At 35.3% G+C, this 72089-nt stretch overlaps 2 protein-coding genes across 2 annotated transcripts; both read left to right on the forward strand.

Annotated features, from left to right (window-relative positions):
• Window positions 1-13712: 13712 nt before the first annotated feature.
• LOC143636297 (uncharacterized) lies at window positions 13713-16336 on the forward strand. Its single transcript, XM_077103932.1, has 2 exons — window positions 13713-13981; window positions 15712-16336. Exons 1-2 carry the CDS (start codon window positions 13793-13795, stop codon window positions 16135-16137), a joined length of 615 nt encoding a protein of 204 aa, XP_076960047.1. The 5' UTR covers window positions 13713-13792; the 3' UTR covers window positions 16138-16336.
• A 4759-nt stretch (window positions 16337-21095) lies between these two features.
• On the forward strand, window positions 21096-21648 carry LOC143636292 (uncharacterized). Its single transcript, XM_077103927.1, has 3 exons — window positions 21096-21271; window positions 21347-21439; window positions 21601-21648. Exons 1-3 carry the CDS (start codon window positions 21104-21106, stop codon window positions 21646-21648), a joined length of 309 nt encoding a protein of 102 aa, XP_076960042.1. The 5' UTR covers window positions 21096-21103.
• The last annotated feature ends 50441 nt before the right edge of the window (window positions 21649-72089 follow it).

A 72089-nucleotide genomic window follows, 5' to 3' on the forward strand; every position in this document is an offset into this window, starting at 1 on the left:
TGTCATTTTCCACAGTTTTCATAATTGGTCTGTTGTATTCAAATGGTTTCTTGTGGTTGATCTTCTTCATTTGTTTGATTGTTGATTTTTCTTTCTTTCTATTCTTCTCTTTAACCTCCGTTTTTTTTCTATATTGTTGATCAAATACCTGGCCAATTCCATAGCCGAGGAGGTAGTTTGTGGTATATGGGTTCTTACTATATCTCCTATCTCTTTGGGTAATCCTGATATGTATTGAATAACTTTATCATATTCTGAGTTGTCTAGAAGCGAAGTTGATTGGTAATCTCCAAGGAACTTAGTGTTTTACTCTATGAGATTTGTGATATCCATCTTCGTTTGAATAAGATTGGCTTCTGGTATGGGGCAAAACTGTTGTAATACGAGTTCTTTGAATGTTTCCCATTTCATTTGATACAAGGTTTCTCTTCCCTTTCTTACGATTAGAGTGTTCCACCATTCAAAAGCTTCACCTTTCTTACGATGGGGTATGTGCGTCAGGTGTTTCGCACCCTCCGCTAGGACCACTGGTGCATGCTGGGCATATAATAATATTATAATGGAAACTCTCTTCCTTATAAAGAGCTTCCATTTCTTTACCACTTTCCATGTGTGTCACACCCCGGCTTAGGTCTTAGGCGTATGACCAATAGTTGGTACCTGTTTTGTAAATATATCAGAGTTGCAGTTTATTTTTAGCAGAAGACTTTGGTTAAAATAAAATATTAATTTATTTGAAAACTTCTCGGATAATAAATACCTAAGTGTTTGATTTATAAAGCTTGTTGAAATACCGTTTTCAATATTTTAATAATTAAAAACTGAGCCATCATTACCTTGCGAGCATCTAACTCCATGAATGTCTTGCTACCTGTACTAATTTGTATTACCTGAAATGTGGGGAAAAATACGTCAGCTATATGCTGGTGAACATGTATGACTCTATAAAATATTTTGAATGACAATTACAATACAAATATAGTTTTCTCTACAAGCTCAGCAGAAACATTTCTACTTCTGGTCTATGTACCACTGCCCTACACACACAATTATTCCCGAGCCACGTAGCCCTTAATGGGAAACTAGTTATGACCATTAGCTCGCGGCCACGTAGCCTTTGAATGATTACGCTGAACTGTTATGTTTGGATCCAGACACATGTGTATTTGGTCTGAGTTGATTTTATTCTCTAATTTTTATTATAACGTTTTAGAGATCCCATAATCTCACGTAAACATTGACTGAATTGTTAAGACAAACACCCGTTCATCTTATCGAGTATAAATATGTTTTGACTGATTAAAAAGGTTAACGTATTCACGATATAAAAGGTTTGAACGTATTCACCTGTGATTGTTTGTTCTGAATGATATGGTGATCTCGTTTGAAACCTTGACTGTGAATGACTGACTGATTGACTGATTGATTGATTGATTGATTGACCTATAATAAAATAGGTATATATAAATATCCGGATCGTTTCTTGATCCGGCTACAGACCTTTAGTCTGGTTTTGATAGCTTTAAACCTTGATTGATCATTTGTTTGAATGAAATATTTAGACTTGTAGCCTTTCTGTTTATTTACTAATCATATGCTGAGTTTCTTCTTCACGAAGAAACTTCTATAATTTGTTTCTTCTTCAAGAAGAAACATTCATTTACTGCTAGCTTTGAATGTAAAATTTTATGTTTCTTAATTATGAAGAAACAATGTTTTAGCTATATTCCTTGCGTATGAAATGCTACGTTTCTTAATTGTGAAGAAACTATATTCTGACTATATCCTTATGAATGGAAAATTATGTGTTTCTTAATTGTAAACAAACATTACTAAAATCCTTTGTATGTTTAAAGCTTATGTAAACATAATTATGATCAAGGTTTGGGTTATACCCCTGACTATGGTCTAAGTCATATAATATAATAATAAAATAATGACTTAGGCAGAACCCCTACCTTACACGGTTATTCGAAGTTCTATTGCTAAGATTGATCGAGCAGCACTTCCACTCTCTATTTGTGTTATAGGGCTAAGACTGTCGGAACCCCAGAGCTTGGCATGCACTATGATACTCGGCACGCAAAACGAGGTGACATATGGTGGTCGTCATGTTGTGCACGTACTTCGAGATAGATTGTCAGGTTATCTTCGGGTGGCACGCACTTCGAGGTATTGTCAATGTATAGCACGGATTACAAGGTGACAATTGTTGGGTCGGTGCACGGAAACCGAGGTAGAGAGAGTAATTTCTAGAGAGAGAAAGTTTGGTGTGAGAATGAATGAGCCGCGAGCCCCCCTTTTATAGCTGATTTTGCGACCCATCGCGATACGTGATAGGTCTTGGAAATCCCGTCGCGTATCGCGGCGCCGCAATTCCTCCGCCGCCATACCACAAGCTGACACGTGTCCACTGACTCATTAAGGTCCATCGCGATACGCGATGACCTGTGTTCTGGGCTTATCGCATAGTGCGATGGGTCCCTGAACTCAATCTTTCACTCTTACTCCCTTGTCTCATTACCCATTGCCAGAGCCCATGCCCGTGCGCGTGCGCGTGTGCGTCGGGTGCTTCGCACCCTCCGCTAGGACCACGGGGTGCATGCTAGGCATAAAAGAATATTACTATGGAATTTTATCTGTTCATAAAGAGCTTCCAAATCTTTACCATTTTCCATATGGGATGGATTTTAGCTTCCTCATTTATACCCATGTGGAATTCTTTCACTTTCTTACATCTTTCAATATGGGATGGAATTTCCTTATTTCATATCTTTAACATTAGATAACTTTATTTATGGGATATTTTATTTCCTTACAGAATGGTTTTATTTTCTTTATTTAAATTTTCTCATTACTTATTTTAGAGAATAATTTGATCCTTTAACTTTACTAAGTTGTCAAAATTTGGACCAAAATTTTGGGAATGTTACAATGTGGGATGGATTTTAACTTTCTTATTTATACCCATGTGGAATGCTTCCACCTTCTTACATCTTTCAATGTGGGATGAAATTTCCTTATTCCATATCCTTAACATAAGATAATTTTATTTATGGGATATTTTATTTCCTTATAAAATGATCTTGTTTTCTTTATTTAAATTTTCCCAACACTTACTTTAGGGAATAATTTTGATCCTTCAACTTTACTTAGTTGTCAAATTAGGATCGAAATTTTAGGGATATTACAGTTAACACTCATTTTAGATTTAAACTTAAACTGGAGCAGAGAAATGCAGTCATTGAATTGAACATCAGCTCAAGACCCCTATTAATCATAATGCAGTCCTTATTTAAAACCTAAGTAGTTATGATCAAAATTTTCAAGTAAGCCCTTCAGAACGTTTGATTTTTATATTAATTCGTCTATATGTCATTATGCATGCAGAACATATTAAGAGACATACAAAATCAAAACCGATGAGGAAATTTAATAGTTGATCATTCATAGTATGATATGCAATTGCGCATAGTCATCAATAACCCGTCATTATTATAAGCGCTTACATAATATTTATGGGTGAGACTTTTAGTTATCAGATCCTTAAGCATATCATGAATGTATTCGATACGAAAATTTAGATTCCTCAATTCGTTCATAAACGAATAATTAGTTTCATATCGAAATTTAATGCAGCACCTCTTGAACTGTTACTGTTTGAGAAAACATGGTAGCCGACTTTATCACAGTAAGTCTTCAATATATAAGTTATATGAGGTTAATAAACTTATGAGTCCATTGATAAATTTTCAACAACATTTATTGTTAATTGCGTTGTGATTAATCAAAATATTATGTCATTATAACTTAGATTGTTATTATCAGTTCATTATGACTCCTCCATGAGATAGATTTATTTGATGACATAAGAATATATCACCAAAATTACATTATGTTATCTTTGAATAAAACAAAGTTTAGAGTAATCTACCGGTTTGAATTCTCACTTCTTCTTTTTAAATTATAGTCTTTCGTTTCTTTTAAAGATATTTTGATACTCTTTTAGATGCTTCACATTAATCTAGACATATCTAGTGTGTTGCAATTTTGAGTAATATCTGAACGAGTATAGACTTAAACCTACATAAGGCTTCTACTTAACGAAGCATATGGTAATAGTCTCAATAACCCTATTATCCTCTAAATAGAGCAATATTGTTTGTTACATGTGTAAGGACCCATTTAAGGTAAAACTTATAGAACAAAACCAACGTCCCTTTGGGTCTATCTCAGAATGTTATGATATCTATTACGTAAGGGATATCTCTGAGATCTATCATATCAAAGTATGTACGAACAAAGTTTTGACTTATGTAACATATACTTGTCAGAAGAATTTCATCTATATAAGGACAAGTTTGTTTGCTCCCACTCGTCTTGAGGTAGGTACATTAATCCACTTGGTTTTTGATAAAAAATAGTTGTATAAATATTTCATCACCTTATGATGTATGCATTAACCCATACATGGATTTTATTGACTTACATACTAAGTGTTCTTAGTCCTTCAGTTTAGAACTTTTAGGTTGTTTTATGAACATATAAATATGTAAGCCAATTGTTATGGAAAGTTATGTTAATGTTCATCTAATGTAGCTCTAAACTATTTTAAGCTACTTAAACAATGACGATCCTCAAAGAAATATTTTGTAATATAGGTAAGAAGATTCTTTGATGATTATTCCCTCTTGAATATAACTTTTAATAATCAATCATGCTTCTTAGTGTCTTAACATTTGTGTTAGGATTTAGTTTAGTTATGAACACCCTTAGGTGTTTCAACAAAATCTCAAATGTTATTATGATTTATGGAGTCAATTTTGCTAATAATAGCTTTATTCCATTTAGAAGATTGATTGATATTAATGGTTTAATTAGAAGAGGTCTGATCAGTAAGCTTTCCAACATCCATTTTTAACTTTAGTTAGGGATGTTACATAATCATCAATGTTAGTAGGTTTTAAAACCTAGATGGCCTCCTGAGTTAAAATTGGATAATTTTAAAAGTCTTGGTTTTATGGATTTGCTCTTGGTTAGGTTGCTATCATTTTTAGGATTCTAAGTGCGTAAGAGTTGGTCCAGTATGGTGTATAAGAGGTGTAATTGGAGTTAAATTTGGAGTAAAATTTAATGACTCTTTTCCCCCCCGCCTCTTGTACTTCTAACAAGTCATTATAAGGACTTTTACTGCTCCCACTGACCTTAGAAACCTTTAGGAAATTAGCATGCTTAGGGTCAATATTTAAAGACAATAGATTCTAATAGAGAAACAAGTTGATGATGTAAGTCGTTATAGTTTCTCTTGTGAGGATTATTTTAGTAAGGAATCGGAGTATGCCCACATTTAAGAAACAATGAAACTTTTGTAAGAATAGTAATAAATTTTAAAGAGATAAGTTTTGATGGAATAGTATTGTGATGGAGCAGTGTCTTGTACAAGAGGTGTAATTGAGATAATATCAAGTTTTCACTCCCCACCTCTTGCAAATCTTGCAGATTATGATCAAGACACTTAATGCTCCCATTAATCATTAATGTCTCTAGAAAAACTACATAAGGAGTTTCAGTGATGTACGTGATGTGGGAATATGTCATATATATGTTAGACTTGATTTGATTTCATTAACGTCCAGATGTCATAATAAACTTAGGGACATATTAGACGAAATCGTATTAGGTATATATGAATGGATTTCTTTAAAAACCATGGACCAGAGTAGTCAGATTAGATATAAGTAATGTCTGAATATTCCGTTTTGAATAAGTTCCACAAATGTCAGTAAAATATAACTTATGGTGGACCCATACTTATTCCTTAAGCCAAGTAATGTTTAGGGCATTAACACATGATTAAAATCACTAAGAATGATATTAGATGAAATTCACCCTCATCAACAGTGTCATGATTTCTCATGAAATTTGGTTTTAATGGATGGATTTTATAAGTCTCATTTGTCTTTTGTTAAATTCTTATTTGTATGATAACAAAAGTTGTGAAAGTATGTGGTATTATCTAATTCTATTTCATAAATGTTTCAATCCAGATATTGATAACAAATAATATGAGAGTTTAAGGTAAGAGTGACTTTATGTTGGCTATGCAAACCTCACAACTGTCATAATGTAGCTTAAGTATTGATACTAAATTCTGATTGATCTCTAGAATATTTAAGGTATCATAAAATGTAATTAGAAGACAGATTTTCATGGTTATAATAGCCTTAACATTTAAATTTTGTCACCAACACTCATGTTAGTTATTTGTTGATATCAGTAAAGAAACTTGTAGAACTAGACTCAACCTATCATGTTAATTGGAATATTAGGATTAGCAGACTTAAATATCATCAATATACGACTACTGTTTTAGCCATATGTTCTTTTGAATTATGGATAGCCTTGTTACTTATGCCTAATATAATGACATATTTTTACAACGAGGCTTCTCCTTAAAGAACTTAAAGCTGGAAGTAATACTTGTATTTTGTCTATGAACCTTAGAATTATCCTCTTTAAGGTTTTAATGGTGGTGAGTTGAATAACATCTTATGTTCCACTGCCATATTCTTTTCTTTTACATGTGTTGCTAATCAACATACTCGTTTTCCGTTTGTACTTATGAGTGTTATAGTTGATACTTAAGGCAAAAAATCGTAATAATAGAAACTTTTAGTATGTAATGCATTAGAAAAGTGTACTTATTTCCATGTGTGAGCCCTTAACTTTATGGGTCATGATATTATACATTATGATGTATTCAGTAATGTCTTTTAACCTCATAGTTAGAACTTTTAAGGAGCGCATGAATCTTAGGAGTTATTTTGATTAGTCTTAGGAAAAACTAAATCTAGAATAATTTCTAGTGATAACATTTATTTATATAAGTTCTTGATTATCATTATCGTAAGAGACATTATAATTGACTCATTCTATTTGTTATGCTTCAGTTTTCAATGGAATGATTGTTATTATAAAGAGCAGTAGGATAGTCATATCATGTCTTAAGAGATAACTAAAACTGAGAAGAGCTAAATATTATTGAAAATCTTTATGATGTAAAACTTATATTATGTTTTAATATTAGAGTGGATGATTTAGATGAGATAGTTATTTATAGAAGAAAATTATAGCGAGTAATGTTATGAGATATTAAATAATACATATTAAATTTATGATCATTAGCTTAATGAAGGATCATTAATGTGAGAATCATTATATTTTATTGAAGATGTGATATGTCTATTATTAACATCAAACTATTAGACTATAATTAAAAGTTCTACTTAAACAGAAAATAAATCACCTTTGGGCAGAATTAAAATTTATTTAAGTATGTGTGCAAAACACTTGTATCCCATCACCTTTGGGCAGAAGTGATACAATTATTTTAATTATGCACATGCTAGTTTTGCTTGATAAAATGTAACACATCACCTTTGGGCAGAAGTGAGACATTTATATCATGTTAGGCAAAAAACTAACAAAAGTTTTCTGTTAGACTTGAATGATATGGTAAATGTAACTCATCACCTTTGGGCAGAAGTGTTACATCAAAAGTTCATTCAAGTTAAGCCTTTATGTTTTGTAAATTTTATAATATTTAACGTTTACAAAACATTTAATTAGTTAATAGCATAAAATTGTTTAGAGTAAGGATTTTTAAGTTTCCGTTAAAACCTTATTTTTCGGAATTAGTCCTCAGAAATTTTGGGTTCCCGAGAATTGCCAGTTTCCGACTTTTAGCGGGTTTTTCAGTATTTGGGTGTTTACATGATTTTATGGAGTTTTTAGAAAAAATGTTGATTCCGGTATTAGTGAGTTTTCGGGTTTATGGTTATGACCCCAAGCCATTTTAGAAACTTATAAACTCTTAGAACACATAAGCTATTTTAAGCCCATAATACATGATTTTTAAATAACCCGTGAACCCGTAAACTGGTTTAAGCCCTTAACCCATGATATTTTTAAATTAAATTAATAATGATAAGATTTGGTTTAAATCTTTTTAATGATTAGCAATTATATTTGTTTCCTAGTTTTAGGGGGGGGGGGGGTTTCAAATCTTTTAAGAAAATATTAAAACTTCTAAGTTATCCAAGATTTGAAAAAATATATCCCTAAATAATCATTAACAAATTTTAATCTAGATTTTGAACCAACATATGTATAATTTTCGATAGTAATGATGAACACAAAGAACATCATCGAAAATTTTAACATTTAAACATACAAAAAACCTGGAATCGAAATCTTTAAACATGAATTTAACAGTTTCATCTATTGTTTTCGTAATAGAACTTGAAAAAGAAAACCGAAAAACTAGGGTTTATCAAGTTTTAGTCTATGTCTTATGGTTCAATTTTAGATTTAGGAAAAACATGAAGAACTGATTAATCAACATCGCTCTGATGCCACATGTTGATCAGTTCTTCATAGGACTGTCAATTTATGACACTAACCTGTTAACACGACACGACACGGGTTTTAACAGGTTTGGGTTTGAGCTTAACATGCGTCGTGTCTTAAACAGGTCGACCTGTTTAAGACATGTTAAAATTCGTGTCCTAACAGGTTAAAGACCTGTTAACATGTTTGTAACCTGTGTAGATTTTTAATTTAAAAATAATATATAAATATACACTCCTAAAGTCATACTTATATACGACATTTCACTTATGTCTGTTAGGACCCGCTATTATATTTTTAATGGATGTTATGATTTGGTTATATGGTTTTTTGTTTCAAGTATGTCATGAATTTGTGGTTTTTTATTTCATATATGTTAAGGATTGTGGTTTTTTGTTTCAAATATGCTATATATCTTGTAATAACTAAGACTTTTATGCTTTTTTAAAAAAATTTTGTTTTCATTACACATGTATTATTCATTGTATGTTTAAACATGTCTCTTAACAAGTCTTAACAGGTTAACCTGTTACTAAACAGGTTCGTGTTTGTGTTTGGAAAAAATGACACGATTAGTTATCGCGTCGTGTTCGTGTTTAGTACAACAGGTCATCGTGTTTTATCGTGTCGTGTCCGACATGTTATGACAGCCCTAGTTCTTCATGTAAGTAATAAATAACATGAATAAAAATAAACCTATGAACCTGTTACAGCATGGAGAGTAGTAACCACAACAGAGTATGATGTAGTCGACATGTTTTTCATCTTGATCGAGTTCCCCTTTAGGATGTATAGTTATGGATGGTGTTAGGGTTTTTGAGAGTAACCCGGTTTAGGAGAGATGGGGCACACAAAATTGTATGTGTGTGAAATTAGATTATGATGTTAATATTTATCTCTCTTTATATACACCCAAAGGGAAACCCTTTATTAGTTAATTATAGGTAATATGACCCATCAACAATTACCAAACTAATATATAATGAGATATAGTTAATATTTTGATCTATTATAATATAATTGATTATAATGGTCATATATAAATAATCTTACAAAAGTTGGATATATTTTTTTTAAATTTGTTAAACCCGAAACCCGACTCAAATTTACCCGACCCGTTCAACCCGGAACCCGAATAAACCGAACTTACTTAGAGTTGGTTCTTAGGTCAATATGTTTTAACTCAAACCCGAACAACCCGAAATCCGAATAAATAGCCTGAAAAACACCCATGATACACAGCCACAAAGGTCCCATAGAGTTTTTTTTTTGTAACGGTTAAAACTTAAAAGAAGATGGTATTAGAAATTACAGAGTTATATGGAATGAGATTGAAAACAATAAAATATCATGGGTCACCGTGCAAAAACTCATCCAGCTGTTTATTATTATTATTAGGGTGTGTTTGGGATTGCTTTTTTAAGGATAAAAGGACTTTTTATAAAAAGGCCTTATAACATATAGTTTTTTGTAAAGGAGTTCATAAGAAAAGTGTTTGGTTTAACTTATAACTTTTTGAAAAGGAGTTCATAAGAAAAGTGTTTGGTTTAATTTATAAGAAAAGTTCAAAAAGACTTTTTTGAACAAATATATAACATAAATTTTACATATTTATAATGGACTCCATGTAAGATTAAACAATAACATAATATACTTAAAAAAGAAATAACACATAATCTCAAACAATAACACACATCTAAGATTAAAACAATAACACATTAATGTCAAACGATAACATAGATAGAAATAACACAAAATGTCAAAGGTTCATAAAAATAGAAAAAGTAGAAAAACAACACATAGAGTCAAACGATATGATATAATGTGAAACGGCATATCATTCTTTCAAGAGTAACATAAGGAGCTCCATCTTTGCTTTGTGAGTCGTTGGATATAGGGGTGCAAACGAGCCGAGCCCGAGCTCGACTAGGCTCAAGCTCAGCTCGTTTAACTTACACAGAGCTCGGCTCGTCTCGAGCTCGGCTCGTCTCGAGCTCGGCTCGTCTCGAGCTCTATTTTCAAAGCTCGAGCTCGGCTCGTTTACTATTTATCAATTGTTTTTTTATATAATTATAATTATTATATATATTTTTTCTATTATAGTTTTATGTATAAAAGAATATATATTATTTAGTTATTTTATTTATTTTTTCATAGCATTATATTTATTAATTAATATTTATTAAATATATATTTTTTAAAAATTATATAAATGGCAGGCTCGTTTAGGCTCGCGAGCCGGCTCGAGTTCGATAAATAAAGCTCGGGCTCGGGCTCGTTTATTAAACGAGCTTATTTTTAGGCTTGAGCTCGGGCTCGGGCTCGATAAAGCTCGGCTAGAACGAGCTTTTTAACGAGCCGATCTCAAGTAGCTCGCGAGCAGCTCGGCTCATTTGCACCCCTAGTTGGATACATAAAAGCTTTACGATTTTGCATTTTGATGAAAGCATGCAATGTGTGTGCATACTCTTTGGAACCTTCTTCGAAACCGGGAAACGTGTTGACAATGTTTATGCAATCTTCAATTGTTGGGAAGGGTTCATTTGGTGGAAAAGTTTGTGTGCTTGTTGATAAGGCATCCAACACAACATCTAGCTTGTTCTCAAAAGATGTAGTTTTGCTCTTTTTTGAACGTTCTTTGCCAACACTTTTAGACTTCCTTTTAGTCAAACTATTTTCAAAGTAACTAGGAAACAAATGCTCATCTAAACTCATTTCATCACTATCTCCTTTGCCCTCTATATTTTGAAATTGTAACGGAGTCATAGTTTGATCTCCTACGGCAACCGAATCCCGAAACAAAGAAGCATAACGAGTCTCAAATATTTTCAAATTTGCGCCCCTAAATTTGGCAAAGTCTTTATCAACATACAAGATAAATAGATTAATTAATGAGCTGTGTTCAATGTGTATATAAATGGATTTCACTATGCAATCATAACAACAAATGATTAAAAATAAAAATTTAACTTACCTTTATTTTATCCTCCCACCACTCAGGCGATGCATCAATTAAGTTTCTCGTCCCACCGATCCCAGTTTCAAGTCTCATCAAGCGATCATAAAGTTTCCATTCTCTTTTCATGACGTCCCATTTGTTTTTAATTTGTTTTTGATCAAGGGTTATGCATGTTTTCTCATACATGGTTTTTGCTATATTCTCCCACCCAACCTTATTAAAGTGAGTAACGGGTCTATTCTCTTTTCTAAGTTCAAGCAAGCACGCATCGATAAACTCCTTGAATGCATCATTATTCCAAACGAATTTTGGTTTTTTTTGTTTTAGTTGATTTTTCACAATCAACAACATTTGGGCAGTTTACATCCATTATCTGATACATGGCAACAAATTAATGTAGTCCAAAAATCACATTCTATAAACCTAAACAAACTGCCATTGCTTTTTTTTTTCCTCTCTTTTCACTTCCTACGGTTTTTCATTTAGTATGTAACTCAACCCTATAACGTATATATTCTAACCATATTATCTATCAACGTTTGCAATTCTGTTTAGCAAATAATAATCAAACACACCCTAAGTCAACAGAATGCATTTCAAAATGTTACCTATATCCGTCACAATAATGCACTTGAAAATTATTAACCCATAGCTAATTATTAACACATTAATGATGATAATAATAATAATAATAATAATAATACATAACAGTAGAAAAATTCACATACAACTACACAAAAACAGTAGTACAAAATCAAACGAATTTACTAAAAACGAATTGTACAAACCTGGTGGAGGGACGGATTTAGAATAAAAGAAATTGGTATTCAATTGGAATGGACTACACCTTGTGTTTTATAATCAAAGAGAGAGAAGCCAAGGGTGTAGTTGATAACTGTAGGGTTTTAATTGATGGTGGTAGGGTTAAATTAATGATGGTAGGGATATAGTTGAGAGCCGCAGGTGTCAAATTGGTGTTAAATTGATGGTGGTAAGGATGTAGTTGAGAGCACATACGTTAAATTGTTGTTGAATTGAAGATGGTAGAGATGTAGGTGAGAGATGCAATTGCTAAATTGGTGTTTCGCAGAGAACTGTAATGGTATTGATGGTGGCGTTGATAACTGTAGGGTGGGCATGGTGGCGCTGTAATGGTTTTGATGATGGCACGGATGATGACTTGATGAGAAACCTGCAGGGGGCGTAAATTGTAATGTTATTACTCCTCAACCCTAAAGTCCAAAAAGCCAGAATTTATTAACTTTACAGAAACTTTTATTTTACACTTATGTAGCGTTTAGTATGCAGTAATCATGTAGGGAATTGAATGATTCATTGATTGGGAATGAAAAATATGGTGTTTGGTTGCTTAATGGAATGGAATCATTCATTACACATGGAATCTCATTCCATCAAAACAATTCCTTCCCACCCCCCTTCTTTTTTTTTCATTCCATTCCTCTTTACCATACTTTCTTAACAACATCACCACCTAACAACATCAACCACCACCACTACCATAGCCACCACCACCTGCCGCCACCTTCGCCGTATCCACCACCACCTCCGCCACCACCTCCGACGCCACCACCACCACCACCGTCGTCACCACCACCACCACCTTACCACTAGCGCTACCGCCGCCACCACCATTGTCACCGTAACCAGCACTACCATTTCCACTGTAACCACTGAAACCAATGTCACCGTCGCCGCCTGACTATCAAAGCCACCACCACCTAAACTCAACCACTGTCGCCACCACCCTACCATCGCCATCACTACCAATGCTACCATCGCTTGACCACCGCCACCACCACCTGACCTCAACCACCGTCGCCACCACCCTACCATCGCCATCACTACCAATGCTACCATCGCTTGACCACCGCCACCCCTCCCATCACCATAACCACCGCCTTAGACGCCTGACCGCCACTACCATCACCGTCGCCACCACCATTTTTTTTTGTAAAATAACTTACTCTGAGAAAAAAGTGTTTTTATTATTTATCTTTCATTCCTATAATTTTTTTGGATACCAAATAACATTAACTAATGATTCATTTCATTCCCATAGGTTAACCAAACAAGACAAATGAATGGTAATGATCCATTTCATTCCTTTGTTCATTCCATTCATTCTCCCATTCCATTCCCCTTTCATTCCATTACCTCCAACGAAACATATAGTGAAAAGTTAGAAACCAAAATAACTTGTGAGTTACCAAAAATCTTTTACCCTACTAACTTCTTCCAAAAGGAAAAAAAGGCCAAAAAGGAGGGTTCAATAACAAACCCAAACACCCCCTTATTATTATTATTATTATTATTATTATTATTATTATCCATCAGAGAACATAACCACAAACCCTCTTCGTTTCCATAAACCCTTAGAATTGAATCCTCCAAAATCATATATCAATGGCAGTTGTATTTTTTTCTTCAAACATGATCATCCAGCTTCGCAATCATCACTCACCATCACCGCAGTTGGTAAAGTCAGTTCCTTTTACAAAAGGGGTTTTTGCAAACCCTAACAACTTCAAAATTGCTTCAAATTTCACACGTAAATCATCTTCAGTTGCTATCAAAGCCTACCAGGATGAATCGGTAACCTAATTTTCATATGAAATTTGTCCTTCGGATTAATTTCCGTTTATTTGAAAAATTAGGTTTAGAACACTTTCATTCAGATAACATTTCTGATTTATGAAGTGGATACACCGCTTTTTATATAATTAGTATGCGTGTAATTAGTTATGAGTGAATGCAATTAGGGTGTAAAGTGCTCATTAAAATCTCACCTCAAACCCGGAAGTGATGTTTATCTTTTGTAATTGTAATTATGGGACCCACCCATGGTTGTAAAAATCCCGTCTAGACGCCATCACTAGTACCTACCCCACCAGCTAGTCGTCGATTAATAGCTATTTGGTACAGGGGCAAGTGTTTACAATCAATGCACTACCTCTTGAAGGTTAACCAATTTTGGTTTCGTTGGAGTTAAAATTGGAATATGTAAACAGATACCTAGTTTGTAGCTTTGTTGATATCCTCGTTGTCATACCTTGTATCCCTTGCAATTTTCTGTTTATTAAATTTTTTTATTGCTCTTTATACTTCTGCTGCTTTCTGTTTTAGTTGCTTATTTAATCAGAAGCGCACAAGGCTCGTGCATAAGTGACATACAAGGGTGTAAACGATCCGATTCACTCGTGAGTCACTTGAGATACTCTCAAAACTCTAATCAAGCTGAGCTTAAATGAGCACTAGCTTGAGTTTTATTGACGCTCATTTAATAAGCGAGCTCGAGCCTAAGCTTCACATATTGAACTTGAGTCGGCTGTTGATCCCAAATGAGCCTTTTAGTTATATAATTATTATTTAGTTTATATAGTATATACATTTATATAATAATTGTTATTATACATAAATTAACAATAAAAATTTTTATAATATATGTTATATTTATAATTTTAAATATATAAAATTAATTATATTTTAAGCTAAAAAACATTAATATATTAAGATAATTGACAAAGTAATATAAATAACATAATTAAGAAATAAGAAAGGAGCCGAGTTCGAGTTTGAAGAACTACTCGTGAACCGAGTCCGAGCTTTAGAAATAGAGCTCTGAGCAAGCCAAGCACATGCTCCCTCAAGTTAAACGATCCGAGCCCGAACTTTAGAAATAGATCTCTAAAAGAGCCTAGCTTTAGCCTCAGCTCTAGGGGTGTAAACGAGCCGAGCTTTGATGGTTGTTTTTTTTCAAGCTTGGGCTTAGCTCGTTTAGCATTTATTAAATAATTTATATAAGTTTTTAATTGTTTTGAGAAAAACTTTAAACGAGCCTAAGCTTGGCTCGAGATCATGTAGTAACTTAAACGAGCCAAAGCTCGGCCCTAGCTCGACTGGGTAATGTAAATGTAATACACAAGAAGTTAGAGGTGGAACTGAAGAATACAGAAGGCTTGTTTAGGCTCGATGAGCCTAAACGAGCTTCCCATAAAAGGCTCGAGCTCGGGCTCGATAACTAAACGGGCTTTAGTTGAGGCTTGGCTCGACTTGAGCTTGAAAGAGCTCGGCTCCTTTTGAGTTTTTTGTTGATCTGGATCGAGTTGTGAGTGAGCGGCTCAACTCGTTTGCTACCGAGCTCTCTGATGTTAAACGAGGTGAGCTTAAGCCTAAATGAGCTTGGGCTCGGCTTGGCTACACTCCTCGCGACATGCGAGTCCTTTGCTCCTTCAGTGCTCTTTGCATCTTTGACTAACTTGTTAGTTGCATAAAATTTTATATTTATACTTTTCTTGACATTTGTAAATGAAATGGTATCACAGGAGCTATCTCAGCCTGACTTTCAACCCAAGAGAAGCTTGGCTTCACCAACTAATCCTGAAACTGACAACTTTAAGGAACCTGAAGATGAACCACAAACCTTAAACTTAGTTGAGGCTAAGGCAAAGACAAAGACAAAGACCGCCACAGCCATACAAACATCTATGGACTATCAAGAGGTTCTTAAGTATCCCATTGTTACAGAAGCTGCAATACAATCAATTATTAAAGAGAATACTTTGGTATTTATGGTGGATGTACGCGCAAACAAGAAAGATATTAGGAATGCTTTTGAAAACATGCTTAAGATTAAGACCAAGAAAATTAACACATTGATTAACTATGATGGCACCAAAAAGGCTTACATACAGTTGCCTTCCGATAATCAGGCGGTTACTATTGCTAAAAGACTCAAAATTTTGGCTTAATTGTATGTCATATTGAGATTTAAGACCAGGTTTTGTGTATATAACCAAGGCAATTGAGGATGAAGGTGCTGAGCATGTAAGTTAAAACCTTTTTGTTTCACGATTATAATTTAGCTCAAAACTTGTTTGTTTAGAATCTTGATTTTTATCTCTGTTGTCAATCATGTTGGTTGTATTAGAATCGAATATGGTTAAATTTATTTTTTTGTTCACCAATGCGGGATTTCATAGATTGATTAGTAGAGAATAATTACAAAAAATAAAATAAAGAGTTGTGTGGAATGGTTATGTATAAATTTTATTAACAGCCAACAAACCTTTTAAATGGGCTATTGGTTAAACTCACCACATTGGGATGTACTTGTCTTTTAATACGGGAAAAACTCTCACGTAAAGCCAATGCCTGTGAACACTCGTCTGAATATACAATAGTGGTGAAATAAACCCGAAAGCAGTTTGGATATATTAGAGATGTTCAAAACGGTTTGGGACTAGGAACCGGAACCGGTTCTTAACCGGTTCCTATATTCAAAACCACCTTTTAAACCGGTTCCAGGCTCGAACCGGTTAGGGAACCGAACCGGTTCTCCCACCCTCGGACCCCTAACCTATCTAACCGGTTCTTACCGGTTCCTAACCCGGTTCCTGTACCGTAACCGGTCAAAAAAACGGCTATTTTTGACCCCAACGGTCAAAAAACGGCCAAAAAAATGGTTAGGAACCGGTTCCGGTTCCAGAACCGGTTCCGGTTCCTACCCGCCCCCACTCAGAAATGCAAGAACCGGTCACGGATCATCGGGTTGAATCAGATAGGGTCCGGTTCCTAAAAAAACGGGTAGGAACCGGTTCGGGTCCGGTTCGGGTCCACCGGTTCGGTTCCAGGAACCGGTTTTGTTGATCATCTCTAGGATATATTAGGGATGAGCGTTTTCGGTAATGATACTGACTGGTACCGGTACATGTATTTCTAAAATCTTGCAACGAAATACCGGTACCGAATCGACACCGGTATGGCGGTACCGAATCGAACATTTCGATATCAGTACCAAGTATTTGGGGATTTTGGGATCAATATCGGTACCATCCTGAGCTCATCCCTAGGTTATATGCATATAAAAAAGTTTGGGTTCAATGATTTATTATCATATAAAGGGGAGAGAGTTTGCTATTATTTTCATTTAATACAAACACAAAATCAAATTCCACACGACTCTTTTCAGTCTGTTTTTTTTAATGTTGATAACTCTTATAGAATATTATATTGTTTTTTTTTAATATCTACATCATAGAATCAAGCATTTCATTCTCTACAAGAGGATCCACATTTGTTACAACATCCCAAGATATACGCTTATACATGTAAGTTAAGGAGGTGGAAGTTTTAATTTCTTAATAGTTCTTTTGAAAAAAATGCATATGCGGGTGCAAGAGTGAAATAACTACTTATTTTAGCATGATGTTTAGCCGTGTCAAGAAGCTGGGACTTGGATTTAGAATATTCATTGAAGGATATGACATAGGCTAGTTAAAATAATGTCATGCAAGAATATTTGAGTATGTGAACTTATGTGTATATTAATTTCGATTATTCACTATGAATAAAAAGGGTTCAATGGTAGTGACACCCATGTATTTAAATATTTTGTATGTGTAATATGGTAATATGAAATTTAATCGTCACGACATTTCATTAATGCATAAGTATGTTGTTTGTTTGAGTTTGTTTAAGTTAATCAAGGATTACACAAAAATGGGGAAGGATTGTTGTCTATTTCAGTGTAAGAGATTACTTTGTTGATCAAGTAAATTATAGTGTGAACTGAAATAAACCGGGTTTTGGGTGCACACTTATTTTAATCTTACTATAATATTATAATGGGGGGTGGGTTCCAGGGCAGCGCCATTGGTTGCAGGGTCCGAGGGGCAAATCCCCTTACTAGGGTCAAGCGTCTTTGTAAAAAACTCATTAGAAAATTGATTTTGTTATGAATACAAACATTTACGCTCATAGCCCCGGGCCCGACTTAATGTTAATGGGCTTTAGGTTTTCATTGAATTAGTATATAGAGGTGCACAAATCGGGTTTTTTCTAATACCCGGGTTCGGGTATGAAACCGGTTTCGGGTATGATCGGTTATTGGAAAATCGGGTATTGAGAGAAATCGGGTAGGGTTCGGGTAGGGTATTGGGGAGAAAAACTCAACCCTATGTACCCGGGTAGGGTATGATCGGGTTCGGGCATTGGAACCGGGTACGATCGGGTATTAATACCCGGTTTTGAATTTGTAATTTTTTTATACATTTTTTAATTTGTTTAAAATTTAAATTTTCTTTGTAATTTATAAAACTAATTAAACTATATTACAAAAACCATAAATCCACTTAATTACAAATTATTTACTTACTAATATGCATTTTACAAAAACTTAAACATAAAAGTTGTGAAGTAAACATAAAAATATACTATAAAAACTCATGTATTATTTCGGGTATTAGAAAATTGGTATCGGGTATCGAGTATAACCGGGTATCGGGTATAGGGTATGACCGGGTCTGGGTATTTACGGGTATAAATCGGGTACGATTTCGGGTACGGGTATTGACCTCAAAATGCATACCCTATCCATACCCTACGGGTAGGGTCGGTTCCGATTTCGGGTATAGAATACCTGGGTATAAAAAACCGGTTCCGGGTACGGGTTTTTTTTGCACCTCTATTAGTATATATAAATTGTATGTAATATGATGAAGTAGAGATGAAACAATACTTACCTATACTCTCTTTTATTATTATTTATTGACCCGAAAGTGCTCTACAACCCTAATTTTTCCCTTAAATTTCAAATCCACAAATTCGTTTGTTTCTGTACCATCAATTGGATACTGCCATAATGATATATCCTCATCGTCTTTGTTATTGGAAAATCACTTTTGTACGGGGCACTTGAAAGGAAAAAAAAAACAGAAAGTGGATTAAAACGTATTCAAGAGTGTAATAGTCGGCGATGCTAGAATTCATGATTGCTGGATTGATGTGCGTATAAACACATCAGACTAGGAATTGGTTTTCGTTCAAGAAGTGTGTTCGTCAATTAAGGTTACAAATCCAACTCTCTTCCGTGATTAGATATGCTTAATATAAATTATTTGATATGATTCTCTGAATTGTTAATTTTGGTTTGCGGCAATAAATATTTTGTAAATCAGATACTATAACTAATAACTAAATATTATGAATTAATAAATTCTTAGATTTTGGAACGAAGTAGTTTTGACGAAACTGCCGGCGAAATCGTTGGGAAGTTAAAACAACTTTTAGTTTGTTGAAATTTAATTAGTTTTGTGATAGATTTCAATTTATTATATACTAGGATAGAACCCTAAAAATAAATATAAACTAGGATTTAGGACCCGCGCTTCGCAACGGGACCGTCAAATCTAACAAAAAAACATAAGTAAAAATGTTAAACCATAAACTCGCTGTAAGTCAATGTGAAGTCAGTTTGTATCAAGTTACGACATCGAAACTAAACAAAAGCAATAAACCCGTCAATGCCAAAATACAACAAATTTTCATATGTGAAACCAAAAAGACCTGCATGTTACTGTAGCGAACCAATACAAATTCGGTTCGTATCAGCGGTACCAACACAAATTCTGTTCGTATTAGCGCTATCAACACAAATTCGTAAACATACATTAGTAATCCAAAAAAAATATTTTAAAGGTGAGCAGGGTATCAAACGTTGACATGCAGATATAAACCAGCGACGATGAGATATATTTAAATCACGAAAAAAAGTTTCGGTCATTGTTAAGACGAACTATAAAAAGTATGAAAGCAAAGTTTAAAAAACCGTTTAACCAAAAATAAGATATGTAAAGCGGACATTTGTCAAAGTTTAGTGTTTAAAAATATAATTAGTTAAATATTTTAATTACTTTACAAAAATAATTATAATAAAGAAAGTAAAAAACTATTATTTTTATTTTTGAAATTATGATTAGTGAATTAATGGTTATAATAATTAATAAAATATTAAAAGTGAATAGTAAAAGGAATAGTAAATTTGTGAGAGGAATGTTATCCTCTTTTATTTTTATTTTTATTTTTATTTTTAAAAGACAGAATTACAAATTTTGTCCTTTAAAAAAAGCCAAATTACGGTTCGTGTCCTTTTCTAAGTTTCCTTGCATGCGGTGTACTTTAAACTTTTTTTTTTCTACACGTTATGTCCTTTACGCTAACTGGGTTAGAAAAACTCAGTTAAATGCCCTCACGTGAGGCGCATGTGAGGGCATTTTTGTTTTTAATATAAAGGTAGGCCCTACCCCAAACAAAGCATTCATCTGCTTGCATCCTCATTCCATGGATAAACCTCACCAGTCACCACCAGTATCCATCCAACTCTTCATCCACTTTAACTCAGCCTCATCATCATCAAAAAAAAATTGAAAATACAATCAAGATAATTTCTTCAGTCCAGTTCATGAAGCAACACCACCCGTCACTCCTTCAACCTCACCCAGTGGTAGACTCGTCAGCATCAGAGGCGCGACATCTCCGGAAAGTTTTCCGTCACCGGAAAAAAGAGTTTGGTAAATGTCTCGTTTCACCTTCAATTTCTCCCAATTTTTTGAAGAAGGTAACAAGATAGGGCAAAAAGAGACCGAAAATTGAGCCTGAACGGACGAAATCGGAGGTTATAGACCAAATCATACCTGAATCGGACTCGAAATAGGGGAGTAGCCTCGTTGTTCTGGCGAAATTTTGGTGGTAGTCTTCCAGTGGTGGTTTCAAGCGGCGATTGGCTGACGGCTACGATGAAGGTTTGGTGGTATTTTGGCGAAATTTTGGTGGTAGTCTTCCAGTGGTGGTTTCATAAACCCTGCAACTTCTTCTTTAACTTAACCTACCCCTCAGCCCTTTCTCTTCCCAAAAACTCAGTACAATCTCCGGTGAACAATGGCTTCAGCTCCGATCAAGATAAGCAATGAACAAACTCCTGATCTTCAAATCACTTATGAACTGAAACCCTCCAAATCACCGGTAACCGATGTGACTCCTGTGGCTCAGCTTTTGATGTCTAAAACCTCTCCCCCTGCTCCGTTAACACCTTCGGTTGCATTATCGGTATCTATTCACTATTTATTATTAGTTTGCAAGTACAATTTGAGTTATTGGTGGTTGGATCTGCTGTGCTTTTAGGGCAAACGCAAAAGGTTGAAGCCAACCAGATTTGACTTTGCTTCCTTTAAATCCAAGAAGAAGAAACACCAACGCTTGATTTCAAAGCATAAGGTTTGTAATTTTGTTTTATATATTGTGAATTTGTGATGTATAAACCCCCAAATATGAAATTGAAATGTATTGGTTGGTTTTAATCATTTTATTCATAGTGTACGTGGTTCAGTTTTTATAGAAAAGAGAATGATAACTGATTGATTATTTTTTGTTTACAGGCGGAACATGATCCTTCGAGAACGAGTTTGAGGTCGGTTTGTCTTTGAAAGCTTTGTTCTGGTCGCCGGAATACTCACCGTCGCCGTGACCACCACCAGTGCAGTCATCGATCTCCTTGTCGGAAAATTGGCTGTGGTGGTGATGATGATGTAGATGACGTGGAGGGGATCACGACGGGCCAGGTTTCATGTGCTGGGTATATGGTGGAGGCGTGGTGGTGGCGATTAACATGGTCTCCGGTGGCCGTTAGTGGTGTGGTGGTGGTTTAAACAGAGAGAGAGAGAGAGAGAAGGGGGGGGGGAGAAAGAGAGAGAGTCTCTGCAAAAATGATGAAGAAAGAGGAAGAAGAAGTTGCAGGGTAGACGAAAAGACAAAAATGCCCTCACATGCGCCTCACGTGAGGGCATTTAACTGGGTTTTTCTAACCCAGTTAGCGTAAAGGACATAACGTGTAGAAAAAAAAAGTAAAGTACACCGCCTGCAAGGAAACTTAGAAAATGACACGAACCGTAATTTGGCTTTTTTTAAAGAACAAAATTTGTAATTCTGTCTTTTTGAAATTATGATTAGTGAATTAATGGTTATAATAATTAATAAAATATAAAAAAATGAATAGTAAAAGGAATTGTAAATTTGTCAGAGGAATGTTATCCCCTTTTTAATATATATATTAATAAAACAGTCATTTTTCATCTTTGTTATGAAGTTTAATGATGTTAGATCTAGAAAATCCTCATTCATTTACCGGACAAACGACTGATGATGAAATTTACCTTTGATTTTAGGAGGAAAGTGCTCATTCTTTTTCAATCCAGCTTTTAAACATGATAAAAATTTAAAAATAAACATTAATGCAATATGATAAAAATTGTATAATGTGAAACCTTCCGGTCTAAAATAAGGATGACAGTAAGCTCTTCATCAATAAAGAGCTTAGTCACATAGTAATGGTTGGAGACCCGCATTGCATCTAAATAACATAAAATATATAAGATCTTCACCAAATTTCTTTAATGTGCCACCGCATGGCATTCTCAACAATATGTAGTTGTTATTAGGGATGAGCAAAATCAGTACCGGTACCGATTGGTATCGGTACCGATTGGTACCGAAATCGGTACCGATTTGGTACCGTCGGTACCAAAGTTTTAAACAATTTTTTAATTATTCCTTTAATTTCCCAAAAGGGTGTTGTGGAAACATATATTTACCAAAATGGTGTTACAAATTTTTTTACCCATTTAGTATGTTTGGGTTTTTCTCTCGTAATATCACTGGATAGCCTATAACTTTAACAAAACAAACTATTTGAATATTTTTAAAAGAAAGATTTTGTTTTTTATTAAATAATTCTGTGTTTTTTTTCTTATTCTATTAAGTAAACATGTTTCTAATATAATAATAACATATAATATATATATATATATATATATATATATATATATATAATAACAAGTGTAACACATAAATATGTTTTCCGATCTTTATAAAAATAAAAAATGAACAAATATTATCCTCATATAAAATCTCATGTATAGAAATGTTATATTATGCGTACATTTTTTTTTGTCTTTTAGATATAATTATTGTAAATAAAAATTTAACGAGCCATCTTGACGAGCCACGAGCTGGCTTAAGCTTTCAACAAGTCGAGTTTGAACTTGACTTCTCAACATGTTAAAATAAACGAGCCAAGTTGAGTCAGCTCGTTTTTCAAGCTTGAGCCTGAACCATGATTCGGCTCGTGAACAATCCTTATCCGATCAAGTTTGTCATCGGTAAATTTATTGTTCTTTATCCGTTGAACTCAGATATGATGATTCAAACAACAATTTCGTGTGTAATCTCATCAAACTAAAAATTAAATATTGTCATTATTTAAAAATGTTATACGTTTTTATTTTATTATATAAAGTAATACACTTATATATATAAAAGAAAAGGTTTAGTAAAAAGTGAAATTATCACAAAGTAGAATTTAATATTAACTATAATCACGACGATGATTATATAAAAAGTGAAATAATAAAAATAACAAAAGTTATGACATGAAAAAAAACAAAAAAAACCCCAACCATATGTATTATTTTTTACAAACTATTTTAATATTAATAATAATATGACGAAAAAACCTTTCAAATTATGAGACTTGCAAATTAAAAGAAGAAAAGAAAAAAAAACATGTTTTAATAATATAACGAAAAAAAACTTTTAAACTGCGAGACATGCAAATTAAAAAAAAGTGTTTTCTTTTAAATTAAAAAAAATTGTAGATGTATTTAATAAAAAAATTGTTTTAAAAAAATATTAAAATTAGTTTCTTTTATTAAAGTTAGATGCTATCCAATTATATTAGGAGTGAAAATAGCTAAAAACAATTAATTGGTAAATACATTTAAATAAACACTATTTTAGTAAATATTTTTATCTTTAGTCCGAAAACAGAGTTCTATACTGAATAATAGTTATAGTTATTATTTGTTTCCTTTATTTTTAGTGTAATTAATCAAACGTTCGCAAAGAAAAAGTCATATTAACCTTAAAAATACGCATACTTTTTTTTTATTCTTTATCAACTTAATAATTGTGTTTCAAATGTTGTTGTTGTAAATTTTATTTCGATTATGATTTACTTTTTAATAATAAGTTATGTAACAACGTGAAAATTTCGAGTTCAAAGTATCAACTTTTTAAAATATAGAGACTAAAATTGCCAAATTCCAAAGTTGAGGGTCTAATTTGTAAAATCTGATTTCCCTAACCTATCGCGGTACGCGTCAGGTCAGAAGAGACTCCCATCGCGGTACGCGATGGGGAGTCGACACAGTGTGACACGTGTGCCACGTGGCACACGGTGGCACTATGTGCGGCCACGTGTCACCACGTGGCAACACCTTCTGCCACGTGTTGCCACGTGGAGCGGTGACTGCCACATGTCGACATGTGGCAGACCTACCCTCTGCGTCATCAACCCTACGTCGCGGTACGCGACGGGATGCCCAAAGGACCCATCGCGGTACGCGATGGGATCCAAAATATTGCCTATAAATAGCGGCCATGGGCAGCTCATTTCTGCACACCAACATTGCTCTCACATCTCACCACTCTCTCTAGCCTTACCTCGATAAGCGTGCCATAATCCATCGTTAAGCGTGTCCCGAACCTTTGTTTGTGTACCAACGTTTCCTTGGAGTTCGTGCCACCCGCCACCCACATTCGAGCAAAGGTGTTGTTATAATGGCGAAAGATCTCGTAAAGCGTGTCAACGAGTATTAAAGATTTGACGTTCCTCGATTCGTGTGTCGAGAAGATTGAAGCGGCGTTGGAGTGCTGCTCAAGTCCCTAGGGTTTCTATACGCCATTAAGGTTAGGCGTAATGATGAATTCAATATTATATTAAAGGCTTAAGCCTTAAGTCGAGGTTATACTCGATACCTCGATAAAAGAAAAGAAAGATAACATAACAAAGATATGAATAAAAGAATAGATAATGTTGTAGTAACATATATATGTGTGTAAGTATATATGTAAATATTCTTTGTTATGAAATATTATTTATTGAATAAAGAGTATTCTTAAATAATAAAAGAAAAAGAATACGTTTCTTGGAGAAGAAGAAACGTCGGGTTTTATTATAAACTAAAGGTTTATAAACTTACTTTTAAACTAAAAGTTTTCAAGTAAACAAGAATTTAACTAAAGGTTCAATTGAGGATTGAGATATAAGACTAAAGGTCTTAAGCCGGATCGTGTATCCGACTAACAAATATTTATACTCGTACTATAGGTGCGAGATAAAGAAAGGGAAAGACCCTTGGACGGTGAGTGAAGCCGATCCTAAAGAGACAAGGTGAATACGCCCCAAACTTTTACTTATTTAAAAATGAGTCAAACGTGTTATTTGAAATTGTTTACAAGGAACTATGTGTTCCTAAAACCGTTATAAATAAAGGGTATAAACCTAGCACTCAGGCTGTGGTATACGTATGTTTGGATCCTTACATAGGTGGTACTATGCGATGTATGGGCATGATCGCACCACCCTTGGTCGTAGGATGCTCTCTTGCAGGGAGTACGACCGTTGTGTATATTTACGGGTACTTAACTAAGTCGAACGCTGCGGTGTTTGCTGAAGTGACATAGCGTAGAGGCTGATATTTATAATGTGTTATTTAACTTTGTTATTCCTAAGCCACGTTGGGCCGAGGCAGGCGTAGTCTCGATGAGTAATAAAGTAAAAGGGATATTTTTGCGTCAGCGTGTTCACCAGCATTCGTTGCTGACGTATTTATTACATTTTGCAGGTGAACAAAGTTAGAGCTTGAAAATGACGAAGTACTATGATATCCGATGGCTCGGATTCTTTTTGTGAACTTAATATCTTAAATGATGGTTTGTAATTATAAACAAATAATCTTTTGATAACTTAAACGGGTGTTTATAATCCCGTCTTATGAATACATATATAAATATTACACTTTTGATCCTTAAAGTTTTATAAGTCTTTTGCAAACTAATGCAACTCTAATTTATTTACAAACAAGGTACCAAACTATTGTGTCGCACTCCTAGGCTCTAGATGGAGGTGTGACAAGTTATATGGTATATAAAATGAAAGAAAAATTTTAACTTTTATCACGTTAATGTACACATAGAGGGTGTTTGGCTAAGACTATTTAACATCAAAAGTGCTTTCGACAAAAACACTTATATACTTATGATTTTTACAAAAGTAGTTAAAAAAATGTTTGGATTAACTTTTGTGGTTGAAAAAACCACAAAAATAGGTAAAATGATCAAAATGACATTTTTATAAACTTGTTAGTTTTACAAATAATGGAATGGTAGGTATATCTGTAATTTGGTATTCTAAAAAGCAAAAAAACAAAATAAAAAACTTGGATTTCTTGTTTATGAAAAGCAACCTTTCAACCGATTACAAAAGGCAAAATGAAAAGTGTTTTTATGAAACTCATTTGCTTATTTGCTTTTTAAAAAGCAAATAAGCAAGTTTTAAAACCTTAACATGCCCATAGTTTATCAACATGATGTTTAGTTTGATAAAAAAAACAATTCAAAAATATAACATGATATTGTATTCATCTTTTTAACTTATTGTACTTATTCATCAATTATATTATTAAATTAATATGGTCGACATATAATTGTTCATAAAAAATTTTCAATGTTATATATTTATAGAATCTGTGTTATTTTCAACTTAATTGGTGAGAATATTGATTAATTTAACAATTGACTATTTGACTATTAAATACAGGATTATTAGACTTTGAAAAAATAGTGACGTCAGAACCGCCACATGACACCTGAAGAATGAAACTGGTCTTGATAGATGAAAAGATGCTTTAGACCTATTATTATTTATGATTATATTTGTTTTTTTATTAACATACGATTTTTCAAGTTACATTATAATAATTTTTTATTAAAGTTACATATTAATATATATATATATATATATATATATATATATATATATATATATATATATATATATGCATATACACACACATAAGAATAGATCTAGGCCATTGGATCTAGGATCTAGTGATTGAGATTAATAGTTTTTAAAAACCGTATAATTTCCTATTTACATGGTATAGTGTCCTATCTAGGTGGTGTGTTTTATTTTAAAGTTTTCTTACACATCTCACAAAACAATTGTTTTTTATTTAAACCCTTTTCTCTCCCTCTATATATATATATATATATTTATTCTTATAACACTATGATATATATATTTTTTAATTGACGACAGACTAATATATCTTTTTGGTGATACATGCGTTCATTTATTTCGTATAATCACCAAACAGAGATATTAATTTGTTGGTTATTGGAGAAGATTAAAAAAATATCATCACATAGTCATTATAAGAATATGTATTAATATGTAATTTTAAAAATAATAAAATTATAAAAATGTAATTATAAAAATATTATATGTTAATAAAAAAATATAATCATAAATTAGTAATAATAGGTCTACGTATATTTTCATCTACCAAGATCATTTTCATTGCCCAGAGGTCATGTGAGGGATTTGACATCAATATTTTCTCAAAGCCTAATAATTTTGAATTTAAAAGTTAAATTGTCAATTGTTATATTCAACAAGATAAGTTATATAACTGTCAACAATTAAGTTGAAAATATTATAATTTTTTTTAGATATTCATCATTGAAGAATTTAGATGAGCAATTATATATCGACCAAATCAATTTAATAATATAGTTGATGTATAAGTAAAATTGTTGTATACAACCTCATGTTATATTTTCAAAGTGTTAGTTTTTTTTATCTTACTGAACATCATAAGTATCTATACGTAATAAAATTAAAACTTATTGAAAGGGCAAATCATAAACAAAATAAAACTAATAATAATAATAATAATAATAATAAATAAAATCATTTGAAACACAAATAATGTAAAACCTTTTTGTTATAAATTACTAAGTTGATAAAGAATATAAATTATAAGTATTCATTATAAATATTTTTAAAGGTTAATATGACTTTCCTTTTCCAAAGTTTGGTCAAATACACTAAAATAATTACTTCATCCGTCCTATTATAAGTGTTCATATTTTCTTTTTTATCTGTCCCATTATAAGTGTCTACTTTCAAAATTTATGAGTCAATTTCCAAGTTTATCCTTAAACACACACAACTAACATTAATAAACAATATTGTCATTTGATAAGAAAAAATATTAATCATTCAACCCACCTTAAACTTATGTGTTTTTCAAACATGAACACTTATAATGAAACGGAGGAGTAATACATTATTCAATGATGAGCTCTATTATTAAATTAAAAATTTTAGTTCTTGCAAACTTTGGTCGGTTACACTGAAGAATAAAAGAAATAATATCATATGATGTGACACTTCAAAGAAATTTGATGAAGATCCTATTAGTTTATTAGATAGGAAGATTCAGTTAATTATTTGAATGCTTATCATTAGAAATACATCGAAACAATTAAATTAATTGTTTTAAGCCTACAACAAAGATTTTTTTTTTTATTAAAATGGGTGAGTGAAAAAATTATTTACCAAATAGGTGTTTTGAAACTTATTTACCAAAGTAGGTGTTTTATTGGAACATTACATTTCTCACTCTTATTTTTAGTGTATAAAAAGTAATTCTTATTTTTTTTAAAATATAAGACAAGTGAAACTTATTTAATATTTTTATATTCTGCATATCTGCATTTAGATTCTGTTTTTTTAATAAATCTATAGTTAAATATATTTCAAATAATATATTTTCTTCGAACTGTATTCAAAGAATACGGTTGTTTAAGAAAATAGTTGTTTACTTTTGTATCACATCTTTTATTAAAAGCGTATATAAACAAATAATTTTTGTTTTCCTAAAACATTCAGTTAAGAAGTTTATCAATGTTTTTTGTATCGCGTCGTACCAATAACGACACGAACAGATACTGACCGAACATCGTCGATATCGGCATTGATATCGACCGAACAGCGTCGATATCGGCATTGCTATCGACCGGATAGCATCAATATCAGCATTGATATCAATCGAAGAACGTTGATATCGGCATTGATATATTGTTGCGGCATGCTTGTTTTATCAATGTTTCGATCCATTGCAACGACTCATTAGTTTTATTCTTGAAGTTTATATAGTTTTGAAAGATAATTTTTGTATTTTCAAATGCAATTAATTATTTGGAACAAAAAAAAAATCAACTCTTTGACCTGATATATAAACAATTATGATTCATGTATAATTTTTTATTCATGTTTTATATATTTTGCGTTTACTTTTTACATATTTTGTATGATATATGATAAACAGATATAATAAACACAACTATATTGATGTAATATTTTTTTTTGAAATTAATAGCCATTAAATTTTATAGCTTTAATACTATTGACATTCTTGTATAACAATTATTTTAATCCATTAAATTAGGAGTGAGAAATGTAAGATTCTAATAAAAAAACCTATTTTGGTAAATAATTTTCAAATCATCTATTTTGGTAAATAGTTTTTCCACCCACCCCATTTTGATAGATAAATGCATTTAGTTACGGGTATATATATATATATATATATATATATATAGAAAAGAGTTCAAATAAAAAACAAGTGTTTTGTGAGAAGTGTGAGAAGAGCCTTAAAATAAAACAAACCACTTAAATATGACACTATACAATGTAACTATGAAATAATACAATTATTTAGAAACTACCAATCTCAACCACTAGATCATAGATCCAAGGGCCTAGATCTATTCTTATTTTTCTCACAAAAATATTGTTTTTACATTAACCCTACCCTATATATATATATATGTATATATATATATGCATATAAGGGGTGGTTAACATACAATAATACACTATTGTACATGCAAGGTACGCGAGGATCTGGAACGTCTGATATAACGCGATGACAGATTTGTAATTAAAATGAAATTGATGATACACCGGTTATCAAAAGGGCAATTCCGTCCAAAATATATTTCAATCTAACATCTAGGGGTGTTAATCGGGTCAACCCGATCGAGTTTCGGGTTAATCGGGTCGGGTTAGTCGGGTTTTCCTTATAAAATATCTAACCCGCAACCGACCCTATTAAGGTTCGGGTTTGGGTTATTCGGGTTTCGGGTTTGTCGGGTCGGATTAGTCGGGTTAACCATGTTACTTTATAATTTTAAGTTGTTTTATGTGTTTGTAACTTGTAGGTTACAAAATTTCTCATTCCACTTAATTTTCAATTTCTTTTACAAGTAATTATCTTATAATTTCACATATAAACCTGTAAATGAACCGAACGAACATGAACACAGGTGTCCGTATTCTTTCATTTAACTTGTAACGAACACGAACACTTACACTTAATCGAACAAATATTTGTGTTCATGATCATTCATTTAAAATCTAAACGAAGAATTCACGAACATAAATGAACATAATTAAACAAATATAAACGAATATGAAGGAACATATATGTACATAAATTAACGAACACAAACATACATTAACAAACATAAATGAACGCATTTAAATAAACACAAACAAATATAAAACATATTAGGGTGATATAATTACTAAATGCAAATAATATTTAATAATTTTCTATTAATATGTAAACGAACATGAACGAACATAAACAAACTTAAATGAACGATCATATACAAACATTCACAAACATAGATGAACGAGTGAAATATGTGTTCATGCTCGTTCGTTTATTTAAATGAACACAACATAAATGAAACATTATTGCCTTTATAGTGCTTATTTCACTTTTTAATCATTGAATATAAAGTTAAGTATCGTCACTAATCGGGTTATTCAGGTTAACCCGAAAACCACTCGAAACCCGACTTTTTTTCCCAAAAATGAACCCGAAACCTGACCCTATTAACAATTCGGGTCATTCGGGTTGACCCGAATAACCCGATTAATACTTTTTTGACCCGATTAACCCGACTTGAATTTGCTTATTCGGGTTCGGGTCGGGTCGGGTTAATCGGGTTCGGGTATTTTGGACACCCCTACTAACTTCCGTTCCCCAAATCAGTTTCCCAATTTCTCCCAAATCAGTTCTCAATTACACCCAAAATTCGTTCGTCAATACGTTCTTCCATTAAACACCATTAAAATCAATTATAAGAAACAAACAATTTATTACAAATGGAGTTGAATGCAAGCTCGGCCACAAATCCTACTTCAAATAAGCTGATTATTAAGGTTAATAAAGAACGAAGGTCGAAAGCGAACCATGATAGACCTCAAAAAACAACACAATCAGGTAATTATTGGTTATGTTAACTGTAACTAAACGTATTCGACTAAATTGGGTATGTTAACTGTATTGCATTAGGTTATGTCGAACTGAAAGTGTTAGTGTATATTGATATTTTGGATAGAACGTATTAGGCTAATTTAAAAATATTGAAACTAATTTTAATAGATTATTCGAAACAGAACGTATTACGGTTGGCATTTGTAATGAATGAAGAAGAAAAAAGTGGGTTGAAGAAATGAGATTTGGATCATTGTTAATATTGAATATTACCGCAATTCCTAGTCGATTGACATATTGGTTGGTTATAAACTATGATCCTGACCTTAATGAGTTGAACTTGGGAAACCGTATTGTTAAGATACCACCACAAGTAGTTCATGAGGTTTTTGGAATACCAATAGGTGGAGAAACAATGGTAGAAAAGAACAGACCAAGCGTAGGCTCAAGCGTTGGTGTAGATATGTTCAGAAATCAATTTGATCATTCAAGGATAAGTATTCAAAACGTGTTGGATAGAATGAAAACACATAATGGAAAAAAAAGAAGAGTTTAAATTGAATTTCCTTGTGTTGTTCAACACATGCATTGACTTAATAACAAAATCTACAACAGTCAATTTAATGTTCGTCACATCAATTGACGACTTTTCAAAAATTTCAAAAATGAATTGGTGCAGCTACATGATTCGTAATTTGAAAAGAACAAAGATTGACTGGAAAGGTATAAAAGAAAATGGTAAACAAGAACAATTCAGTGGTCCAACAACCTTGCTTGCAGTACTATACACACACGACCATCAGAAACATCATGAAGCAATTGAAGAGCCAATCAGAACACCAACAATTAGCTATATAACAACAACTCTTGCTAGCATGGATGGATACTTGTATAATAATGGTCCATTAACTGATACCAGGGAGGACAACGAAGACTCAAGTAACTATTAGTTTTTAATGTAAAAATTATGACTACTGATGTTATTTTAATTTTATCTTTGAAAATACTCAAACAGTGAATAATGGTCTTTCAATTATTGAAACAACTAAAAAGGGTAATGTTCTGATGAACACGGAAGCTTGCAATGAAAATGAAATAATCGATGAACAAGTGAGAAACAATGCAACAAACAATGAAATAGTGGAAAAAGATGGGACTAAAGTGGATAATGCTATGTTGCACGCTATTGCTGGCAAGGATAATGAAAGAGTGGAAATTCATCATTGTGAAGAAGGAAAAAATGAAACTGCCAACGAAAGAGAACAAAATGATAAACATTTGAAAGATTATTTCCAGATGCCTATAGGGACAACAATTCAAGAAATAATAGACTACTATACTACCCAACCACAGTTGTCTGGATTGTTTGCATATTTGCCTAAAGAACCTTTCACCAAAGAAGAACATGTAACAATTGAAACATACAAACATTTTATTGTAAAAATATTAAAATAAATATTTATTGTAGAATTGGAATATAGAAGTGGACAAAAAATTAGATGAATTTGATAAAATTGTCTCTGAAATCAATGAATTGGTAAAGAGAGGTAAAGAAAAACATGGATCAAACATCTGGCTATTAGACAAGTGTTGTGCTTAGGAAGCTAAATTTAATCAAAAGTAATGTTCAAAAGAAACACCATTTGAATCTGAATCTAAAGGAGGTTTGAAAGAATTGGGTAAACAATTATATAATATTTTATTATATATATCAAACCTAAACCCCCCCTTTTATAATATCATAGTTGTGGCAGTTGATCTTTCACTGTATCAAAACAATTTTGGTGTGGATTCATGGTGTACTAACAAAGTATTAGGATCTGATGAAGGTAAAACTAGTACGTTCTAATACATTTAATACATCCTATTACATTCTAATACATCCTAATGAATTGATTGAAAATGATTTGAGCAAAGACGGTGAGATTGAAATTAATCAAAAAGATGATGTGAGCAAAGATGATGGGATTGAAAACAAGCAGAAAAATCAAGGTAAGTAATTTTCTAACACGTTCTAGTACGTTCTAATACCCTAAAAAAATCATATTTTTATTTTGTGATTAAACATTATTTTATTAAATATTAGAAATTCATTCAAAGACCAATGAAATTGTCACACCCCGACCAAAGGCGGAACATGCCGGGGCGTAACGTATTGATTGGACAGTAGCTCAAAAGATACTAATTAAAGCGACAATAATTATTTAATTTCATTAACATTAAACAAGTAAATAAATTTAATAACAAGAGACAATTAAATCATGCTTTTGTATTTTGAGTAATATCCAAAGGTAAAACTACTTTCTTCGATCTTGAACAATGTAAATTACGTGTACCTTAACGAGTGAATTATCGAAGATGAGATGGCGATAAGAAGTTAAGAAGAGTTCTCGAGGTATGTCAACGGAAGTTCCGAATTAGAGGGCGACAAAGCAGAGAACGTCAAGCTAGGGTTTCGGCTCTGGTTCGATCCCGATTCTTGATCTTACAGCAATGAATGGAGAAATTAATTTAGGGTATAGGGTCGGTTGGTTACAGAGATGGTGCGGACGAGTTTGATTGAATTAAATATGGTGTATTTATAGCGTTATAAGAGCAAGTTGTATGCGGTTTGTTACGAAACACATTAGCTGTCAAAATCGCTATGGTTTACTACAATTAGACTGTTGGTTAACGCGTATATGGATCAAGGAATGATTTTGTGATATTAGTTACCTTGATTCGGGCCGGAATTGGCGGGTTTAAAGATGGTAATGGTGTGGGATAGAGGAGGACGATGGTGGGGAAAGTGCCTGGCCATTTTTTTCAAGGATTTGGAGGAAATGCAAAATGGTCCCTCAACAAATGGATAGTTTTTAAAAGGCTATTGGAAGTTTATTATTGCCTTAAAACTGTACCTTGCATTTTGAAGTAATACATATAAAAAAATTATTATGAAGTAAGTTTAGTAAGGGCTAGAGTGTAAGTGTTGTATCCAACTCTTTCAGCACTTGATTATGAACACGATAAATGCGAGTGACGTGTCACAACATCCATTTAATAAAATAGTTGCTTTGTTAAATATAAGGATCCAATGAAATAATAAAAGTAAAAAAAAATTAATTGGGTCGGGTTTTCGAGTTTCAAAAATAATGAATGTTATAGAAATGATTCAAGATCATGAGAATCAAGGGGGTTTAACCAATATAGTAGAAAAAGATGTTGAAAATCAAGGGGGCTTAACAAATGAAAAAGAAAAAAAAATCAAGGTAAAACATTTGCTAAATACGTTCTAATACCCGAATTTTTATTTTTTTTAATTTCGTATTTAAATTTTGTATCATTTAATATTAGAAAATTCTTCAGACACAAATGAATTGATTGAAGATGATGTGAGCAAAAAAGTTCAAAAAAATGATGAGATTCAAGGGGGCTTACCCGATGGAAAAGATGAAACTCAAGGTAAGGAACGGTTTATTATTACAAGTATTTCAATACGTTCTAATACCCTAATTTTTATTTATAATCAATAGTTTTTAAAATCAATAACCTTGAATTATATCCTCGGTTTGTCTTATACCATCGTTTTTTGTTATTGTATCTATAGTTGTAACCGAATGTTTAATTAGTAACACATATTTTAGTTTTTCAGCCATGAATATTTAAATAATTAGAGAAAGTTCATCTTTTATTACCTTGAACTTGTTTATTATCACACCCCATGTTAACGCAGATTTCCTTCCCACATCCCTTGTCAACTACATTAGTCAATGTATCATTTGCTGCAATCGAAATATTAGTTTTATATAGAACGTATTAGATAGTATTAGCATACTTGTGATAATAAACCATTCCTTACCTTGAGTTTTATCTTTTACATCGGGCAAGCCCCTTGAATCTCATCATCTTTTTGAACTTTTTTTCTCACATCATCTTCAATCATTTCATTTGTGTCTGAAGAATTTTCTAATTTTAAATGAAATAAGATTTGATTACGAAATAAAAAAATCAATTAAAAATTATGGGATTAGAACGTATTAGAATGTATTTAGCAAAATGCTTCACCTTGATTTTTTTTCTTTTTATTGGTTAATCCCCTTTGATTCTCAACATCCTTTTCTACTTCTTTGCTCTCATGATCTTAAATCATTTTATTGTTCTTTGAAGGAATTTCTAATATTATAAAGAAACATGATTTATTTAAAAAATTTAAAAAATAAAAATAAAAATTAGGGTATTAGAACGTATTAGCAAACTTGTGACAATAAATCATTCCTTACCTTGAGTTTCATCTTTTTGAACTTTTTGCTAACATCATCTTTAATCAATTAATTTGTATCTGAAGGATTTTCAAATATTAAATGAAACAAGAATATAATTACGAAATAAAATAAAAATTTGGGTATTAGAACGTATCTAGCTAATGCTTTACCTTGATTCTCAACATCTTTTTCTTATTCTTTGCTCTCATGATTTTCAATCAATTCATTTGTATCAAGGGAATTTATAATATTTAATGAAACATGATTTAATTGAAAATTTAAGAATAAAATAAAAATTTGGGTATAAGAACGTATTAGAAAACTTGTAATAATAAACTGTTCCTTACCTTGAGTTTCATCTTTTCCATCGGGTAAGCCCCCATGAATCTCATCATCTTTTGGAACTTTTTTGCTCACATCATCTTCAATCAATTCATTTGTGTCTGAATGATTTTCTAATATTAAATGAAATAAGATTTAATTACGAAATAAAAAAAATAATAAAAAATTAGGGTATTAGAACGTATTTAGCAAATGCTTTACCTTGATTTTTTTTCTTTTTCATTGGTTAAGCCCCATTGATTCTCAACATCTTTTTCTACTTCATTGGTTAAGTCCCCTTGATTCTCATGATCTTGTATCATTTCATTGTTCTTTGAAGGAATTTCTAATATTTAATGAAATAATATTTAATCACAAAATAAAAAAAATATGAATTTTTAGGGTATTAGTACGTAGTAGAACGTGTTAGAAAATTACTTACCTTGATTTTTTTGCTTGTTTTCAATCCCATCATCTTTGCTCACATTATCTTTTTGATTAATTTCAATCCTGTCGTCTTTGCTCACATCATCTTTTTGATTAATTTCAATCCCGTCTTCTTTGCTCAGATAATCTTCAATCAATTCATTAGGATGTATTAGAATGTATTAGGATGTATTGAATGTATTAGAATGTATTAGAACGTACTAGTTTTACCTTCATTAGCTCCTTATACTTTGTTAGTACACCATGAATCCACACCAGAATTGTTTTGATTTAGTGAAAGATCAACCGATACAACTATAATATTATACACGGGGGGTGTAGGTATGATATTATACAATAAAATATTATATAATTGTTTACCTAATTCTTTTTAACCTCCTTCAGATTCAGATTCAAATGGTGTTTCTTTTGAACATTGATTTTGATTAATTTCGCTTCCCAAGCACAACACCTGTCAAATAGCTAGATGTTTTAATCCATGTTTTTCTTTACATCTCTTTACCAATTCATTGATTTCAGAGACAATTTTATCAAATTACTATAATTTTTTGTCCATTTCTTCATTTCAATTTTGCAATACAAATATCTATGTTAATATTTTTACCATAAAATATTTGTATGTTACAACTGTAACCTGTTCGTCTTTGGTGAAAGGTTCTTTAGGCAGATATGCAGACAATCCAGATAACTGCGGTTGGGTAGTGTAGTAGTCTATTATTTCTTCAGTTGCTGTCCAAATAGACATGGAAATAATCTTCCAAATTTTTATCATTTTGTTCTCTTTCGTTGGCAGTTTCATTTTTTCCTTTGTCAATATAGAAAGACAAAATTTTAAAAACAAAAATATGGTATGTAGTTACAAAAGTCGAAAAACTAAATGAAAAAATTAGTGAGAAAAATATTATCAACGACTCTACTCAAAGTATTAAAAGTTTTGTATATACTATAGAAACTTTATACAATCACAAACAATATATATATATATATATATATATATATATATATATATATATATATATATATATATATATATATATATATATATACAAGGTTATAATAAGAAGTAGATTTTTTCTAAGAAGTGTATAAAGTGTGTTTTCACCATTAAATCTAATAAAACACACCGCACAATAAACACACCACAACTAAAATAAAACACACCGCACAATAAATACACTTTCCATATCCACCGTCAGATCAACATATCTAACGCACCATATTACTTTTTACACTTCTTAGACACACTCAACTTCTTATTTTAACCTCACCCTATATATATATATATATATATGTATGTATGTAAATACCTTAGATCTATCAATTACCTTAACAGATCTAATACCTTAATAGGATCTAGTTAATTATATTACTCTTAATCAGTATAATATATATATATATATATATATATATATATATATAGGTGTATTAGTTGATATGTTAAACGAAGGATTGATCAAGAGACGCTTGAACAGAGGTTTGTTACTTTTACAATCAATACTTAAATTATCAGAGGACTAACCCTATATATATAGACGATGGACCCAATTCGTTACACATCCCGTAACGAATTGGCGTCCAGTTCATTAACATTACAGACTCAATAAGGAAACATAACGAATCATTGATTCGTTATGCCCCATTCTTCAACATTCCATGACAAATGGGAACATACATAATGAACTACAAGCCCATTCGTTAAACATCCTTAACGAATGGGTGTTACATTAAACGAACTGGCTAGTTTGTTAAAAATCTTTAACGAACTAGCCTTACATTAACGAACTATCTTAATAAAGATAAATATCTTTTTCACAATGATAATAATAATAAATACAAAGACGATAAATATAAAGACTCGAGACGCCAAAACCGTGCACTAACAGACACCCCCTCGTCTTGAGCTCTTTGTCTTCTAAGTTACTTGAAACGCTTCGACACCCAATCTCGACAACTATGAATTCCGAACTCGTGACACAAACGCACAACACGTTGGAATTGCATAGCTCGGTCATAGTCTTCTTGGCGCTCAGTCAATATCTTATCTTTGAACAGCACGTCATTGTCAGTCTCAGATAAGTTAACGAGCCACATAGGATCGATAACTCTAATAAAGTTAGTCTTTAAGCCTTTACCAAGAAAAATGACGGCCTCACCAATACGATTGTCGTAGTACCATCGGTTGAACGTTAGGTGACGACCTTGCGGGAAAGTCTTCACAGGTACGTACTTCATCGTCTTTGGTGGTTTTACTTTAAGCACGAGCTTTCTCCAACCCGTACGTGGATCTATCTCATTGATACGTTTACGAATCGCAATCTGCGGCTTAAAGAATTTGAACCCGCGGTTTACTTCGAACAACAGATGTTGGTGAAACCATTCCGCATTCCGATTTCCACCACGGTTCAAGAAAGGTCGATTTGCGAGGGTACGCACATCCCACCGCGATAATGAGAGAAACGTCAGTGATGTTCTGATAGTGTTGAACACCGTTCTTCCATTTGACAATGCAGACCTTTAATTCCGAATCATAAAGCCAGGAAATAATACCACCTTTCACAGAAGACATGACCTTGAATGTAGTCTTTTTATTAGCTTTGGCGCATGCATCTGCTTCCTGCTTTTGCTCTTTATCCACATATCTGTATGCTTAAATAATCTTACGCGACCGTTTGCATCGATATGCGAACCAACCTTAAATATCCTCAATCGACGGATCAAGATTTGACTCAAACGTCTTCTCTTTACCCTTTGACACCTTATTCAAATGGTCTTCAGCCGCTTTAACATTTTCTTCAGTAAATATCAGAGCACCCCTGATCAACATTTGATTGTTGAAATAAATCAGGGTATTCCTCAGCCGTCACATCCTCGATCTCGAGCTCCTCATCTTCATAAATAAACGACGGATTCATAGGAATAATCGAATCTTGTAATACTTCCTCGTCGTTCATAACCTCAACATCATCCTCGGCCTCTAACGCGTCAAGTTCTTCATCATTAAGACCCAACAGTATAGAAATCTGCTCGCGTGTCAAGGACCGATCAACGAACTGTCCTTCCTCAATCTCATCTGCATTCACCATACTCCTCACCACCCCCATATTGTCCACAAATATGACAGTATTGGCCTTTATCGACTCGATAGGTTGTACATTCTTCGAGTCTTGATAAACAACCACCTGTTTATCCACGTCACCAAACCACTCGTTCCAGTACCAGAAGATGAACCATGAGATTGTTTCGGCTCATTACCTCCAGCACCCGAGGCATCAGGATCTTCATCATCATTCTTTAGATTCTTAAGTACATCTTCTTTGCATGTCAGCTGCAGAATAAGATCCTCTTGCTCATTTATCTTCAACCTTGAGACGTCACAATCTCACGAAGCTCCTTTGTCTCTTTTTGATAGTAGGAGACATAACGCATCAAATTCCTTTGATTAATTAACTTATGCTCTTGAGCTTGAAAATCGACCGCCATTTGATTCTCATACTGATGAATCAAACTCAAGAGCATGTTCATCTGATTTTCATGTGGCATATCATGCAAGGATGGAGGGATCGGCTGAACTGGACCTTGAGGACGATTAAGCCTCATGAACGACATGTCCATAGGCTGTGTCAGCATCATTGTCGGTGTTGGAGAAACCACCGATGTAGCAGTAGTAGGCCTTGGTAAAGTAGATTAGACAGATTGCGGAATCATACCAAGCCTAGGATCCGATGTGAGTGTGGTCGTCAATGTGTAGTCCGGGGTGCTAGTAGTAAGCGGCACCACCAGTCTTTGAGGAGACACGACCTTGGAGGTTGAACTCCAAATGATATACCAGCACCTTCAGTCACTCGACGTTTAAATGACTCACCACTAGCCACCTCTTTTCCTTTTTGCTTTCGTTAAGCAGCTTGAGCAACAGCTGCCTTAACGCGAGCACGTCGTTGGTGATCATCCCCACCATCATCTCCATCACCACCGTCATTCCCACCTGGCCCCTCTTCACGCTCGGAATCCGAATCATCGTGGATCCAACGATCATCAGAAGGACATACATATGCTGGATTAGATAAATGACCAATCAAACGTTTGGTCCTTGGATGAGGATCTTTCCGATACGTCTTCATCCTCCTGATGGTATCAACCTTCATGTGTTCCATCATCAGCACATCATCCACTAACGTCCGATCAATCTCCAAATTAGGAATCAAGTCTTGAACAATCAATTGTATAAAGCGTGGATACATCAAAAACCTCCCACGTCGATTCTGTCACACCCTCAAAATCCACTAACGGAGTTTTACCGTCAGAGGGTGTGAACTGGCAGGATCGGAATCATTAGTTATAACCAAACCAAAGAAAAACGTTTAAATGAAAGTAAGTGCGGAAGCGTAAAACCTTAATTCAAAAGTTGCGTCACGCAGGACGACTTAAAACCAAATGTAACTGTTAAAATTAAGTTTGCAGAATAAAAGTGTTTTCATTAATGCATGCTCCTAAACCGCGCGCCCGCCTCGGCTACCTGAGAATAACATACTAAAAGTGTCAACACAAGGTTGGTGAGTTCACAAGTAAAATAAGATAAATCGTTTAGCGTTTTGCGTAACCTCGTTACGACGTTTAAATGTTGCGTAACCCCGTTACGACGTTTGAGTGTGTAACCACGTTACAGCGTTTAAGTGTGTAACCACGTTACAGCGTTTAAGTGTGTAACCACGTTACAGCGTTTAAGTGTTTTGCATTACCAGATAGTGTTATGTCAAATTATATATCGATAGGTAGCTAATCTATACAACAAGTATCGCTAAGTGGTTCGCGACCGAAGCTGACTGTTTATCAAGTGCCCGTCACCAGGTCCTCCAGACCATGGTAAGTGTTAGCCAAAATTTACACCCACTCAACCTCCAGTTGAGCTTAGCGTCGGGTGGGGTTTGTCAAACCCAGTAGTACTACCCAAAAGTGACTCGCTATTCCAAATATTAACCGGTCCGATGTGTGGGACTTCTAATGTTACGTATGCCGCTTAGCCTTTACAAGTGATATATAATTTATAACAAAATCTTTCATATGCGTTTATCTCAGAAAATATGTTTATCGGAGTATGTTATCTCCCCCAAGTGAAAAACGTTTGAAAACAGTTTAAGAGTGGGGTAAGTGAACTCACTGTTTGCGAAGAATATCCGATCTAGATCACCAAGTGATGCGCGTCGTAGAAAACTCTCTAGCGTTCTAAAATAACAAAGAGATTTTCTAAGTAGCGGAACATTTAACGAGTCTCTAGACTCGGCACATAATACCTATGCACGTAACATGTTTCGTGTTTCGTTTGTGAATCGTGTGTGACTTGAACAAGTACAATTGTGATACGATACATGAGTGAGCAATTACTTTCGTGTCACGTATTAATAACATACTTATTAGCAATTATTCCCGTAAGGGCATTTTGGTCAACAAACAAAGACTAGCTAACCATTATTCCCCATAAGGGCAATTTGGTCAATTCATGGCAATCAACTAGCAACTATTCCCCGCAAGGGTATTTTGGTCAAAATACAACAATTATATAAAAACTATCATATTTCATGCATTCCTATACAACTCAGCAGCTAGTTTCGTTATGACAGAATTTCTACTTGAAAGATTGCACTAGTTTACCCATTATAACGTCTCAATTAATTCACCAAAAATTACCACAGGAGCATACATATCTTAGGTTTCCAGAACATCTTTTATCTTATTTTTATTCCATATAGATTGTTCATAATGATCAAAACATTACAGCTAACTTGTATCAGTCAGATTCATGCACATCAGAATGTTATTTGCAATTCCCGTTAAACGAAAAATCCAATAAATGCAAGACCACTTGGGTTTGGTTCCTAACTCAGTGAGTCAACTTCCAGAAGTGGAACCAACCCAATTGGTCTCGTGGTTCATGAGATATAACATTTACAACATAACCTAACAGCAGGTCTAACAGCTCAGCTTTGCATCACGTTTTTGTAAAATCATAAAAGTATACTTCCACTTATCCAAAAATTACGAATTTATACTTCATAGAAACTAGACTCAACCTAGTTTACTGCAGTACCCACAATCTCAATCAATTTTCACGTTTACACTTCGTTACAGTCAGTTAAACATCGTATATACATTCTGTCCAGAATCTGTTCACATCAAAACTCAACATAATCACAACCTATGAACTATCATGCATCCATATAACCCTCTAGACACTATAACTACTATCCATGCATATCAATCACACCATACATACAAGATTAGGGTTTGTGTTTTAATTCAAATCAAGAACAACAATCAATCATGTATCAATATCAATCTAGTTATTAATCTATTATCCAACTAACAAGAATCCTAACAATCATATTCATGCAATAATCGGCCGATTTAGGGTTTTCACATAACCCATCAAACATCAAATTAAACAATCAAAGAGGTAAGAGATGATCAAGTATACCTTCCTAGCACCTATTTCTTGGATTAATCTCTTGATTTGATGTGTATGTGTGTGTGGTGGTGGACGGCAGCCGTGGATCAAGAGAGGGAGAGAGAGCCGATCGGGATTTAGGTTTAGGATAATAATAATAAGTTAGGGTTTAGTTTAGGATATATTTATAAGCAAACAAGTTACACTCTAGTCCTTCTACTTTCAAGTGTTGTTTTTCTAGAACATTCTATCCTAACTTGCACATAATCATGACAATAATATAACACATAATCATGACAATGATATAACACATAATCCTAACACATAGTTATCACATCATTAGTGTTTTAGTGTGCTTCGTTTATTCCTCGATCGTTTGCGTTTCGGTGCAAATCCCGAAAGACTACTACACATGTAGTAAGTGTTAAGCGTCATTTAAACCCTAGTTTAAATGTAATGAAGTATGCGTTATAGATTCAACGATCTTAAAGTTTGAATTAACGGAGTTGAGTTAACGAGGTTAACCTGGAATTGGCGATTGTCACATCATTCCCATGTTAAAGAATTTTCGTCCCGAAAATTTGAGTCAAGTCGTGATGAGAGCCTGAAAAAAAGTAAGAAAGATTTTAAGTTTGTCATATCATCCCCTAGTAGAAAGAAATTTCGTCCCGAAATTTAGTTCATACCTCCGGTGATGTTTGACGGTTTGCCGGGTTTCGCGGTTTTCGGTGTTTGGTTAGCCCTTCGAAAAGTTTAGGATACTTTTTCATCATGTGATCCTCGCGTTCCCATGTGAACTCCGGTCCACGTCTCGAGTTCCAACGAACTTTAACAATTGGAATTTTGCTGCGTTTGAGCGTTTTGGTTTCCCAATCCAAAACCTCGACTGGTTCCTCAATGAACCGTAACTGTTCATCGACTTGTAGTTCCTCCAAAGGGACTACTTGGGTTTCATCAGATAGGCATTTCTTCAAATTTGATACGTGGAATACATCGTGTACGCCACTGAGTTCTGTTGGTAGATCCAGTCGGTACGCCACCGGACCAATGCGCTCAGTTATCCGGTACGGACCAACATACCGTGGGTTGAGTTTGTTTCGCTTACCAAAGCGAACCACACCTTTCCAAGGTGAGACTTTGAGTAACACCCGATCGTTCACTTGAAATTCGAGAGGTTTTCGGCGCTTGTCGGCGTAACTCTTTTGGCGATCTCGTGCTGCTGCCATGCGATTTCGGATTTGAACAATCTTTTCCGAGGTTTCGAGTACCAGTTCCGGACCAGTGATTTGGCTATCACCCACCTCTGCCCAGCAGAGTGGTGATCGACACTTCCGTCCGTACAGCGCTTCAAACGGCGCTGCCTTAATACTTGCGTGGTAGCTGTTATTATACGAAAACTCTACCAAGGGTAAGTGGGGTTCCCAACTTTTTCCGAAATCTAAGACGCATGCACGCAACATATCCTCCAGGGTCTGGATAGTCCGTTCACTTTGCCCATCCGTCTGAGGATGGTATGCGGTACTCATATCAAGACGTGTGCCCAGTGCGCTTTGCAGCGACTTCCAAAAGTGTGAGGTAAAACGAGAATCTCGATCGGAAATGATCGAGACAGGCACTCCGTGTCTCGACACTACTTCCTTCATGTAGACACGAGTCAGTCTTTCCATTTTGTCTGTTTCTTTAATTGCTAAGAAGTGTGCCGATTTAGTCAATCGGTCAACGATCACCCAGATGGTATCGCATCCCGTCGGTGTCTTAGGCAAACCCGTAATAAAGTCCATTGAGATTTGTTCCCATTTCCACATTGGGAGTTCCGGTTGTTGCAGTAGACCAGATGGTTTCTGGTATTCTATCTTGACTCTGGCACAAGTCAAGCATTTGCTCACGTAGGTGGCAATGTCGGCTTTCATGTTCGGCCACCAGTAAAGTTCCTTTAAATCATGATACATTTTATCTGAGCCAGGGTGGATAGAATATCGGGACTTGTGAGCTTCGTCCATCACTAGAGTTCTCAACTCTCCGTATCGTGGAACCCAAATCCGGTTATCAAAATATCGGACCCCGTCCGATCTGGTTTCAAGTTGCTTGCTCATGCCCCGCATGAGTTCCGATGGAAGATTATCATCTTTCAAAGCTTCCAGTTGCGCATCGCGAATCTGATCGGGTAAGCTGGCATGAATCGTGAGTTGCAATGCTCTCACTCGTCTGGGTTTATCTGTTTCTTTCCTGCTGAGGGCGTCGGCCACCACATTGGCCTTGCCAGGGTGGTACTTGATGGCACAATCATAATCTTTAAGCAGCTCGACCCAACGACGCTGTCGCATGTTCAGCTCTTTCTGATCGTAGATATGTTGGAGACTCTTGTGGTCGGTGTAAATGGTAAACTTGGTACCGTACAAGTAATGCCTCCATATCTTTAGAGCAAACACTACAGCTCCGAGTTCCAAATCGTGGGTCGTGTAGTTCTTCTCGTGAACCCGTAGTTGTCTAGAGGCGTAGGCTATAACCTTCTCGAGTTGCATCAGCACACAACCGAGACCTTGTATAGATGCGTCACAGTGTACCTCAAAGTTTTCCGTTCCCTCAGGGAGAGCTAAAATAGGGGCGCTACAAAGCTTGGTTTTCAACAGTTGAAAAGCGGTTTCTTGCGCGTCACCCCAGTTGTACTTAGTGCCCTTGTGAGTCAAAGCGGTGAGGGGTTGAGCAATCTTTGAAAATCCCTAGATGAAACGCCGATAGTAGCCGGCCAATCCTAGGAATTGTCGCACCTCAGTCGGAGTCTTAGGTGCTTCCCAGTTTTTGATGGCCTCTACCTTACCGGGATCGACATGGATACCATTCTCGTTGATCACATGTCCTAAGAAGTGAACCTCGCGAAGCCAAAATTCACATTTCGAGAGTTTAGCATACAGTTGTTCCTTCTTCAGTAGTTCCAGAATTATCCTTAAATGCTCTTCGTGGTCAGTCTCGTTCTTGGAGTAGACGAGAATATCATCAATGAAAACAATCACAAACTTGTCGAGGTACGCCTTGCATACTCGATTCATGAGATCCATAAATACGGCTGGTGCGTTGGTTAGGCCAAAAGGCATAACCGAAAACTCGTAGTGACCATACCGTGTTCTGAAAGCCGTTTTTGAAATATCTTCTTCGCGCACTCTCAGCTGGTGATAACCGGATCGTAGATCGATCTTCGAGTAGTAACTCGATCCCTGAAGCTAGTCAAACAAATCATCAATTCGGGGTAAAGGATAACGGTTCTTGACCGTCACTTTGTTCAACTCCCGGTAGTCGATGCACATTCGGAAAGTCCCGTCTTTCTTTCGGACAAACAAGACAGGGGCTCCCCATGGCGATGAGCTAGGTCGGATAAAACCTTTATCCAACAAATCTTGCAACTGGGTGGACAACTCCTGAAGTTCCGCCGGTGCGAGCCGATACGGGGCTCGTGCTATGGGTGCTGCACCGGGTGTCAACTCGATCTGAAATTCGACTTGACGAATAGGAGGGAGTCCAGGTAAATCCTCCGGGAAAACTTCCGGAAAGTCTCGCACAACCGGTATGTCTTCAATTCGTTTCTCCTCCGCGGGTTTCTCAACAATCTGCGCCAAAACTGCCGGATGACCCTTTCGTAAATACTTATGTGCCTTCATAAGGGTAATGACGCTGGTGGTCATGCCGCTTCTCTCGCCTCGGACCGAAATGATCTCGCAGGAAGGGGTGGTAATATGGACTATCTTATCATGGCATATAATCTCCGCTCGGTTCTCGGATAACCAGTCCATGCCGACAACGACATCGAAACTACTAAGCGTAAAAGGAATAAGGTCGATGTCAAAGACATGACCTGACAGTTTCAACTTACATCCCGCAAGTATATGAGTTGTTATTACAGTTTTACCGTTAGCTAATTCAACAGGAAACTTAGCGTCTAACGGGGTTGGAGTAAGGTTTAAAAGTTGGCTAAAGGCCTTTGACACAAAACTCCTATCAGCTCCAGTGTCAAACAAAACAGAAGCAAAACAATCGTTTACAGGGAACTTACCAGACACCACATGCGGATCTCTGCGGGCTTGACCCGATCCAATCACAAACGCTCTTCCTTTGCCATTTCCTCCACCGTTACTGCCACTTCCATTGCCCCCATTGTTGTCATTATGTTTCAGCTTGGGGCAATCCTTCCTGAAATGACCTTCCTGTCCACATTCAAAACATCCCTTAGTCTTCATCGGTGGCTTAGGAGCACCCTTCGCCGCAAGGTCTCCTCTACATTCCTTCGCTTGGTGACCTATCTTTCCGCATCTTTGACACTTGACACGGTCACACTGACCAACATGATGAAAGTTGCACCTGTTGCACTTTGGATATTTCCCAACATATCCGCTCGAAACCTGCCCGCTACCGTTGTTGTTGTTGTTGTTGTGATTCTGAGTGTTGAAACTCCGAGTAAATTCGGGCTTACGGTAGTGGTGTTGCGGTGGGAGGTTTGAGGATGAAGATCTGGTGTTGTCAAACTTTCTCTTCCCGCTGTTCGGGTTGCTGTTGTTGTTACTGTTGCTGACGTGGTCATTACTCGGGTTGTCACGGGCTTTAACAGTCGAACCCCTCGGTGGTAACGCACCCTGGGTCACAGCCTGATCCGTCAGTTTGTGAGCCAAACGGATCGCTTGTTGGATCGTGGCTGGTCTGGAAGACGTCACCATACCCTGAATCTGTGGTGCTAACCCATCAATGTACATCTCTATTCTCTTGCTCGGCGGATCCACCATCCGCGGACACATCACTGCCAACTCGTGCGAACGAGTAGTGTAGGCTTCAATCTCTGAACACATAATCCTAACACATAGTTATCACATCATTAGTGTTTTAGTGTGCTTCGTTTATTCCTCGATCGTTTGCGTTTCGGTGCAAATCCCGAAAGACTACTACACATGTAGTAAGTGTTAAGCGTCATTTAAACCCTAGTTTAAATGTAATGAAGTATGCGTTATAGATTCAACGATCTTAAAGTTTGAATTAACGGAGTTGAGTTAACGAGGTTAACCTGGAATTGGCGATTGTCACAGATTCATGACAAGAAAATTCTCTTGAGATGATAGAAGATCATCTCTGAGAAATTAAACAGCTTGTTCAAGATCAGCGCGGCGAATTCCGATTGAAGCATGATACGAAACTAGTCAAAACCACCTTTCCTTCCACCAAGGCAATGTATTAGGACATGTAATAAGTACCTGTATGTGGGACACAAGTACGCCTTGTTTTACATGGGCATGTCAAGATCGCCAGCATAGAACACTCGGTTAAATAACCCCCTAATTAACTCCTTATGAAACTCACTCGGGTTATCCATGTTGTCCCCAAACTGCAGAGTCCATCTTATCACACCATGAGTAATAGTAATCGGCTGCCATTTGACTTCAGTAACAATGTGGTTCTCGGACTTTATGTAACGTGCCGAGTTCCAGAATGGATGAACGATGCTGAAGTGAACAGTGGTCTCGCAGTTACAGCATAATGAATAAGAGATCTTCTTATAAATGCTAGCACATCTCCAAACAGATCCTTGTCGGCAAAGTTCGTACTGACAAAAGCACAGATGTTATGCTTCTTGTCGTACGGTAGCAAGGGAAGATTCGGTACTTGTTGCTGTTGTGGCTCAGCAGCAGGAGGATCCTGAATAATTTCGTCAGCCATAACTAAAAATAGATAAACCCGAGACTTAGTAAAACAAACAATAAATAATCTGAAATTATTTTAAAAACCTTTTATTTAAATTAAATTAAAATGTCATTCGTTATTCTATCTGATTCGTTATAACAAATTGGCTAATTCGTTATCATGGAAATAACACGAATTAGACATGACGAATCACTGGTGAAAAGACAATGAATTAATGAACAAATGGGCAATGATTCGTTATCATTTTCCACGAAGGGATTAATTCGTTAAACCTTAGTAACGAATTGAACACGAATGAGTTTCAATTCGTTACCCTATAACGAATGGGCACCAATAATGCTTAATGTTGACTAATTGGAGTCCAAGTCAAAATTAACAAGATCACAGAAAGTCAAACTTCAAATCTAGAATCAATTACAACATACTATACGATGTAAATCCGAACGAATGAGTTTAATCATCTCGGAAACACATCGATACTTGATTCATGTTGTCCATTTTAGCCGAGTATTTGTATAATTTAGATTAATGGAGGTTTATGTATTTAAGTTAAAAACCGATTCTAAAATCAATCAAAAGACCCTTGAAATGGTCATATAAATTGACGAAATTCATCACGTTATGATTATCATTACCTTGCGATTTTGAAACGATGATCAAAATAGGGTTTAGTTAATATTGATTTTTCTGAAAAAAATTGGCAGAGTATCCTTGCTTAGTGAAGAAGAAAATGAAACAGTGAATGAAGACGAATCGGTCTTCACAGTTCCCTATAAGCAACGACTTGGCACTTTTTCCAAGACGAATTAGCCGATTCCTTAATTTTGAATTAACCAATTAGATGATTCGTTATCATATTAATAACACGTGGCACACGAATAAGTAATTCGTTAGCAATTCGTTAAGACTTAAACGAAGTAATAACAAATTAGGAATAATTCGTGCCTAATTCGTTAAATAATGAATGACGAAGTGAGGTCATTCCTTATAGAGTGGTGGAAGCTAATAAAGTTGTTTAACGAACTGATTTAATTCGTTATAAATAACCCCATTCGTTATTCTTAATTAACGAATCAAATTTGAAATATTTTTCAATATTCTGAAAAAAAATGAATAAAATACATTAAATAATTAAATGGAAACATAATTAAATCAATAAATAAATCAACGAAATCCCATATCTCGATGACCTTAAACCTTATGAATCTTACTAAACGTGAGAAGATAACATACCTTAACGTGTTTTACGTTTAAAAACACATAACTTAAAAGAATTAAATAATATGTAAAATAAACGGTAAAATCTTTTTGGTATTTTGCATTTTTATTTCAAAATATTTACAGTTTAACATTTGAAAAGTAAACATAAAGCAGAAAATAAATATTTATGTGTTTTTGTATGTTTTTTAAAAGCAGTATATATTTTTGGATTTTTGGTGAGTTTAAGCAGAGAATCATATTGACCAAATTGCCATTCCAGCACAGTTTTATATTTCAGCGATATTATGAATGTCGTTAAGTCGGTCATTAATATTGTTGTCCACTTATATCTTATAACAAACGTTCAAGCGTTGTTGTGATATGATTAAATGTTCAGTTATATCACATAATATCAGAAACTATCAGCCTCTAATCTCGTTTCAAGCTTAAATTGATTTATACCGTATCACCCCAACTTGACTTAAACCATTATATTGTCAATCAAAATTTTGAGTTTATAGAAATTATTGAACAATGCATTAAGTTTCCTTTACTGTGAGTGAGTATGCACGAGTCCATCTGTAGGCTTACATACATTGTATCCCCTGGGTCCGTTTCTTACTGGTATTGAAACGCGCGCAAGGAAGGAACAAATGTATGACTAACATCGGATTTTGATCAAGTCAGTAGTTTAAAATGTACAATGTACAACAGTTGTCAAGTTTAATGACATTGGGTTTGCTCTAAAAGCGATTGGAATATTCATGCATATGAATACCCAGATGATTAAGCCGCATAAAGACTCACAGTGTCCAGAACCCTAACGCTTGTTATTTGCTTTATTTTATTTTATTTTTGGTGATCAGACATATATAAGGCTTGAGTATGATAGGCTATTACGTTTCTGCCATCCTCACCGAGATTTTTGTTAGAGACTAACACCACTTTCAATTTGGCGTTTCTTTATGTTTATATCACATACTTTACTCTAATTGCTTGGTTAATACCTGACCTATCAATGCACCAATGCAATTAAGCACTCAGTCTTTTAAGCTTATTTCTTTCTGGATATGAGACCAGATGATCAATGTACTATCATTTTCTATTCTTGCTTCAAAACTCAAAAATTTTGAGGAGCATAAAAATAAATTCAATCGACCCAGTCACTTTCAGTTTATAGATTAATAGCTATCCTATCAATCTACAAGTAGATAATAGGACCAAAACATGCAAGTATGTTTTTGGATTTTCTCTATACAAACAAAAAGCACAATATTTTTGTATTTTTCAAAATTTTAATGTTTTTGGATTTTCTCTATACAAACAAAAAACACAATATTTTTGTATTTTCTATTTCACCCCCAAAACCCAAAACATAAAAAAAGAAAGAAAAATAAACATAAAATAACGATAACTAGCCTTGTTTTAGGATATCAGCAAGAGATTTTAAACCATTTAAACCAAGAAAAAAATTAAAATGTGTTTTATCAAATGCCTTGGTAAACAAATTGGCTTTTTGAAAATCGGTGTTCACTTTCTCAATATCAATTAATTTCTTTTCAAACAATCCCGTATAAAATGATCTCGAATTTCTATATGTTTCGTTTTTGAGTGTTGCACAGGATTTTTGGTGATATACTTATAGTAGCAGAGTTATCAATTAGAATTGGAGTAGTAAGAAACTTCAAACCGTAGTCGCGCAGATGTTGTTGGATCTATAAAACCTGTGAACAACAACTCGTGGCTGCCACGTATTTTGTCTCAGCGGTTGAAGTGGAGACCGTTGTCTGTTTCTTACACTGCCAGGAAACAATCCGTCTTCCTAAAAATTGACAACCCGCTGTGGTCGATTTAAAGTTGATCTTGCATCCTCCATAATCTGAATCGGAAAACGCAGTGAGTTCAAAATTATCGTCCTTGGGTTACCATAACCCGATGTCAGGATTACCCCTCAGATATTGAAGTATAGGTTTAATCGCCGCCAGGTGAGTCACTCGGGGACTTGCTTGGCACCTAGCACATAAACAAACAACAAACATTATGTCAGGTCGAGAAGCAGTTAGATACATTAAAGAACCTATCATCGCTCGATAAAGGGTTGGATCGACGAAATCCTCCAATTCATCCGGTGATAAATTGTGACCCACGGGGAGAGGATTGAAGGAATTTTTCCGGAAGTTATCTGGAATTGGCTCAAGACATTGTTCACGTACTTCGTCCGATGAATGAAGATTCCCTTGTCAGACTGATGAACCTGCAACCCTAAAAAGAAGTTCATATGTCACACCCTCACTTAGGGCCTAGGCGTGTGACCCAATAGTTGGTACCATATTTGTATTTAAATCATAGTTATATTTGATTAGCGGTAGTCTTATAAAATATAAGGATCAAAGTTGTAATATTATAAAACACGGGATTATAAAAGATTCCCGTTTAAGTTTCAAAAGATTATTTGTTTTAGTTACAAACCACCATTTATCATATTAAGGTTTATAAAAAATAAATCCGAGCCATCGGATATATATATAGCACTTCGACAGTCCAAGCGCTATCCTTGTTCACCTGCAAAATGTAAATAAAATACGTCAGCAACGAATGCTGGTGAACACGCTGACGCAAAAATATTTTTCTTTTACTTTATTACCCCTCGAGACTACGCCTGCCTCGGCCCATCGTGGCTTAGGAATAACAAATTTAAAACAACACATTTATAAATTCAAGTCTCTACTCTAGGTCACCTCAGCAAACACCACAACGTTCGACTTTGTTAAGTACCCGTAAATATACACAATGATCGTACTTCCCGCGGGAAAGCGTTCTACGATCAGGGTGGTGCGATGTGCCCATCGCGTAGTACCACCTATGTAAGGATCCAGACATACGTATACCAAAGCCTGAGGGCTAGGTTTATACTTTCTTTTATAATGGTTTTAGGAACAAGTAGTTCCTTGTAAACAATTTTCATATAACATATTTGACTCATTTGAAAAACAAGTTTATATAAGTTTGGGGGCGTATTCACCTTATTGCTTTGGGATCGGCTTCAACAACGTCCGAGGGTCTTTCCCTTGCTATCTCGCACCTATAGTACGAGTAAAACCATTTGTTAGTCGGATATACAATCCGGATTAAGACCTATAGTCTTATTTTATATTTCTACCTAGATGAACCTTTAGTTCATATATTTCTTTTACTTGAAAACCTTTAGTTTAAAAGTAAATATAAACCTTTAGTTTATATATAAAAACCCGACGTTTCTTCTTTTCTAAGAAACGTATTCTTTTTCTTTTATTATTTAAGAATACTCATTATTACTTAAATAATAACTTCATAACAAAGAATATACACACATATATACATATTTGCAATTTATTCTTTTGTTCTTTTCTTTGTTATGTTTATTTCTCTTTTATCGAGGTATCGAGTATAACCTCGACTTAAGACTTAAGCCTTTAATATAATATTATATTATATTCATTTGTCATTTCGCCTAACCTTGTTGGCGTTTAGAAACCCTAGGAACTTGAGCAGCACTTCAACGCCGCTTCGCTTTCTCGATCAACTTTGGCATATCAACGATAACACCAATCTTAGAAAATTGATGACACGCCTTTCGAGAACAAACACTTTCCTTGGTCGTATGTGGGTGGAGGGTGGCACAAATTTCGAGGAAACGTTGATACACAAACGATGAATCGGAACACGCTTATCGAGGGATTATGGCACGATTATTGAGGTGGATCGATTATGTGATTGTGGGAATGTAGAGAGATGTTAGAGAGAGATACGTGTGAGTGATTTGGTGTGCCTTGGATGAGATCTCGGACTTGCTATTTATAGGCAAAATTTGGGATCCCATCGCGTACCACGTAGCGCGACGTAGCCTTGCGCAGTCACTGCGTAGGTCTGCCATGTGTCGCCACGTGGAAGAAAGTGTGCCACGTGGCGGATGTCGTGCCATGTGGCGACCGATGTGCCAAGTGTGGCCACGTGGCAGGCCACGCGTCTCGTTGTCAGACACCCCATCGCGTATCGCGATGGGTCTCTCTTTTGATCCATCGCGTAGCGCGATGGGTCAGGAAAATAAGAATTTTTATTTTTAACCCTCAGGTTTAGAATTTGGCAATTTTAGTCCCTAGACTTTGGAAAGTTTACGTTTTGAACTCGAAATTTTCTTGATGTTACATCCTCCTCGCCTTGAAACAAATCTCGTACTCGAGATTGCTTTACAAGAACAAATGGGGGTATTTCTTTCTCATTTCCGATTCGAGTTCCCATGTATACTCAGGCCCTCTACGCGAGTCCCATTTTACTTTTACAATATTCAACGTTCTTCTTTTTACTTTCTTTGTTTTCGAATCTTCAATTTGAATTGGACGTTCTACGAATTTTAAGTTTTCATTTATTTCAACGTCTTTTAATGGCAAAGCTAAAGATTCATCGGTCAAGCATTTACGCAGATTCGAAACATGGAATACATCGTGTATCCGTTGCATTTCCTCAGGCAGTCGCAAACGGTATGCAACAGTGCCGATTCGTTCAAGTACCTCGAAAGGTCCGACGAATCGAGGACTTAACTTTCCTTTCTTACCGAAGCGAACCACGCCTCTCCAAGGTGAGACTTTCAATAATACTTTGTCACCAACTTTGAATTCCAACGGCTTACGACAGACATCGGCGTAACTCTTTTGGCGATCACGTGCCGACTTAAGTCTTTCTTGGATTTGGAGAATCTTGTCGGTGGTTTCTTGGACTATCTCGGGTCCAGATAATTGATTGTATCCGGTTTCAGACCAACACACGGGCGTTCTACACTTTCGACCATATAACGCCTCGAATGGTGCAACTTGAATACGTGTGTGATAACTGTTATTATACGAGAATTCCATTAGGGGTAAGTGGTCATCCCAACTTCCACCTAAGTCGATCACACAAGCTCGGAGCATGTCTTCCAACGTTTGAATCGTTATCTCGCTTTGCCCATCGGTTTACGGATGATAGGCGGTGCTAAGGTTGAGCTTTGTGCCTAACGCTTGTTGGAAGCTTTTCCAGAAATGAGACATAAAACGACTGTCTTGATCAGAAATTAGCGGTACTCCATGTAAAGCAACGATGTTTTTAACATAGATACGCGCTAGTTTATCCATTGAGTACTACTCATTGATAGGTCTGAAATATGCGGACTTTGTTAAATGATCCACAATCACCCAAATAGCATTGTGTTGTCGAGTCGTCTTCGGGAGTTTTGTAATGAAATCCATGGTGATTAACTTCCACTTCCATACAGGAAGTTCGGGTTGCTGAAGCAATCCCGAAGGATTTTGGTGTTCAGCCTTGACTTTCAAACATGTCAAACATTTCGCAACATGCAAAGCGACATCCCTTTTCATCCCATTCCACCAATAGTTTGCTTTGAGGTTATGGTACATTTTGTCGCTTTCGGGATGCGTCATATACTTGGATTTGTGAGCCTCGTTCAAAATTTTCTCACGCAAACCTCCAACGATTGGTACCCAAATGCTATCACCAAGTCTAATGATACCATCGTCACCCTTGACTACCGAGTCGATGGTGCCGTTACGTTTTTCGTCGGAGATTTGTTTTTCAGCTATTGCTTGATTTGAGCAGATTTGATTTGTTCGAAGAGATCAACTTGGAGTTCTAGCCTCAATGCTCGGACTCTTTTTGGCTTTTCGTGATCTTTACGACTTATGGCATCAACCACAATGTTGGCTTTGCCTTCATGATAAACAATCTCACAATCATAGTCGAGAGTTTCCATCCAGCGTCGTTGGCGCATATTGAGCTCTTTTTGATCAAAGATATGCTTTAAGCTTTTATTATTAGTGTACACGGTAAATCTTACTCCATAGAGATAGTGCTTCCATATCTTAAGTGCAAAGATTATGGCGCCTAACTCTAGATCGTGAGTCGTGTAGTTCTTTTCGTGTACTTTGAGCTGACGAGAGGCGTAACCTATTACTTTCTTGCGTTGCATTAGTACACATCCCAAACCAGAATGGGACGCGCCACTAAAGACAATAAAATCCTCAGTACCTTCTGGCAAGGCCAGTATAGGTGCTTGGGTGAGTTTTTGTTTGAGTATGTAGAAGCCTCTTGTTGCTTTATTCCCCATTCATATTTAATGTTTTTGTGTGTTAAGGAGGTTAGGGGAACAACGATTCGGGAAAAGTTTTCAATGAATCTACGGTAATAGCCAGCGAAACCTAAGAAACTTCAGATCTCAGTTGGCGATTTTGGAATCTCCCACTTAGAGATAGCTTCAATTTTAGCGGGATCGACTTGAATACCGTTGACGTTGATGATGTGTCCAAGAAATTGTACTTCGTGCAACTAGAACTCGCATTTCGAGAACTTGGCGTACAACTTCTCGGTTCTAAGAATTTCAAGTAATGTTCGAAGATGGATTTCATGATCGTCCTTGGACTTAGAATAAATAAGTATGTCGTCGATGAGTACGATAACAAATTTATCCAAGTAAGGCTTGCAGATTCGATTCATCATGTCCATGAACGCGGCTGGAGCATTAGTAATTCCAAACGGCATGACCGTGAACTCATAATGTCCATACCTTGTTCGAAAAGCGGTTTTCGGGATATCCTCGGTTTGGACTTTGAGTTGGTGATAGCCAGAACGAAGATCGATTTTAGAAAAGAAGCTAGCACCTTGAAGTTGGTCGAAAAGATCATCGATTCGAGGGAGTGGGTATCGGTTCTTGATTGTGACCTTGTTCAACGCACGATAATCGATACACATATGCATGGAACCATCCTTCTTCTTGACAAACAGAATTGGCGCTCCCCAAGGTGACGAACTTGGTCGTATTAAACCTTTCTCCATTAGCTCATCGAGTTGTTTCTTTAACTCCTTCATCTCAGTTGGTGCTAAGCGATATGGAGCTTTGGCAATTGGAGTAGTACCGGGAATAAGATCAATCCTAAATTCTACTTCGCGATCGGGAGGAATTCCGGGAAGTTCATCAGGAAAGACATCAGAAAATTCGGAGACTATGGGTACGTCCTTTATCTCCTTTGGCTTTGATTCTTCAGTGACGTAGGCCATGAATGCTAAGCATCCTTGATTTAAACATTTGTTAGCCCTAATCATAGAAATTATGCTAACTTGGCCAGCGTCTTTGTCCCCTTCAATTCGAATTGTTTTGTTTATTGGGGGCTTGAAGTTCAACAGTTTTGTTATTGCAGATGATATGGGAATGGTTATCGGATAACCAATCCATACCAAGTACAATATCAAAACCAGCCAGACTCATAGGCAACAAACAAATAGGCAGAATATAACCAGCTAAGAGAACTTTTTCTTTTTCAAGGGCTTCGGAGATCTTAACGATTTCACCACTAGAAGTATCGACGCTTAGAGTTTTATCTAATTTTGTAAAAGGTTCGTTTAATAGATCACAAAAGCAATAATCTATAAAACATAAATTGGCACCCGAATCAAATAAAACTCTGGCATAGGTTTCGTTGACTAGAAAAGTACCGGTAATGGTTTCCGGCATGTCAGCTGCTTTCTTTGTGTCGAGTACAAAGACTCGAGCATCTCCCTTCTTGTCTTTGCCACTTCCACCCGCACCACCAGTCGCGGGTTTGTTCTTTGGGCATTCAAAACTCAAGTGCCCATCTCTTTACAATTAAAGCATGTCATCTTCTTTTTCCAGCAATCAGCAGCCGCATGACCCGTACGGTTGCATGACTCACACACTTTAGGAGGTGGAGCGAAGTTGCATCGTCCTTTGTGATACCTCCTGCATGTCTTACGTGGCATGGCGTTGGTATTGAATCGACTTTGGTGTTGATTTACGCCTTTGCCTTTAAAGTTGGTACTTCCTCCATATCTCCCTTGGGCAGTTGTTGGTGCAATCTTCCTATCTTCTTCTTTGTTGCGGACCATTCCGCCTATTAGGTAACCAGCTAACTCCATTGCAGAGTCAGCAGTTTGAGGTAAGTGAGACCTCACCATATCGCGGATTTCCTGCGGCTGTCCCCAAATATATTGGGTAACTTTGCTGGACTCAGGATTCACCAGTTGGGGAACCAAACGACAATATTCATGAAACTTGGTGTTGTATTCACGAAGGTTCGTCCCTACGACCTTAAGATTTAGAAATTTAGTTTGAATTTGGTCGGTTTCATGCATGGGACAAAACTTTCCCATCAATAAAGCCTTGAAATCATCCCAGCTCAACTTATACATCGCCTCTCTCCCTTTACTCATTAACATAGTATTCCACCACTCGAGTGCCTCTCCCTTAAACATAAGGGCAGAGTATTGAATCTTCTCTTCATCGGAACATTTACTTGTTATTACGATCATCTCCAACTCCTCAAGCCACCTCACGGTTGTGATGGCTCCTTTTTCTCCATGGAATTCTTTCGGTCCATAGTACTTAAAATCCTTAAACGAACACCCACTAATCTTAAGTTTCTTGAATTCCTGTCTAACCCCTCCATCGGTGTTAGACTCATAAACACTTTCTTCCATATGTGAAGGTCGAGAACGAGGTTTAGAAACAGATTTTCAGGAAGGATTAACAGAACGAGAATGTTTTGAATTTCACGACTGAGACCTAGCCATGGACTCTTCTCTCACCGCATCCTTAATCATCTTTTGTATTTGAATTTTATATTTATCGGGGATGGGTTCTTCTTGTTCTTTCTCGGGGCCTTTCCCCTTTTCTTTTATTTCCTTTTGTTTTCGAATTATCTCAATGTTGTTACTTTGTTCAGACATATTTCTTTTCTTTTCAATTTATATCTGAAATTTTTAACAACGTTTCTTTATTAAACATATATTTTATTATACATTCATATATATATATATATATCATAAAAGATATATATATTTACTCCACAATACATATATGTGTGTATATATATATATATCGTTCCAACGATATGTATATTGATCATCCTATCTTTATTTCAAGAACGTTTCAACGTTCTTGTTACACATAACATACATTTATTACATTATATACACACACAATCTTCTCTCATCCTTCTCCATCCTCAGTCCTTCATGAACTTTTTCACCACCTTTGTTAGCTTGTTACATTTGTGAAGAAGCTTTTCTCCCATCTTCTTCTTTTTCTTTCCTTCATCAGCCACCTTCTTCCTCCAATCACCTGTCTCATGCAAAGCACGGTCCAAGTGCTCTTCATAAGACTATGGGACCTTGTTGGGGTATCCATATTGTGGAGGTGGGTCGCGGTAACCCAATGTCACCATTTCATAGTGATTCCTCGGTTCTGGATACGGGACCTCTGTCATGTCAGATGCAAGGTATAAGAAGGTCTTAGCAGCCATGTTTTGTTCTCGGATCTCATCAGCTTGCTCTTTAATTGATGGAATCTTTCCTTGGAATTGTGGGAAGCTTGACGAAGCTTGGTTCTTGAGAGCTTCGAGATATTTTACATATGGGTCAACAGAACCATAGCTCGGGTTTTGGGAAGTGAGTGATCCATCCATTGATGTTGATATCTCATTGGGATTATTGTGATGCTCTTCTTCTTGTTCATACCCTTCCTCAGGATCCTCCTCTTCGGGATCCTCCTCTTCTTCTGGTTCTTCTTCTTCTATAGGTTCTTCCTCTTCTTCAGGTTCTTCTTCTTCCATATGCTGGGTGGTCTCGTTGATCATCGGGGGCATTTTGAAACTTTCATAGGGCATCATCACCCTTATTCTTGGTTTGTGGGATGACCCTTCACCATTGTTGGGTTGTGAGTTGACTTCGTTGAAAGTAGAGTTTCCGGTATGCCACCTTCGTTGATCGGAGTGGCATTGCATCCATTCGGAGGATGGGGATTTTGGTTCTTTCTTTATTGGTCGGTTTGAGAGGAAAGATAGGACGGGTGTGGATTTGGTAGGTATCCGGTTGGTAAGTACTGTGGTATCTCTGATGGTTGGTAAATAGGAATTTTCGAGGGATGGCACGTCAGTATTTCAGAGGGTTGGTAAATGGGTATGGTTGGTGGATGGTAACTTGAGTGCCTTGGTGGTTCGACTCTTTGTTTTGGTGGACTTTCGGGAACGTCTATTGGATAGTGTCTACTTCCGGGGTAGTACACAGGTTTAGTCAAGTTATGTTCCACATCTTGGTCGAAGTATGATTCATAATAACCATCACTCATGTTATCCTCGAGGTAAGGTTCGGCGATTCCAGCCACTTTTGCCTTTCGTACATAGCTCTCCATCCAACTTTTGAATGACATCTATATTATGGGTGGTTTAGAATGTGGAAGAAAAGAAAAGGTTACCAGCCTATCTTATCCCTAAAATAAGTAATCAATTATTTCCAATACTTGGATCGAAGCTTGGGTATTGTTTTATGATACCCAATTCGCTAAGATCGATGGCTCTGATACCAACCTGTCACACCCTCACTTAGGGCCTAGGCGTGTGACCCAATAGTTGGTACCATATTTGTATATAAATCAGAGTTATATTTGATTAGCGGTAGTCTTATAAAATATAAGGATCAAAGTTGTAATATTATAAAAGACGGGATTATAAAAGATTCCCGTTTAAGTTTCAAAAGATTATTTGTTTTAGTTACAAACCACCATTTATAATATTAAGGTTTATAAAAAATAAATCCGAGCCATCGGATATATATATAGCACTTCGACAGTCCAAGCGCTATCCTTGTTCACCTGCAAAATGTAAATAAAATACGTCAGCTTCGAATGCTGGTGAACACGCTGACGCAAAAATATTTTTCTTTTACTATATTACCCCTCGAGACTACGCCTTCCTTGGCCCATCGTGGCTTAGGATTAACAAAGTTAAAACAACACATTTATAAATTCAAATCTCTACTCGAGGTCACCTCAGCAAACACCACAGCGTTCGACTTAGTTAAGTACCCGTAAATATACACAATGATCGTACTTCCCGCGGGAAAGCGTCCTACGATCAGAGTGGTGTGATGTGTTCATCGCGTAGTACTACCTATTTAAGGATCCAGACATACGTATACCACAGCCTGAGGGACACGTGGCGACCGATGTGCCACGTGTGGCTACGTGGCGGGACACGTGGCGACCGATGTGCCACGTGTGGCCTCGTGGAAGGCCACGCGTCTCGTTGTCAGACACCCCATCGCGTATCGCGATGGGTCTCTCTTCTGATCCATCGTGTAGCGCGATGGGTCAGGAAAATCAGAATTTTCATTTTTAACCCTCAGGTTTGAATTTGGAAATTTTAGTCCCTAGAGTTTGGAAAGTTTTCGTTTTGAACTCAAAATTTTCTTGATGTTACATCATCTCTCCCATCGAGCTCATTTCGAACTTTGTTTGCATTGACTTCTCGAAATCCTTACATAACTTGTCATTTGTATATCCAAAGATAATGTCGTCGACATATATCTGGACGAGGAGCATATCATTACCAATATTCTTATAAAATAAAGTGCAGTCCACAGTTTCTCGCTTGAAGCCGTTATCCGTAAGATGGTCAGCAAGCGTGCCATACCAAGCTTTCGGGGCTTGATGTAGACCATACAGGGCCTTGTTTAATTGGTAAAATCGGTCAGGATAATCAGGATCTTCAAAGCCAGGAGGCTGCAAAACAAACACTTCTTCATGTAATTCTCCTTTGAGAAAAGAACTTTTAACATCCATATGATAAACTTTAATATTCTTGTAAGCCACATTAGCCAAAAAATATACGTATAGCTTCCGATCTTGCAATCGGAGCATATACTTCAGTGTAGTCTATTCCCTCTTGCTGATGAAAACCATGCACCACTAACCGTGTTTTGTTCCTCACAATCACTCCACGATCGTTCTTTTTACACTTAAATACTCACTTCGTAGGAATAGGTTTCTTGACTCTAGTGGGTTTATCAATGAGATCCCATACACCCAGTCGGTTAGACTGTTGCAATTCCTCTTGCATTTCTTCTACCCAAGAAGGATCTTCAAGTGCTATACGAGTAGTCGTTGGCTCCACTTGAGATAGAAAACAAGTGTATTTGGCGAGATTCATGATTCCCGAAGAATGCATATCCGCATAAGCACACAAAATATTATATTTCCTTGATGAAGCAACTTGATGACGTGTTTGCATACCTACATCAAGTGCACCAACGATGTTGTCTTGTGGATGATAATTATGAATCTGAAGAGTAGGATTCTCAGGAACAACAACATTTTTTGTTAAGTTAGTGAGATTCTTCTCAACATCATGAGACGATTCACCAATCTCATGTGTTTCAGGAAATGGATCCGAGGAAGAATCAACAAATTGGCTATCATCCGAAGATATGGAAATCACATAAGATGCATCGGGGAGATCATCTTGTGAAACATCAACATAAATAGAACCAAAAGATCTTGAAGGTAAGAATTGATCTTCAAAATAAGCACGCACCAAATCTTCATCTGGTTGCTCAGTTAATTGAGTGAACGAATTAAATAAACTCTCATAATCAAAAATCCAGTCAGGTCGTTTTCCTTGAGGAGGTGTGGTATATCTTTGGCAATCAACATGGTACCACTCCTCAACACAGCCCGAAGTAAATTAAATACTCTTTTCATAGGTGATGCGTAACCCAAGAAATAACCTTCAATTGCCTTTTCTTCAAATTTTTCCGCATCTCTTTTCAACATAGTACAGGATACCCGAATGGTTCCAAGTACTTTAAGTTAGGTTTTATCTTGTTAAGAAGCTCATAACTCGTCTTTTGAAGCTTCTTCACAGTCAAAACCTTGGTTTAAAAAAGCGCGCCTGAGGCGAGCCGAGGCGAGAGGCGACCTAAGGCGAGAGCTTCATCGCTTTTGCCTACTCAAGGCGAGCAATGTTCAAAAGGCGAGAGTGAGGCGCTATTTTTAGGCAAAAAGCGGCCTGAGGCGAAGCCGAGGCGAACCCGAAGCGAGCGCCTTTTGTACAGATGTCGTTTTTATGCATCAAAATGTTGTAAAACATGTTTTTTAGGTTGTACATGTAGATAATTTATATATTGAATCACATATAACATCTATTTATTGCTACATTTAGAGTTGGGATGCTAAAAACATAAGATATATATTTAAAAAAATTATATAAAAACCTTACGCCTCATGTACGAAATGCTTTCGCTTTTTGCGCTTTGCGCTTCGTGCTTCAGTTTTAGACCTTATCGCTTTTGTTCGCCTCTCGCTTTTTAAAACCAAGGTCAAAACACGATTGAGCGTGTACCAAGCAGTATTCATAGCCTCGTTCCAAAATTGAACAGGAAGCTTAGAATATGCAAGCATTGTTCTTGTTGCTTCAATCAGTGTTCTATTCTTTCTTTCAGCCACCCCATTCTTTTGTGGTACATAAGGAGCACTATATTCTCTATGAATCCCCTTTTGAACACAAAAGAAATCCAATACATTGTTTTTAAACTCCGTACCATTATCACTTCAAATACGTCTCACTTCAGTTTGTATAGTGATTTGATCTTAGTGATTGAATTTTGAACCAGAATAGGTGTCTGATCTTTTGAACTCATAAATAAAACCCATGAATATCTCTAAAATTCATCAGTGACAACTAAACAGTACCAATTACCAGCGATACTCGCACAATTCACCGGACCGAACAGATCCATATGAAGTCGTTCTAAAAGAGTATCAATGGTATTGATTAACTTAGAAGGGTGTGACTTCTTCTTCTTTTTGCCTTTCTTGCAAGCAACACAGTGGTCAGTTAACTTAAAGTGTTTCAAGGAAACACCTTCGACCAAATTATTAGCCATTAAATAATTCATTTTCCTGAAATGAATATGACCAATTCTCCTATGCCAAAGAATCGTGTCCTTTTCAGTTTCCTTAGAAACAAAACACGTTTCCACAGAAGTTGATACTTTAGAAGTCATGTTCAACATATAAATATCATTCGATCGAGGGGATCGCATAACTACCATGTCCTCAGGAATTACGTATCCCGGTTTCAGAATAAGACATTCTTTATCTGTAAAGATAGTAGTATATTTCTTATCACATATTTGTGACACACTCAATAGGTTTTGGTCAACTTTATCACAATAGTTAACTCTTTCAAACGTGATGCAACCATTAGACATCACCTTCCTTAGTGATCATACCACCCGAATTACCAGCAAACGCAACATATCATCATTGTATATTTTTGACATTTGTTAAAAGATTGATGTTGCTGGTAATATGACGAGAGCATCCACTATCCATTATCCAGTTTTCACCAGAAACGGTCTTGGATGAACCCTACACATGAAAAGAAAAGATCAGTTCAAAAAGGCAGCCCAGTCCTCATTTTTTAGTACCTCTTGAGTTTCCCTTGAAGTTTTAACATTTACTGAATCCAAATGTTGCTTAGATACTTTTGAATAAGTCACAGGCCGTTTAGAATTTCTTCTTAAGTATGCAGCTTGAACAATATTTGTATTCACGATTTTGCAAATAGGTTCCGTAGGAATGAATTTGGGCTTAACATAACTTACATTCTCATTAACATGAATCACCTTTCAAGGATTCACATCAGAAAACATAATGTGAGTTTCATCATCGAAAGACATTGGTCCTCTCAAAATCTCCTTGATCACAGGAACGAGTTTAGATTGCTCCTTGATAAATGGATGTAGATTTTTATCACAGGATTCATATCAGAAAACATAATGTGAGTTTCATCATCGAAAGATATTGGTCTTCTCAAAATCTCCTTGACCACAGGAACGAGTTTAGATTGTTCCTTGATAAATGGATGAAGACTTTGGCATTTCTTCAATCCATAGTTTCTGACAACATGGCCATGTTCACCACAGAGAAAGCATGTTCTCATGTCAACACGTTCATGTGATGGTTTAAAAGAAACATGTGCAACTGAAGGTTGATGATAAACTCCAACAATTGGACCCTTATCCAAGTCATCAAAAGTCACAGATTTCCGTTTCATGTAGAAATCCAAATTTGAAAATTTTGAAAAGCTTTGTAAAGAATAAGTTCCATTTGACTTTACAAACTGAACATTTTTAGCAGATTTTAACAAACTTTTTTCTTTTATCAACGGATCTATCGCTTTTGAGGTCTTGTATTTCACAAACTTGTTTTCAAGGTCTTGTACCTTAGACGTTTCATTGAGAAAAACACTTTCAATAAATTCGGGTTTGATGATATCATGTGGGATGTCTTTCTCAGTGAACATTGTGCTTATCCCTTTAAGCTTAAAGACACGACAAGTTGATGGCTTCGAAGCAACATGATTGATAAAATGCATCAAATCCCCATCAGAAATTTTAGGCATTTCTGATTTCTTAGCCTTCACTGGTTTAACAACTTTTTGTGAGGTCCGAGTCCCGGTGCGGAAGCGTGAATAATAGTCAATACTAATCAACGGTGTGGAGGTCGGATCTAGGGTTAGGATCGAATCTAACTCGTATTCACTCTTGAATGATGTTAGTTGGACGGATGTGGTGTATTGGGAGAGAGCCTGATTTGATTAACAATCAACAATAAAGTAGGATGAACAATTGTAATCAAAACACAAACAAGATAGAAATGGTAGTATGAAATATTAGCCGAATGATTCTCATTAAGATGAAACACTCATACATACATTCATACATACAATCAATTAAGAAATATCTCAGCCGCCACCAAGAGAGTTCATCTTGGAGACAGAGACTCTCTCAAAGGGATAAAACCCTAAATCTCACACATACACAATACAGTCACTCATACTAGACAAATGAATAAAAACATCTATTTATACTAGCCTAGCATGACTTGGTCTTCAAGCCATCCACCCTTGGTTGAGACCAAATAATATATTTTTCACCCAAAGATTAATTCGATGCGTTGGTCTAAAATATAAGTCCCAACAATCTCCCCCTTAGAACGATGCCATCGAATTTCTTCCATGATCACCTCATAACTCGTTGTCTTTCATTGAAATTCCCCCCTCACATTAAGCTTCTCCCGTTGTTCATTTCGAATCATCACTCTTATATCACTTCTGGATATAGTTGTATGGGCATATGAACGAGGCGTTGAACTTCAAAAATCAACTTCAAGTAACAAGGTTATCACAAAAAGAAATAAACTCATTGTGATCATCAAATAATCTTCAATTCTTCAAAACCGTTTCTTCCCATGTAAATCATCTTCAAACCATTCCCTGAATTAAGATAGCATTCTAGTCAACCATAACCCGTTCTTGACTGTTCAAGTGACTATTTCATAAGAGGTTAGACTCTATTGATCATCCTTTCAACATTGTTGCTCGTGATGACTCCATCTTCTCATCCGTACTAGGAAATCTGAAAACTTACAAATGATGAAACGTCTTTGAAAAACCTTGGATTATTGACCTTGATCAACTTTTCCTTAACTTAAGTCTTTTACTTGAATTGAAGCTAGCCATTTGCAATGAAATTCAAAGATTTTTACTCCCCCAATTTCGTTGCAATTGTCTTTAATAAATGTGTCTTCAAATCAAGTGTGGGTGAAACAATCTTGATCATCCTCATCAAGATTGTAAAAATCTCAGATAAACATATTCAAAAGTTGGTTGACACTAAAAGTTATTAAATCCTTAAGCTTGGTCAACACTTGTTCTTATAAAGCTTTTGATGAAGTCGTGAAATTGGATGAGGTTTGAATTCCATAAGCTTGTTGATGATTGGAGAAAAATTACCAAAATACCCCTAGTATATATCTTCTGTAGAGAACAGCTTGGTCAAACGGTCAACGGCACCAAAAATCTCAAAAGTTTCTTCAAAACTTTGAAATGTTTCACAAACTCTGTTTCCTAGCACAAAGCATACTCTGATTCATTTTCAAACACAAAGCATACTCGGAAGCACTTTCCTAGCACAAAGTGTACTCGGAAAACAAAGTGTGCTTGGAAGCAAAGTGTACTCGGAAGCAAACTGTACTCGGAAGCAAAGTGTACTCGAAAAACAAAGTGTACTCGGAAGCAAAACACTTGTGATTTTTCACTTTTTCACTTAACACCAAGCATGCTCGGGAGCAAAAGTGTGCTCGGGAGTACTTGTGAATTTTTCAGTTTTAGCACTAGCACAAAGTGTACCCGGAAGCACTTTCCTTGCACAAAGTGTACCCGGAAATCAAAACACTTGTGATTTTTCAATTTTCAACTAGCACAAAATGTGCTCGGAAGTACAAGTGTGCTCGGATTACTTAGTGCTCGGAAACAAAAGTGTGCTCGGATTACTTAGTGCTTTTTCATTTTCCACCAAACATGCTCGGGAGCAAAAGTGTGCTCGGGAGCAAGGGTGTGCTCGACACAAACTTGAGTTTTCTCTTCACAAGCATAATTGTTCATAGCAAAATAAAGTATGCTCGAAAAAGAGTCTGCTCGAATAAATAACAAAGTGTGCTCGAGACTTAAAGATAGTTTTCTTGAGAAGACAAAGGATATGCTCTGGGTTTCACAAAGTGTGCTCGAATTTGATGTGCTCGATATAAGATGTGCTCGAAATAACCTGTGCTCGAGCAAAACAAAGATGTGCTTGGGCAAAACACCTCCTGTACTCGAAGCAACACTTAGTCATTTTCCATACTCGAGTCCAATCTTATTTTTTCATAGTGTGCTCGAGACATCAAAACTTCATTTCTGCGTCATCAGTCACTGATTTGCCCTTGCAGAACCTGCTCGAATATTCACTTTGCATCTGCTGCAACAAACAATGATGAAATTGCCTTTAGTACCTGTTCATTCTTGACTTGTACATTTTCCTTATCAGTTTGTACCATCGACAATATTTTTCAACAAACATCTACTGTTTTTGTAGCACGAGAACACAAAACCCTAATTTTTCAAATCCAAAATCAAGTTTCTGCATCTGAAATAAATCATTGTAGCACCATCTAAGTCATCTCGAAATCAAAGAAACCTATCTTCATATCATAATCAACCTTTACAGATCTAGAAATAATCAGATGAACAGTGTTGCCTCAAAACAAGTCAAATAACACTGTTACATCAGATCTGGACCGTTCTGACCAAATAAACATGAAATTGATGTTGGATATCCAAACGAGTCATCAACCCAAACATCAATCCATATACTTTTCTCCGAATCATCACATAATTTCAAAACCCCCAAAAATAATTTCAACAAACTTCATCGTTTAACGTCCATGGTGGATTCAAGAGCAATGAATCTGTTCAGCGGTTAGTCTGAACGATTCGGTAACCCAGGCTCTGATACCAATTGTGAGGTCCGAGCCCCGGTGCGGAAGCGTGAATAATAGTCAATACTAATCAACGGTGTGGAGGTCGGATCTAGGGTTAGGATCGAATCTAACTTGTATTCACTCTTGAATGATGTTAGTTGGATGAATGAGGTGTATTGGGAGAGAGACTGATTTGATTAACAATCAACAATAAAGTAGGATGAACAATTGTAATCAAAACACAAACAAGATAGAAACGGGAGTATGAAATATTAGCCGAATGATTCTCATTAAGAGGAAACACTCATACATACATTCATACATACAATCAATTAAGAAATATCTCAGCCGCCACCAGGAGAGCTCATCCTGGAGGCAGAGACTCTCTCAAAGGGATAAAACCCTAAATCTCACACATACACAATACAGTCACTCATACTAGACAAATGAATAAAAACATCTATTTTTACTAGCCTAGCATGACTTGGTCTTCAAGCCATCCACCCTTGGTTGAGACCAAAATAATATATTTTTCACCCAAAGATTAATATCTTCAAGATGAAAGCTGCTTCAGAGCTAATCAACAGAAGACAAGCCGTTCATGATGCAAGAAGAAGATAAGATTAATAGAATAGGCTTTGTTTTGTAATGTCTTCGGACAACTTTTTGAATATGTAATTTTCTTATGTTATTTGAATATGTAATTTTGAATATGTTTCGACTGAATATTGATTGTTACTGTTTTGAAGTTAACTGATATGTGCTTAAGTAAATATCTGTGCAATTTGTTTGAAATTGATGATAATTCTTGACTATCAAGTTAACTGATCTGATGTTATGATAAGTAGTTGATCTGTTTGGGTGAAATTGATTACTTGTCTGATGTCATGAGTAATCACATGTTTATGATTACTTGAATATGTTATTTATATGATCTTCTGATGTTGTTAAAATAGGATAGACATTGAATGTTAGTACAGTCTGTTTTCTTCATGATGTTAAGAATGATTAAGATTTGATTATGTGATTCAACTGTTTATGTCAAAATGTGTTTTATGTCAAAATTAAGTGATTTAATGAATTTTATAATGAATTTTGCATAAATACTTTATTTTGATCAAAACATGAGCAAGTTGATTAATGGTGTAGAGATATGATAAGATTATTCAGTTCAAGCTTTTAAGAAGCTTAAAAGAAGGATTTTTAAAGAGAAGTCTCAAGTAGTTGTTTTTGCTGAAAACTATGTCATTTGCCCAGTTGGAAGGACATGCACTTGTGTATGTTTTGTCCTTAAATCTCTCAGATTTAAAGGATAGCCATTGACCTGAAAACTGAATGCATTTGGGGCAATTATGACTTGTTTCTTATTCCTTCACTTAAATCTATGTCAATAGCTCTGACTTTGAAAGGACATATATTCACATGTATGTTTGGCCCCGTTGACCACTTTTGGTCAAACAGGATAGCCATTAACCTGACAATGAAGAGATATTGGGGTGATTGAATATTAAACTGTGTTTATTGGGAAATGATAGTACATTGACTACTTAGCTGATCATATGGAATTAATAGGCTAAAAAGGCCTTAGTATAGTCATTAACATGTATGGTTGTTTTCCCATGATGATGTAAAATCTAAGGTGATATAAACGTAATGAATATGCTAATCTTTATGTGGAGATGCATAGTTATCTTTGCATGTCTCAAGATAAATCTCTCCGAATGATATGGCAGAAAAGTGATTACCCAGTCATACACGAGCCTGTTGTTATTTGGTCAGCCAAAATGAAACATCTTTAAATATGACAAGGAACATACTTTTAGAAAATTTGAGAAAATATCAAAAACAAGGGGAAGAATGAATAAATCAACCAAAAGTTGATATGTGTTTTAAATATTTAATCAAACAAGAGGGTTACAACAAGAACTACAAAGATGTTGGCAAAATCTGTCTCATCTTGAATGAAAGGCATGTTGCTAACTGTAAGTCCAATGTTCAACCTCTATATATATGTTTGAATCTAAAAATACAAAAATACAATAAGTTCTGTCATACAAAAACTATTTTTGACCAAATACAGGAGGTTGAAGTCAAATTGGGGTGATCTGGGGAAAGCCAAATAAGCTTTGAGAAGAGATATGAAGCATCATAGCACAGTGTTGACCATTAATGCATTATGCTTTAAATGAACCTAAATCATATCACCAAAGAGATGAAATTCATGCTAAGTTTATACCTGCTGTTAATCTATCTATGTTGTCAAAATAATGCTGAGAGTGAAGTATTGAGATAGCTACTTAGTCAATATGATCCCATTCTTGAGATCTTTTCAGTAAATGGAAGAAATTGTTTTGAAGAGAAATATAACTGAAATTTGATCTCTAAATGCACCATTTGCTCTTAAACTATGATCTGAAAAGAAAAATATATTTTGACAAAGTGGTTTAAGTCAAAAAGTGTTGCATTTTGCCTAAAATAGGTTGAATATGTTGTTTCGGGTAAGGTTTGATAATTTTCAACCTTTCCGAGTAAGCTTCGTTATTTTTGACTTGATTATGTGTGAATATGTTGTTTCGGGTAAGGTTAGATAATTTTCAAACTTTCCGAGTAAGCTTAGTCATTTTTGACTTGATTATGTGTGAATATGTTGTTTCGGGTAAGGTTTGATACTTTTCAACCTTTTCGAGTAAGCTTAGTCATTTTTGACTTGATTATGTGTGAATATGTTGTTTCGGGTAAGGTTTGATAATTTTTAACCTTTCCGAGTAAGCTTAGTCATTTTTGACTTGATTATGTGTGAATATGTTGTTTCGGGTAAGGTTTGATAATTTTCAACATTTCTGAGTAAGCTTAGTCATTTTTTGACTAACTTTATGATTTTCGGGCATGCTTTGAAGTGTTTACACTTTCCGGGTAGAGTACACTGTTGTACTCATTTCCCGAGCAAGCTTGAAGTCTTGAGATGATTATGTGTTGTTATAGCTAGCTTTTAACAAGAAATTCTTGTTTCGGGCAAGCTATGCATGTTATATGCTGATTGTGATTCCAAGCGAACTTTATGAACTTAGTCAAGTACATCAAGTAAGCTTTGTGATTTTTGTGAATATGTCGTTAGGAAAGGTTTGTTAATCTTTTCGGGCATGCTTAGATATTACTATTTAAGTTTGTCATTTTTCGGGTATGGTTTGGCATGTTGAAGTCCCTCGGGTAAGGGCATACCTGATGATTGAATGTGTTTATCCTAGCAAGCTTAGTGCTAACATAGGATTTTCGGGCAAGCTCTAAGAAATTTTAGACTATAGCACACTTAAATGTCTATGTGTTTTAATTTCATTCCAAGCATGCTCTGTGATATGTGTGTTTATGATTTCTTTGAAATTACAAGTGTTTTCAGGCAAACTTTTTTTTCCGGGCACACTTTATATTCCGGGTACACTTTTTGTTCCCTCAATATACTTGGTAATTTCAAAACTTAACTTTCCGAGTACACTGTCTGCTAGAATTCATTTCCGAGCACACTTTGTACTATATGAAGGTTATTCGGGTATACTTTGCATTAAGAAAGGTGTTCGGGCACACTATTCTCTTGAATGGTTGCTCGGTCACACTATGTTTTTCAAGTATGCTTGATTGAATATGTTAGTTAGTATGATAAAATTGATTATGATTCTTATTAGGGTTTATGCTAGATAAGTTTTAATTTAAAATTGAGAAATCTATGTGGGGATCTTAATTGATTCTTAGTAAGGATGTTTATTTGATGATTATACTTGATTATTTGCCTTGTGATTAATTTCTCAAGAAATCTAGTATTTCGGGTAAGCTTTCTTCATCATGTCTTAACTTTAAATTAATTTACCTGATCGAGCAAGGTTTATAAATAGAAGAATTCGGGCAAAATATGTATATTCAAAATGAAAAATTTTCAAGCAAAGTTTGACCGGGTAAGGTTTGATGTGGAAGTATACCGAGTAGACTTTGGATATATTAATCTTTCGAGTAAGGTCTTATGAACTTAAATGAAATTAAATGTTTTTAATATATCAAGTGGATAATGTTACTGGTTGACAGCTAATAATTCACAAGATGACAAAAACATTTAAAACCCACTTTCAAAAGGTATAAAAGAGGGAGTTAGACAAATTTTTCAACATTATTTCCC

The sequence above is a fragment of the Bidens hawaiensis genome, unplaced genomic scaffold, assembly GCF_021521415.1.
Source record: "Bidens hawaiensis isolate Kalapana, Puna unplaced genomic scaffold, B.hawaiensis_p1.1 tig00007858_1, whole genome shotgun sequence".
Classification (NCBI taxonomy): domain Eukaryota; kingdom Viridiplantae; phylum Streptophyta; class Magnoliopsida; order Asterales; family Asteraceae; genus Bidens; species Bidens hawaiensis.

What these genes read in the sequence shown, in the direction of transcription:
- LOC143636297 (XM_077103932.1), top strand. Translation starts at nt 13,793, where the DNA reads ATGGCAGTTGTATTTTTTTCTTCAAACATGATCATCCAGCTTCGCAAT. An exon ending in AAGCCTACCAGGATGAATCG is followed by an intron (nt 13,982 to 15,711) that starts GTAACCTAATTT and finishes ATGGTATCACAG; the next exon opens with GAGCTATCTCAGCCTGACTT.
- LOC143636292 (XM_077103927.1), top strand. Translation starts at nt 21,104, where the DNA reads ATGGCTTCAGCTCCGATCAAGATAAGCAATGAACAAACTCCTGATCTT. An exon ending in CACCTTCGGTTGCATTATCG is followed by an intron (nt 21,272 to 21,346) that starts GTATCTATTCAC and finishes CTGTGCTTTTAG; the next exon opens with GGCAAACGCAAAAGGTTGAA. An exon ending in GCTTGATTTCAAAGCATAAG is followed by an intron (nt 21,440 to 21,600) that starts GTTTGTAATTTT and finishes TTTTGTTTACAG; the next exon opens with GCGGAACATGATCCTTCGAG.